At 35.1% G+C, this 60,948-nt stretch overlaps 6 protein-coding genes and 1 pseudogene across 8 annotated transcripts; 3 read left to right on the top strand and 4 right to left on the bottom strand.

The window, feature by feature from the left end:
* Window positions 1-1,571: 1,571 nt before the first annotated feature.
* On the top strand, window positions 1,572-3,577 carry LOC120005936. Its single transcript, XM_038855817.1, has 3 exons — window positions 1,572-1,577; window positions 1,696-2,665; window positions 2,826-3,577. Exons 1-3 carry the CDS (start codon window positions 1,572-1,574, stop codon window positions 3,575-3,577), a joined length of 1,728 nt encoding a protein of 575 aa, XP_038711745.1.
* Window positions 3,578-6,517: 2,940 nt separating this feature from the next.
* LOC120006514 (actin-97-like) lies at window positions 6,518-9,865 on the top strand. The gene is made up of 5 exons (XM_038856573.1): window positions 6,518-6,625; window positions 8,055-8,124; window positions 8,234-8,627; window positions 8,874-9,487; window positions 9,587-9,865. Exons 2-5 carry the CDS (start codon window positions 8,065-8,067, stop codon window positions 9,650-9,652), a joined length of 1,134 nt encoding a protein of 377 aa, XP_038712501.1. The 5' UTR covers window positions 6,518-6,625; window positions 8,055-8,064; the 3' UTR covers window positions 9,653-9,865.
* A 10,183-nt stretch (window positions 9,866-20,048) lies between these two features.
* Window positions 20,049-21,798, bottom strand: LOC120005937. Its single transcript, XM_038855818.1, has 7 exons — window positions 21,794-21,798; window positions 21,676-21,745; window positions 21,333-21,527; window positions 21,073-21,237; window positions 20,922-20,975; window positions 20,696-20,833; window positions 20,049-20,432 (listed from the first exon to the last, which is right to left on the bottom strand). The coding sequence occupies exons 1-7, from the start codon at window positions 21,796-21,798 to the stop codon at window positions 20,049-20,051; spliced, it is 1,011 nt and encodes a 336-aa protein (XP_038711746.1).
* A 7,386-nt stretch (window positions 21,799-29,184) lies between these two features.
* Window positions 29,185-30,476, bottom strand: LOC120006397. 3 transcript variants are annotated; one of them, XM_038856425.1, is made up of 3 exons: window positions 29,721-30,476; window positions 29,505-29,597; window positions 29,188-29,370 (listed from the first exon to the last, which is right to left on the bottom strand). In XM_038856425.1, exon 1 carries the CDS (start codon window positions 30,444-30,446, stop codon window positions 29,775-29,777), a length of 672 nt encoding a protein of 223 aa, XP_038712353.1. In that variant the 5' UTR covers window positions 30,447-30,476; the 3' UTR covers window positions 29,188-29,370; window positions 29,505-29,597; window positions 29,721-29,774. The 3 variants fall into 3 exon arrangements, with proteins under 3 accessions (XP_038712352.1, XP_038712353.1, XP_038712354.1); XM_038856426.1 differs by having other exon boundaries at window positions 29,189-29,370; window positions 29,505-29,568; XM_038856424.1 differs by having other exon boundaries at window positions 29,185-29,597.
* Window positions 30,477-40,768: 10,292 nt separating this feature from the next.
* On the top strand, window positions 40,769-42,761 carry LOC120006703 (glucan endo-1,3-beta-glucosidase-like). Its single transcript, XM_038856838.1, has 4 exons — window positions 40,769-41,221; window positions 41,618-42,196; window positions 42,303-42,603; window positions 42,687-42,761. Exons 1-4 carry the CDS (start codon window positions 40,772-40,774, stop codon window positions 42,710-42,712), a joined length of 1,356 nt encoding a protein of 451 aa, XP_038712766.1. The 5' UTR covers window positions 40,769-40,771; the 3' UTR covers window positions 42,713-42,761.
* Window positions 42,762-45,795: 3,034 nt separating this feature from the next.
* On the bottom strand, window positions 45,796-50,259 carry LOC120005767. Its single transcript, XM_038855581.1, has 3 exons — window positions 49,584-50,259; window positions 47,308-47,524; window positions 45,796-46,813 (listed from the first exon to the last, which is right to left on the bottom strand). Exons 1-3 carry the CDS (start codon window positions 49,818-49,820, stop codon window positions 46,326-46,328), a joined length of 942 nt encoding a protein of 313 aa, XP_038711509.1. The 5' UTR covers window positions 49,821-50,259; the 3' UTR covers window positions 45,796-46,325.
* A 5,341-nt stretch (window positions 50,260-55,600) lies between these two features.
* On the bottom strand, window positions 55,601-60,702 carry LOC120005326 (annotated as a pseudogene).
* Between the last annotated feature and the right edge of the window lie 246 nt (window positions 60,703-60,948).

The raw sequence follows: 60,948 nt of genomic DNA on the forward strand, positions 1-60,948 counted from the left end.
ACTACAAAATATACCATTAATTTATTATCACTAATAACAAGTTATTACCACTAATAACTAGTTATTACCAATAATAACTTGTTATTAGATGTATAGTTAGTTATTACCACTAATACCTAGTTATCATCACTAATAACTAGTATTAGTTATTACAACTAAAAGTAGGTATTACCACTTATTAGTTATTACCACTAATTACTTGTTATTATCACTAATAGCAAGTTATTACCACTAATAACTAGTTTTTAGTGATAATAACTGGCTATACATCTAATAACTAGTTATTAGTGATGATAACTAGTAATTAGTGGTAATATCTAGTTTTAATTGTAATAACTAATACTAGTTATTAGTGGTAATAACTAGTTATTAGTGATGATAACTAGGCATTAATAGTAATAACTAGCTATACATCTAATAACTAATTATTAGTGGTAATAACTAGTTATTAGTGATAATAAATTAATGATATGTTTTGTGCCACATTGTCACTATACTTTATCGAAAAACACATATTTATGTCTCTCTTATTATGTGTTTTTGAACCTACAAGTTAAGTTACAGTAACAAAAAAATTTTTTTTTAAGAAAAAGGACCTCATGTGTCAAAGTATGTATTATGCATAGAGCGGTCACCGCTTCACACTTTGCTTCGCCTTCAACTGGTCATGTGACCCATGACAACGAATTCAACAAGTGTCACTCTACATAAAGTCTTTCAAGAAATGAGAATAATTTTTGGAAAAGGAAAATCTTTCCAGAAAAGTCAAATTCAAGAGTACGAGAAGGGGGTCACCCATTGCCTCATTCGTTCTCCTACGACAAATGTCTAGATTCGGATGGGGTCACCTCTTGCAAGTGCTATTTACTTTCTAGCTTGAAGATCGGTGAACCATCTAGGTTAATTTAAAACCGCTGATCCACCTTCAAACCCAAACCCAAAAGCTCTATCCAACGCCCACTCTCCACCTCCAGATCCATAGACTTACCCAATTGTGTACTCCGCCACCAACTCCCGCAGTGCCACCTTCGACGCTCCTGCTCAGCTCTGTTTGAGCCGTGAGGTGTGCTTCTAGTGTTCTTTGAGTCATTATCTTTTCCTTTTTTATTTTTTTTCCCAATAAAACATGTATTTGGGCCTATTGTTATTAGATATTTAAGTTCATATTCAAACATATATTTTTGTCTTTGGTACAGATGATGTTGGGTACGAGGACTATCTTATTGCGGTATTGCCCTCATTTCATGGCATCAAGTGAGCTTTGTCAACTCTGTGTGTAGATTTCTGTAGTATTGGATGAGTGACACATAGTCAGAATAACCAGTCGGGTCTCCCTTTTTGCTTATAATCACCATTCTCCCATTTGAGGTTGAGAAAAGATGGATCATCTGAAATTATGGGGTGAAGAGCTAAGATTGTCAAGTAGTTCTAGTGATAAGATAAATATATCAATTTTTATTTTTTTTAATAATTATTTTGATTAATTACATATATTAAAGTGAATTTGTATTGTTGGCAGGATGATATTGATATAAATGAAATAAAACAAGAAGAAGAACTTGCTCTTGTAAATGAAGGTGAAGAAGAAATTGAAGTGGATGTTACAAACGATTTTTCCACCGATATGGTATGCTACATAACTAAATTAATACATGCTATATTTTGTTAATTTCTAACAAATTAAAACATTCTCAGGTATTCAATTCGCGTAAATCGTTAATTGAATGGGTGCAGAATACTGGACGTAATTTGGGTTTTGTTATTGTTATTAAAAGGTCAGAGATTGGTGGATTCGGGAGGAGACACAAATTCTTGTTAAAATGTGATCGTGGTGGCACCTACAATAGTAAGAAAACCTCCACAAGGTTAACTGGCACAAAAAAACGAGATTGTCCATTCAGAGCTAAAGGGATGAAATTGAATACATATGATGATTGGATGGTAAGAGTACTATGTGGAGTGCATAACCATTTCGCGGCATTATATATCGAGGATCATTCTTATGTTGGTAAGCATGCATTCCCAAATGTGTTACTGATGCATGCTACATGTAAAACTAACAGGTTCAGGATGATTCTATTTGAGATTGTGGGCGTGACTTCATCAAAGTTGACATTTTGTGTAGGATTTGTTTTCTTACAATCAGAAAAGGAGGGCAATTATACTTGGACACTGAATTGTTTGCGGTCGACAATGGATGAATCAACTTTTCCGAGAGTTATTGTCACTGATAGATATTTGGCATTGATGAGGTCGTGTGCCCAGGTATTTCCTGAGTCGATGAAACTGCTTTGTAGATGGCACATCGACAGAGCTGTTATAGCCCACTGTAAAAAATCATTTCGAGACAAGGAATCTTGGGATTCATTCTACTCCATGTGGCACATATTAATGGAATCAGAAACTGATAATGCGTATGTGCACAATTTATCTGCTCTTGAGATAATTTTACAAAACTACTCCAAAGTCAAGAATTATATTAAAGATGTATGGTTGATGCTCTATAAGGAGATGTTCATATCCGCCTGGACAGACACCTACATGCATTTCGGCAACCTGACTACTAACAAAGCCGAGAGTCAACATTCGAAGTTGAAACTATACTTGGGCACACCTCAATCAGACTTGGAGTCAGCAGTGTCGTCTATTCATCAGCTCATCCAAGGTCAGTTCACAGCAATAAAAAGCTAATTTGGAGAAAAGCAAAAATAATGTCCAATATCGATTCAAAATAGACCTATTCCGAGAATTATGGGGTTTTGTCTCAATGGATGCGTTGAATCTGATTTGGTTGGAATTTGAATAGTCTAAAGTTATTGGTGAAGTCATATACTCTTGCGGATGTAAACTTCGTATGAGTAATAGACTACCATGTGCACACGAGCTTGCAATATACACGAATGAAGATTGTCCTATACCAATTGCTTGCATTGATAAGTTTTGGAAAAAACTTGACTTATTGCCAAGTGTTTCACCTGTCAATGATGATATCGATTGTAGTGTCGAGCAACAAATGTTCGCAGAACAGTTTAAGCGTCAATCAAAGCCTGATAAAGTCAGTCTACTAAGGAAGTTGAGGGAAATAATTAATCCATCAATAACTTCTCTTTTTGAACCAGTTGTTAAGACAAATATTAGTGGATGCCCGTCCTCAAAGAAGAAAATAGACAAATCAACTTGTTGTAATCAGTACGCATTCGATTTTGTTCAGCACGATTTGAATCATTCTCAGGATCCAGTTAGACACAGTAGTTCATCTATTCGCCCCTCCGCAAACAGGAAAGTAGACAGATCTATTAGCAATTATGCGTCTGCATTCGAGTTCGTTCAGCAGGAAGATTTGTGTTATTCTCAAGAACTAGGTAGACATAGTTGTTCATCTATTTACAGCACTCCACCACTTCCTACTCAAAGGATTTCAAGATCGAGGTCAACTGCCTATGAGCATGTATATCTTAGTCAGTTCCCACCTATATTGCAACCTTACATTATGTTCGTAAAAGATGTAAGAGCTGATGGAAATTGTGGCTTCCGGCTATTGCTGGATTACTTGGTTTTGGAGAGGATGCATGGGTAAACGTTCGGCAAAACTTGATTAACGAGTTGAGAACATTTTGGGCAGAGTATATTAAACTATTTGGTGGTTATGATCGGGCATGTTCCATTTACAACTCACTAAACTTTTGGGAATCAGATAGACCAGCACCACTTCAGAACTGGATGACAATGCTAGACATGGGTCACTTGATTGCTTTAAGGTACAATGTCATATTACATCTTCTTAGTTCTGAACAGTGCTTGATATTTTTGTCACTACAATCAATGCCTCCACCACCGTATGAACACGTTATTATCACTATCGGGTTCGTTAACAATAATCACTTTGTCCAAGTTGCCTTGACAAACGGTTACCCGATGCCTCCCATTATGGTTCAATGGTTGAGACACATGTACGATTGCGCAGCTGCATGGTTACGCCGTACACATAACAACTAGAAGCATTTATTAAGTGTAGACGTTCTATGTTTCCTCCTGAAATCACAGTGTTGTAATTTACATCATTTGTTTGAGTATCGAAATGTTATTTGGTGGTTAAATTAAATTAAAAAGCCATTTTTAGTAACGCCGTGTAATTAAAAGTCTCATATTACTTCTTACACCCCCATATTACAACTTTTTTGTTCATTTATTATTTATTAGCGGTAATAACTAGTTATTAGCGATAATAACTAGTTATTAGTGATAATAAATTAATGGTATGTTTTGTAGTTTATTAAGAATTTAATTTATTTCATATAAATATTTCATTTAAATGTAAAGTTGGTGGGTCCCATGATTTTAAAATAAATGAAGAAAAAAGTTAAAGCATGTGGGATCCATGGTTAACAAAGAATAAAAAAATAAAAACTATCCCTCCTATTGTGTTTTTTCAATAAAGGATGTAAAAAGTAAAAGTAGGGTCTCAAAAACATGAACGCCGTTATTTTCTTTCTATATTGTTATACACACAGACAGATATTATATGAGATGAGACAACCCGCTCCAATCCCAAGAACTATCTAATCAATGGGGGTGTAAATAGCAAAAATGGGGGTTCAAATAGCGTCACTCTGGTGATGCATGAACTGTTGTCCTGATATTTCAAATTCCCAAATTCCCACTCTGCTGTGTTTGACATTGCACATTTTTTGAACCTAAATTCCTCTCTTTTTTCCGGTTCATTATTTGAGAAACAAGGTGCAGTAATGGATAGAAGCAGAGGCAATAGTGGTTTTTTTTTTTTTTTTTTCCTTTTGTTTTTTGGACTAACCAAGCAACCCACCGAGGACCTATTCCTGCATGGTAAATTTTGGAGACCATGGTCAGCGATACTCGAGTATAATTCAGAGCTCGGAATTGATTTGACAAAAAAACTCAACAAACTTGTTCATTAATGAATGAGAACTAAGAATAAAAGGTTTTGGACTTGTTTTTAGCTTTATATTTGTTGTCATGGATACAACAAAGCCATGTAGCTCAAAAAGATGTACACAACTAACGTGCTGCATGCCTGCCTGCATCTGTAAAGAATGGGACAAAAACATTTGCAAGTACGTATGAATAGAGTAGGTGTGGTGGACAAGTACATGAGTGGGGGGGAATGTGTTCTGGCAAAAGGACAAGGAGACTGACTGGCGAAAGGCTTCTCCAAAAAATACTTGTTTCTTTTTCCTTGTTAATATTTAAAGCGGTAACATGTTCAAAATTCAAATCCTGTTAAAACTAACAAGGGGGGAGGATCTTCACATAATGGAGATTCCTAGATATATGAGCTTTTGTACCATTTTCATAAAAGCAGAAGTATATTCAAAACAGAGAGGTGGCAAAACCCCTTTTTGACACCTCAGAAGCATGTGATGCTGCGATTTATCTTCAAGTACCGTATATTCTTGCTCTCTCTAATTAATACACCCATTTGGAAGAAGTGAATAATTCCTTTCCAATCATTAAGGCCAGACTGACTAATTCCTATGCGACTGCCCCTGCCAAAGGCTATTACCATACTTTGTATTGCACTTCAAGGATGAAAAATGGAGATTTGAGAATTTAATTAGGACTTTGCAGAGGAGTTCTTGTGATTTAGTGGTGGTTTATTTCTTATGACTTGCATGAAATTTGATGTTCAATTCTTTCATTTCTCAAATTACCAACAACTTAATTTCTTCACCAATAAAAAAAAAATGTTTGGACAAAGCACACGTATATCCGATTAGGGTTGTTTTCAATTCTTAGTACACATGTCCTCTAATAGGATCATGATTTGATTCCCAAATTCTTTCATTTCCCTGGTAAATTTGGTGGACGCGAGATTTGAACCAATGATCTAATGTCGTGGTGAGAATTTTTTTTGATAATCGAGAATGATGAGGATTTGAACTCACGACTTCCCGTTTATGTTAAGAGTTATTGCAGTTGAGTTTACCATCTCAGCCAACGACCCATTATTTCCAATTCGATGAACGGTCCGACTTTCAAAACCTTACTTAAGCTTCTCCTTGTATCCAAGTTCTTAACACAAATAGATATGGACTATTCAATAGTTTCAATTACTATCCAACATTTTGTGATTATCCAACAATTATGTTATCAATTGCATTCTTTTTAAATTTTTTTATGAAACATGGATTTGGGGAGGGGTAAGATTCGAACCCACACCCTAATAGGTGAGTGATACCTTACATGCAAGGTGATTACCGTTCAACCAACTGTTCACTGGTGCATTTTTTTAAGTTGAAAATAAGGGGAGGGGCAAAATGAGGATAAAGAGATAAAAATGACTGGAAAACCGGAAGTCGCTGGATCCGGCATGTATAATAACCACACGCTTGTACAGGCAGAGGGCCCATGACGCGTTCCAATTTTGTAAATTTAATTAATAAAGCCTGATAAAATAAATTAATTTTAAAATTAAAATTAAAGAAATATGATCCAACGGTCCACATTACATCTCGAGCTTCATATGATGGCCTTTCTCTACTACGCCTTCAAAAACGAGCCTCCCGTTGTGTTGTGTGCCTCCGAGTCCTGCAGTCTCCGTCCCTCTCTGTCTCTCCTTCCCTCAATCTCTCTCTCTTGGCGTTTAAAGGTCCGTTCCTCTCTCGTCTTCTTTCTTTCACATTCATATCGACCTGTTTATTACTTTGTAGATCTGGCGTTTCGGTTCTCCCTCATTTTGATGTTTATGTGTTGAATCGACGGAATTGATACAGATTGATTGATCAATTGAGATCATTTTGAATTTTATGTTTATCTGTGTGCGCATATGTGTTGTTTGAGTACTAGCTTTGTTTACGATCTGTGGGTGATTTAGCCTTGGTGCATTGCGAAGTTAATTTGTGTTGAATTGTGTTTGATGTTCTATGATTTATTATGGTGTTTTATCTGACAGCTCGGAATGTGAAATTTTGGTAATTCCATTTTGAATGAAAATGGGGCTTCTTGGGACCAACTGTTTCCTTTTATTCACGTGATACTGACATCTAACTGATACATTTTGTGAATTACATGCAATGTTGTTATTTACTGTGCTGGTTTTTGAGTGTTGTTGAGAAGGATTTCGTTGTCATCTTGATTTGGCTGCATCCAAAAAAATTTCGAAAGAAAGAAAAGAAGAAAATTGATTTGACTGGATGTAACTGAAAATTACTGATGAAATGCTGGATCCTTTTTTGTTAATGGTAAAAAAACAGTCCCATTAGATCGAAAATCTGTTCACTTCCAACTATCATGTATTGATGAAGCATATCATTGTCTATTACAAGTTCTGTAATTGGCACGATTTCTGTTGAGTCCTGTTTTCTTTTAGATTGAAATGTGATGATGTTTTTGGATCAACTGCATTAAGATGTTCATGGAAAATGTATTCTTTTCCTAATTCTATTGTGCACTGAAAGATGATGTGTTGCTTATGTGTCTAAAATAAATTCCTTTCTACTCTCTGTTCTGTTGCACTCTATGCAGTACAATCTAAAATAATATATATTTTACTCTCTGTTCTGTTGCATTATGTGCAGTACAATGGGAGGGTTGGTTTACCTGTAAATTATGATAAAGCTCCAGGAATAAATGATAATGAGTGCCTATTTCATTTTCGCATATGATGAAATTAATATTGAACTAGCTGTATGCATTACACTATTTTGTGCTCATTTTGTTCGCTTGCTTTTTCCTTTTATTTGTGTTTCTTTGTTTTTTGTGATCTGTCTTGTTTATCTACATTTTACACTCTGTTCTGTTGCACTGGACGCAGTACTATTGGAGGGTTGGTTGTACCTGTGAATTATGATAATGCTCCAGGGATAAATGTTAATTAGTGCCCATTTTCATTTTTTTGCATATTATGAAATTAATGTTGAATTAGCTAGGGAGTTGTGTTCCTCCTGGAATTGACTTCTGACTTTTTTCTGTACCATTGAGGATTGAATTTAAATACCCCACCAATGTCTTTGGACTGTTGTTAACCTTATGCGTGCCAGAATATATTTTTATTATCTAAAAGAATTATTATGTAACAGATAGTAGAAGATGGCTGACGCCGAGGATATTCAGCCACTAGTGTGTGACAATGGAACAGGAATGGTTAAGGTATTTAATGATGGTCTTATGTTTGGATAATTTGTGTTGGAATTTTTTTCTCTGACCCTTCTTTTCGGGTAGTTAATCATAAAGAACTTGTTGCTACATAACTTTTTAGGCTGGATTTGCTGGTGATGATGCTCCAAGAGCTGTCTTTCCCAGCATTGTAGGTCGTCCTCGTCACACTGGTGTTATGGTAGGAATGGGCCAGAAAGATGCCTATGTTGGTGATGAGGCTCAGTCTAAGCGTGGTATTTTAACTTTGAAATATCCTATCGAGCATGGTATTGTGAGTAACTGGGATGATATGGAAAAGATATGGCATCACACTTTCTACAATGAGCTTCGTGTTGCGCCAGAAGAGCACCCCGTACTCCTTACTGAGGCTCCTCTCAACCCCAAGGCCAATCGTGAGAAGATGACCCAAATCATGTTTGAGACTTTCAACACTCCTGCTATGTATGTTGCCATTCAGGCTGTTCTGTCTTTGTATGCCAGTGGTCGTACAACTGGTAAGCATTTTGATGATTTTCTTTACCTATTAGAGATTTAAAATCTTAAATGCAGAACAAATCAATAAGCACATCAAAAAATTTTAGGTACCTTATTTTGTGACTTTGGTTCATATTTTGTAACTTTGGTTGATGGCAGTGTTGTGATGAAATGTGTTAGTTTGTTCTCTTTTTTGAATTCACACCTTTGGCATGACTTTCTTCCCTTTTATTACAACTGTTGTGGCTTGTGCCCTTGCTGTGCAGGTATTGTGTTGGATTCTGGTGATGGTGTAAGCCACACTGTCCCCATTTATGAGGGGTATGCCCTCCCACATGCCATCCTTCGTCTTGACCTTGCAGGCCGTGATCTCACTGATAGCTTGATGAAGATTCTCACAGAGCGTGGTTATTCTTTCACAACCACAGCCGAACGAGAAATTGTGAGGGACATGAAGGAAAAGTTGGCCTACATTGCTCTCGACTACGAGCAGGAGCTAGAAACCTCCAAAACCAGCTCCTCGGTTGAGAAGAGCTATGAGTTGCCAGATGGACAGGTTATCACCATTGGTGCAGAGCGTTTCCGATGCCCAGAGGTCCTCTTCCAACCATCCATGATTGGAATGGAAGCTGCAGGCATCCACGAGACAACATACAATTCCATTATGAAGTGTGATGTTGATATCAGGAAAGACCTGTATGGAAACATTGTTCTTAGTGGTGGTTCAACGATGTTCCCTGGCATTGCTGATAGAATGAGCAAGGAAATCTCTGCACTTTCCCCAAGCAGTATGAAGATCAAGGTGGTGGCACCACCTGAAAGGAAGTACAGTGTCTGGATTGGGGGCTCCATCTTGGCATCTCTCAGCACCTTCCAGCAGGTTTGTTTATATTTTATGCATAAATTTGAATACGAATGGTTCCTTGTTGAAGTAAGAATTATCTAATTCGAGTATTTCTTGCCTGTTTTTTGAGTGCAGATGTGGATTGCAAAGGCAGAGTACGATGAGTCTGGGCCGTCAATCGTGCATAGGAAATGCTTCTAAATGCTTAGGGACGATGAAGAAAGAGTACTGCTTTGTTTTCTTTAAAAAGTGCCACTTCCAAGCCTTTATCCATTCGACCTTTGTTACCATTTTATGTTTTTTTTTTCTCATGTTGGAGTGAAGACTTATGGAAGACGAGTAGTTGATTGCCAAAATGGTCCAATTCTTTCATTATTATTTGTTGAATTTTTACTGTTGCATGCCAATTCATACAAGTTCTACCTTTCATTATTCTTGAGTAGTTTGACAATAAATTAGGGCTTCCACTTTAAATGTACTGAGGGTGTTGGGTTATGGGAGATTTTGGAGGGTGTTGGTAACACCCAATTTTGTCCAAATCCCAAGCTTCCAAAATCGGGGTGAAAATTTGAAATGAAACTTTAGTTCCAAACCTAATTTGAATGCTTCGTTTGCAATTAGACAAAATAGTGTTCTTTAGAGTTAGGGTTTAGAAGCTATCTTTAAGTACCACGCATCTATTCGACAAATGACACTAAAAGATGTGGAATCCTTGTGGAGTCTTTGTAAGCCCAAGGTGCATGTATGAGAGTACGTGTGTTCTTACCCAAGAATTATTAGCCAAGTAATCTGGAAACTTGTGGAAAAAGAAACAATAATCAACACACGAAATTAACGAGGAAATTCAATTGGGAAAAAACCTCGAGTCTATCAAGCGACCAATCTTTGAAACAATCCACTATGAGAATGAAGATTATAGTAGTTCCAAATCATACACGCCTTAGTACATCAACTATTCAGCGTATATTTCACCAAACGCAGCAAGTCCATTAGCAGCACTTGCTTTGGCACCCATCAAAGACTTCAGCGTAAGATTCCTTTTACACAAAATCAGAAAACTTAATTCCAATCTCCAAGTATTCCTTCTGCATAAAATTAGGAAATTTAATTCCTAAGAGTTTCCTTTTGCTTAAAACCCTAGTCAAAGAGTTTCTTTTTAAAGATAACTCTAAACTAGTGTCCTAATATAATATCTCAGTCACACAAGAGATAAAACACTTTTATTCACCTCATAACTGAGCTGAAACACGAAGGGCATGTTTGGATCTGAACCAAAATCGTGATTGGAGTAGCCTACATCAAGTTAGACCAACAATGTAAGCTACTTCAGGTTACATCACTGCACAAAAATACAGATAACACAAACACATAATCAACCAGTTAATCTAACCACTCATACTGTCATATACTAGTGCGGTTAAAGACCCAACAATGTAGATCGAAGGCCTCTTCGTGAGCTCAAGATCGACGTGGTTTTCTCAATATGGTGAAGTCAAGTAAATTAAGGAGTCAGTTAGGGTTTCTAGCTACATTCTCTTGTGTAGGTTTGTGATCTAGGGTGTTCCCTTGATTGCTTAATTCTCAATAGTGGATTTGAGAGAGGTTGGTCGCTCATAGACTCGATGATTCTCTGCAATCTTCATGACAAGGTTTTTCTAGCTATATCGGTGTCTCTATTTATACTTTTTTATGTTTGTTTATGCTTCCGATTGTTATTGTGGAGATTGCCATTGGATTATTGTGATTGAAAATCATTTGTGTTCAATTGAAGAACTGGAGTGAACTCTTAATGTTGGAAAATTTGTTGGTAACGTATTGATTATTGGATTTGTCTTGGGTTTACCAAGTGTTTTGGTTTTGGAGGTTATAAAATTTCAGTTTATATCGGAGCCGGTTCACCTTTGATTGTTGAGCTCATTTGGTGTTGATCCAAATACTTGTTTAATTGTGAAATAGAGACTCATGTGGTTGGGAATAGTAAAGATGTGGACTTTAAGGTGAATATATAAGAAGTTTAGATTGGCCAAAGGTGTTAAGTGTTATGATTGTAATGGATTTGGTCATTTACCACAACATTGTCCAAACAGGAAGAAGATCAATAGTAGGACACACAAATCACTTGGGACGATAGTAATCTCGAAACAAATGAGCAAGTGGGATTAATGTGCGAGCTTGAAAGATATAAATTATAAACTTGAACTTATATAACTTATCTAAGGCCACATCTTGTGTTTCTAAGTTGGAAATTTTGAGCTCCCAAAAGATGCATGGTGACAAAGGTGGACTTTGGTTCATTGAAGAAGTCACGACCTCAAAAACCTTGGAGCAAGAGGTCATGAAATATAAAGGGATCGATGTCTCGGGTGGTTTAGGTAAATGAATCTAGTCACCTTAACAATGTTTCCTATGCATCATCACATCCATCTGTATCAAAGCATAACTTGTTTAGAAATCTCATTCGAATAAGAATGTGAATGCACCTTTTGAGAGATACTCAAGTACCCAAAAGTGGGTTGAATGGTATGAATTTTCAAAGTATAGGTCTCATGTTCAATCAATGAATTGCTCTTGTAATCCAAAGAGGTTTGTGTCCAGTTACTACCATTGTGGCATCAATGGACACAAAGGCCAAAATTTCAGAAGTTGCATGATCGATCATTATGGGCCTAATAGGTTTTTCCTGTTAGAGAATTTTCGACAATGTAGAATGTTGGAGAATTTTCGACAATTTAGATTTTGCTTCAAGGCACGGATTAACGCCTTCCTTAAAGTGTTATTTGCCTCCACTACTTTGATGTTCGGCTTTTGCACAAAGGAAGAACACCCAAGAATGACCAAGAAAAACAGAACTTTAAAAAGTGCTTGGAATTCTATTTTGCAAAGATAGAATCCAAGTTTGAGAGTTTGAGAGATGATTTTTTGGATTGTAATTGAATGTCTTGGAATGATGTATCTATAGAGAGTAACACACCTTTTGGTGAAAGGTTGTATCCAAAAAGAAACACACCTTTTTGGCGAAGGGTTGTGTTTAAAAAGAAAGATATCTCTTGTCAAAAGAAACACACCTCTTGTGAAGGGTTGTGTTCAAGAGAAGTTGTAAGAGAAGAATTGTGTTTATTGGTATGAAACTACCATTATAAAAATTTCTTTATTATTTTGAAAATATTTCAACATTCCTCCACTATTTTCAAAATACAAATGAAAAATACACTTCTTGTGTTCATTTGAAAATTTGTGCATAAACAAAGGTGTCTTTAGGACTTGAATCTTCATGTAGTGTATGTATATCAAGGTTATTTTGGATGACATAGTAGACGAACTTTGAACTAGTGATCCTTTTTGAATAACTGGACACACAACACACACAAACTTTCGATATGAAGGTCATTCTTATTTGTCGACGCGTGGATTGCCCTTGCATTTGTATCTTGTTTTAGTGAGCGCTTTAGAGACAAGTCCAAGTCGCATAGAAAGTGGCACCACTTTCAACACTCACGTAGGTAAGCTTATCAAAGGTACTCCAATAAGTATAATACCTCACAAACTTTGTTATAAGCTTATTAAGAACTTTATAGCTCAACCTCCGTGTTTTACTTATAGGGGTCCAAAACACTTTTTCCTTGGGATGTATATACACTTCAAGTACTTTCCATCACCTAATATGATGTACTTTGCTCGTTGAACTCAAGAACATGAAATTTTCAAGTGTTGAGTTGAGTTTCCACTATTGGTGATTGTTTAGTAATAGACTTTAATCCCATCCCTTTTTGATGTTTTTCACACCATATCTCTTGCGAGACCCTTGGTTAATGGATTAGCCAAATTTTGACTTGACCTTACAAAATTTATTGTTATGGTACCATATGTGATCCATTGTCTCACCATACTATGTCTCAAACCTATATGTCTATACTTGCCATTATAAACTTTACTATAGGCCCTTGATAGTGTTGCCTCACTATCACAATGTATAGATATAGGCGCCATTGGTTTGGGCCAAATAGGAATTTCTAATAATAGATTCCTTAACCATTCAGCTTCTTTACCATAAGAAGCTAAAACTACAAATTCTGATGTCATAGTCGAATTTGTTATACATGTTTGCTTCTTTGAGCCCCATGCTATAGCTCCTCCACCAAGAGTGAAAATCCATCCACTAGTAGATGTATGATCATCAAGCTTGGTGATCCAACTAGCATCTATGTATCCTTTCAAAACTGTTGGATAACTGATTGGACCTCTATTTTGAGGTTATAATGTCCTTTAATTAGGATGTTCTAGCACTTAGTTAATGTATTTGATTGCATTTTAGCTTAATTTTACACTTACAAATGTTTCCCCTTGGTTTTGTAGGAATCGGACCTTGTTCGGGCAAGTTGGAGCACTTTTTGGGCACTTTTTGCTGTGAGGTGTCGGGACACTTCCCAAGGTGTCCGGACACCTATCCGGACCCGTCCGGACACTTTCTTCACAAATTGAGACAGAGGCTCACAAAGTTGGACGCATGAAGTGTCCGGACACCCGTCCGGACACCTACGGCGAATCTGCAATTTTCTGCACCGAAATTTCAAGGGCATTTGGGGTAAATCATGTATGTAACCAATGGGAAACGATTTTATAAGGGTAGTTAGGTATTTTCTATTGTAAAAAGAGAAGAAAACCCTAAGATTTGGTTGGCTTCCTATTTTATTCATTAACTTCTCCAAGGGGAAGCCACCATAGGAGTAGTGTAGATCTAGTTTCTCTCTCTAAGTTTTCTTTGTTGTTTTTGGTGCTTTCTCTTGATTTTGTATAAACTCTGATTTAGATGACAATAGATTGGATGTTTATTGCAACAATCATGAGTGGGTAGTTCTCTTCTCTAGTTTCTAATCCCGAACGGTGGGTGCAAGGTTTCGATTACTCAAGGTATGCTCAAAGAATCGTAGCTTCGATTTCTCTCTTTTAATTTCGTGATAGTTGTGTGATTGGATCTATGGGAATGACATATTTGATTGTATTCTTGGATTGTCTAGTCTAGGGATTGCATCTAATGTGTTCGATTGAGAATTGTTAAACCCATTGCATGATTTCCTTAATTAATTGAGTTTTTCATTGCATAGCTATTAATTATGTGTATTGATGATGGGGTTTTGGGTTAATTTAGGAATGTGCATGGGAGAGTTATGGTTAATTGATCTTTGAGTGTGAAACTAGGGTGTTAGCCAAGCCGAGCCCCAAGGGGGAACATTAATCCATAATATTAGGTGCTTATCCCTTTGCGTTCATCGTAGATTAAGAGACCCGATGGCCTACATGTATGAATTGAAGTCTTATATCCCAATTCTCTTTGCATATACATGATTGATAGTATCACACAATGCATTGTGTATGGTTGTGTGTGTTTGCAATGATACCTTGAGTATGAGAACCGAGTAGCCACCGGGACGGACTAGAGACTAGGTTTTTAATTAATTGTTTTAAATCCACTTTGTGCTTACTTTGATTACAAAATCGCTCATGCTACCGAGTCATTCGGCCCATTTCTTTTACTTGCTTTTATTTGATATTCATTGTGTTTATTAGTGTTAGCTAGTCATTTGCATATCATTCACTTCAAATTTGCATTGCTTCCTCGTGGATCGATACCGGACTCACCGGTTTATTACTTGACGATACCCTACACTTGGGGTAAGCACACACACACACTTTACTATAGGCCCTTGATAGTGTTGCCTCACTATCACAATGTATAGATATAGGCGCCATTGGTTTGGGCCAAATAGGAATTTCTAATAATAGATTCCTTAACCATTCAGCTTCTTTACCATAAGAAGCTAAAACTACAAATTCTGATGTCATAGTCGAATTTGTTATACATGTTTGCTTCTTTGAGCCCCATGCTATAGCTCCTCCACCAAGAGTGAAAATCCATCCACTAGTAGATGTATGATCATCAAGCTTGGTGATCCAACTAGCATCTATGTATCCTTTCAAAACTGTTGGATAACCACAGTAATGGATTCCATAATTCATAGTGTTCTTTAAATATTTTAGAACTCTATACACAGCTTGCCAATGGATATTGCTAGGGTTAGATGTACACCTACTAAGCTTGCTACAGCAAAAGCAATATCAGGCCTTGTTGATGTCATGACATACATTAAGCATCCAATCACTCTAGCCTATTCTAGTTGATTGATTGCCATTCCAGTATCAGTATACAACTTCAAGTTTAGAATTTTCTCAATATAATGTGATTGGGTTAAAATTAGTCCATCTTGATTTCTCAAGATTTTAATACCCAAAATCACATCTACATTACCCATGTCTTTTATATCAAACTTTGATGATAAAAATTTCTTGACATTTTTGATACTTTCAAGATCGGTACCAAAAATTATCATGTCATTAACGTAAAGGCAAATAATTACTTCTCTACCTCTAGTGAATTTGCTATATACACACTTGTCGGATTCATGTATCCGAAATCCATTTGACAATATAATTTGGTCAAACTTTTCATGCCACTGTTTTAGAGCTTGTTTAAGTCCATATAATGACTTAATCAATTTACATACTTTAGATTATTGACCGGGCATAACAAATCCCTTAGGTTGTTCCATGTAAACTTCCTCATCCAACTCACTATTTAGGAATGCCGTTTTGACATCCATTTGATGAATTGAAAATTTATAAATTGATGCTCAGGCTATCAAGGCTCTTATAGTTGCTAGCAACGGAAGCATAGGTGTCAAAGTAGTCTATGCCTTTCTTTTGTGTGAAACCTTTGGCTACTATTCTTGCCTTGAACTTATCAATAGTTCCATCTATCTTCATCTTCTTTTTGAAGATCCATTTACAACCTATTGGTTTTGAACCCTTAGGTAAATCGACTAATTTCCAAGTCTTGTTACCCATAATTGATTCCATTTCATCATTAATTGTTTCTTTCCAAAAAGAGCGTCTTGAGATTTCATAGCTTCCTCATAGGTGAGAGGATCCGGTTCTATATTTTGGGAAACTGTTATTTGTCTAGAGAGTGTATCTCTAGAACCTTATACTAAATAGACAATGAAATCCGGTCCAAAAGACTTAGCTACTCTAGGTCTTTTGCTTTTCCTATCTAAAATAGGTTGTATAGATTGAGAGCTTCCACCACTTTCATTATTAATTGATTCATCACTTAAATTAAGCAGTGCTGATGTTATTTCATCCAATTCACTATTTGCACTATATTTTTGTAGCGTTGTGAATCTTTCCTCGTAAAAGAATCCATCTCTAGATTCAATTACGTTTTTCACATTAATGGAATCATTTGGTTCAATTACCAAAAATCTATATGCCTTACTATGTTCAGCATATTCAAGGAATATACATTCAATTCCTTTTTCTACCAATTTCTTTATCTTAGGTTGAGGTAGCCTAACAATGGCTCTACACCCCCACACTTTAAGATATTTTAAATTTGGCTTTCTTTTCTTCCATAGCTCATATGGGGTTATAGTAGTCCTTTTTAATGGGACCCTATTTAAAATATGACTAGCCGTTAATAAAGCTTCTCCCCAATAGCCATTACTTAGTCCGGAATTAGATAATATGACATTAACCATTTCAACCAAGGTCTTATTTTTCCTTTCGGCTACACCATTTTTGTTGTGGTGTATAAGCTGTGGAAGTCTCATGAATCAATCCAATTGATTCACAATAAGAAGGGAATTGATATTCACCTCCTCTATCTGACCTTAGACATTTTATTTTAGTGCCAAGTTGATTCTCAACTTCTACCTTAAAAATCTTAAATTTTTAAAGGACTTCATCTTTTGTGTACATTAAATAAATATAGCAATATCTAGAAAAATCATCAATAAATGTAACAAAATATTTTTTATCGCCTCTTGTAGGATTGCCATGTAAATCACATACATCACTATACACTAATTCTAGTAAAGTAGATATTCTATTTACTTTAGAAAAAGGCTTTCTTGTTATTTTTGTTTTCATGCAAATACTACACTTTTCATTCATATTATTAGTGCATGTAGGAATTAATTACATGTTAGCCATACTATTTAGTTTAGTAACATTTATATGTCCTAAACGATTATGCCATAAAGATAATGAATCAACCATATAAAGAGAAGCAATATTCTTATTAATATTAAGATTAAACATCCCCTCATACAAATAACCATTTTCCACAAAGACACCACCCTTTGACAATACAAACTTATTGGACTCAAATACAAGCTTGAAACCATGCTTGCTAAGTAAACTACTGGAAACAAGATTCTTCCTAATGGAAGGAACATGGTACACATTGGTAAGGGTTAAAGTCTTGCCACTTGTGATCTCTAGAATAACTTTACCCCTGCTATTGATTTCAGCGGTAGCGGAGCTGCCCATGTAAATCACATTGCTATCCTTTACCGGCACATATTTAGAGAACATAGACTTTTGCAAACATGCCTAGTTGCCCCAGAATCAATCCACCAATTTGTGTCATCCTCAATAGAATTGATTTCAGAAATCATAGCCACAAAGTTGTTATCTTTTGGCTTCTTTTCTTCTTGCTTCTTTTTGAAGCTATAACAATCCTTCTTGAAATGACCACTTTTCCCACAATGGAAACATGTACCCTTGAGCTTCTTGTTGTTCTTGAACTTGGCATTATTCTTCCTTTTCTTGTTTCCATCCTTGAGTGATGTGTCTTGCTTTGAGTTTTGGCCTTCTTCCATCATATGAACCTTTGAAGAATGTTCTTCAATTCCACTTTGGTTGTTTCTAAAAGCCTCTTCAACTTGGAGATGTTGCCCAAGTTGATCCAAATTCATGTCATCCTTTTTGTGTTTTAAGGATTTCTTGACATCTTTCAATGATAGAGGCAGTTTTTCTATGATGGAAGAAACTGAAATAGACTCATCCATATTCATGTTGTATTGAATGAATTGGTCAAGAATATGCATAATCTCATGAAATTTTTCCATAATAGATCTACATCTACCATTTTGTAATTCATGAATTTACCAACAAGAAACTTCTTACTTGTAGCATCTTCGTTAAGATACTTAGTTTCCAATGCGTCCCATAATTCCTTGGCGGTATCCTTGCTTTGATAGATGTCGAAGAGAGCATTGGACATTGAATTGCCAATGTGGCCCTTGTATATGTAGTCATCTTGCTCCCATTTGAGTCTTGTACGAGTCTGCTCCATGGTTTCTTCATCTCCTTGTGTTGGCGTGGTGGTGGTGAGTACGTACACAACTTTGAGACTTGCCAAAAGGAAATGCATCTTCTTTTGCCAACGGTGAAACTTAGAGCCATCAAACCTCTCTAATTTGACAAAATCTAAAGTAAATTCTCTCGATGAACCAGCCATAGAGATAACACTTTAAGATTGTTAGAGAATTTTCGACAATGTAGAATGTTGGAGAATTTTCGACAATTTAGATTTTGCTTCGAGGCACGGATTAACGTTTTTCTTAAAGTGTTATTTGCCTTCACCACTTTGGTGTGCACAAGATAGCAGCAAATACACTTCCAAGATATAATGAAGCACCACATATTTAACGTTTGATGTTCGGCCTTTGCACAAAAAAAGAACACCCAAGAATGACCAAGAAAAACAGAACTTTAACAAGTGCTTGGAATTCTATTTTGCAAAGATAGAATCCAAGTTTGAGAGTTTTTGAAATAATTTTTTAGATTGTAATTGAATGTCTTGGAATGATGTATTTATAGAGAATAACACACCTTTTGGTGAAATGTTGTATCCAAAAAGAAACACACCTTTTTGGTGAAGGGTTATGTCTAAAAAGAAAGACATCTCTTGTCAAAAGAAACACACCTCTTGTGAAGGGTTGTGTTCAAGAGAAGTTATAAGAGAAGAGTTGTGTTTATTGGTATGAAACTACCAATATAAAAATTTCTTTATTATTTTGAAAATATTTCAACATTTCCTTGTGCCTACATGTCACCATTATAGAATTAAAAGATTTATTAGACCTACGTCTTTAAAAGTTACATGGCCCTTCCAAAAAATATGCATAAGGTTAGGAAAAATGTGGATCAAGAAAAGTGAGCTCCAACATATTGAGTTCTTAGAAAGTCGATTGGAGTAATCTCATTGAGAAAAGTAGATTTTTTGCCACTAAAAGATAGCCCCTATTACAATTCAGTCCTCCATGTTCCATTTGTTTCACTTTGGCCACTGAAAGATAGCCACGTGAAACACTGGTGTAAAATGAGTGGCCAAAATGAAACAAATGGAACGTGGGGGACTGAATTGTAACAATAGTCATCTGTCAGTGGCAAAAAATGTACATATTTTTTAAGAGGAAAAATAGTTCGTTTTTGAATATATACTTTATGAAAATTTTAAGAGGATAATTATTAGAAATGACACAAACACAAAAAATTGCCTTTTTTTTTTTTTTTACTTTTATTACACACACTTTCATTACAAACAAGTCTTCAGTTGAGTCCTTTTATTAGCAAGACTTTTATTACAATAACACTTTTCTCTGTATGTTTTTATCATTGGTCTTCATTGAGTAATAAAACTATTACCCTTTTTTTTATTTACTTCAATTTTTTTTATGTCAGTACTAATAGGACGTCATGGGCAATTAGGATTGAAGCCTGGGCCTCCATAGTAAAAGCCCCTGCTAGGGGAATTTAGAATAGGGAAAACGATGTTGTAACAATTCGTATTTGTAGTTAGTGTCGTAAGGTTAAGGGAAGGAACTGGCTTTAAAGATTCACCGTCAGTCAAATCCTCGATTTGTAGGTTGTGGAAATAACTTGCTTTTCTAAATCCTTCATCCGCAAGGTGGCCACTCCCCATCGATGTTGTCGTATGCCTGTTTTGGGGCCTTGTGTTAGACACCTTGCCACCCCATTCCACACGGCTGCCACTTAATCTTAAGTGATTGAAGTATAATCTTAGCCAGTAACCTATCCGTCTTCCATTAATCATCAAATGCCAATGTGCTCCAGTACCCTAATTTAAAGGTACAATTATATAAAAATGAAACAGAAGTGATAGGGATCCCAGTAAATCGGATCTCAATCATCCCAGTGATTGACATGTCACTCTCTGGTTCGATCATCAGATTTTTGTAGGCCCCTACATTTACATCAATCAAAGGACAAGATGAATTATTGGGAGAGATGACTGTGATCTCATTTACTGGGGGATCCCTAATATTTTTGAAAATGAAATGGAGATTTGATTTATATCAACGTTTTGCTATTATTAATTACCCTCTGTATAACTATAGTTATATCAACTTGATCACCGTCATAAGCAGATAAATGAAGTTGACCTCCCAAAGTCACGTCCTCTGCGATCTGTTCGAATCCGTCACAAAAATTATTGTAGCATCCCGTTCCCATACCTCCCTATATAGAGAGTTCAACAAACTACATTACTATCCAAATCAAAATTCTTAAAATTGATTAAATCAAATAAAATTAAGTACGAGCTTACAGTCCAGTAAATATAAAGTCTTGTTTTTGTATCACCATAAAGAGATGGGAGGACCTGATTCGAAGAAAAATAAAAAAAAATAAAAAAATTTAATGATATTAACATGTAACCTATAAACAAACAAATTTATGATGGAAATAACGAGACTAACATGCCATCCAGCTTCAATAATATTAGTTTCTTGGTTTTCTCCGTTTTTTATCGAAATTTGAGCAAGGCTAAACTCATCCTGCTCCTCAACAACTGGATTCCACACGTTTATTTGTGCCCCTGCCCCAAGTATTTCTCCTGGTGCGCTATAAACAGCTAATGCTTGCTATAACCATGCGCACAAAACGTTTAAAGATTAATATATTTTCTAATTAATAAATTATAAATTTTTTTATTAGAAAATAAAATGACTAGAAGTACCTCAATAATGCCAGGCACTTGAGGCTTACGAGAAGAATAGTGGTGTTGTTTTTTCATACTGTCAGCTACTGTGTTTGGTTGTATAGGAATGATAGCCTTTGGAGATTTTGTCCCATCTTTCAGCCAAATTTGAGATACTTGAGAATTGTTTTCCGACTCATCTTTTTTTCCTTTCAACCACTCTTTAGCAACTCTCTGTTTATTAATTAAGTTAACAAAGCATAGTAATTAAAAAAAATAATTTATTTTGAAATTATTTTATCTAAATATTGTGGTATCGATATTAAGCTATGCATATAAAGATCAAGAATATAAGGGAGAAGAAAATACTGCCCACAATTACCTCAATAGTTGGTAAAGAGGACTTGTTCATCATCGTTTGTCCCTCCATGACAGGTCTGGCTAAAACAAGACTACAACAGAGAAAGAAGATTACTTTCAAAAAAGAAAATAATAAGAACCTCATTGTTCGTAGAGCCGGCAAAAATAAATTCTGAAGGAATTTGATGGATTGAGTGATAGGTGAAAGCAATCAAATATTGAGTATTTAAGGTGTAAGGTTTTCTTGAAAGTGCACATTAACAGCTGGAAACTTTTGTCCTATTAATTCAATTCCCACATTCAAAAATGACAACTAATACAAGAGAAACTAAAAAAAACATGATTCATCTGCCTAGAAATATCAGTTTGGCAAATAGTGAATGTTCCCACATTTGTTTTTATTAGATGGGAAAAACCAATTACCATCGGTTAAGGTTTAAAATATTAAATTGATTATTGAGCCAACATCTAAAAAAGAAAAAAAAAAAAAAAAAAAAAAAACCTAATCACACATTTTCTTTTCGAAAAATATATCGATCATTTTAATAATCAATTTAGTTTACTACGCAAAAATTATTTAAAATATCTTTTTTATTGATCAAAGTGCCCTGAACCATTATTTTACTTCTAAATTTCAACAATCAACTATCTTTTCTGACGTTAGTGTGATTGGACAATCATAACTCACTCGTTTGAGTTTTGATTGAAACGATTTTTGTGGCATTCGAAAGAAGACTCAAAGATCCATATATATGTTTTTAATACATTTTTGGATATTCGAAAATTTTAAAGGCCAAATAAAGACTCAAAATTTGCGCATTGAAGCTGTATTTGTGACATCAGTTTGTTCGGTGTAAGTTTGTTCGAAAAGCCATAACTCCCTCTTCTGAGCTCTTATCAAGATGATTTTTATGGCGTTCAAAAGAAGACTCTAAGTCTCACATAATTATTTCTAATACATATTTATAAATTCGAATATTTTAGAGGTCAAATAGAGACTCAAAGTTTGTGAATTGGAGTTGTGTTTTTGACATTAGTGTGTTCGGACAGCTATAAGTCACTCGTTTGAGCTTCAATTGAGACAATTTTTTAGACTTTTGAAAGAAGACTCTATGACCCACATAATTGTGTGTAATACATTTTTGGAGATTTGAACATTTTAGAGGTCAAATCAAGGTTCAAATTTTGTGCATTAGAACTGTATTCATTTATATTCATTATCTGTTGTGATTTTGCTATGATTAGTATATATTGAAATTTATTTGCACTAAATATATTTGCATTAGTTTATCTACATTATCTGTTGTGATTTTGTATATTTCGTATATATTAAAATATATCTGCACTAAATTTATATGTGTGAGTTTATTTGCATTATCTATTGTGGTTTTGTTATAATTATTATATATTGAAAGTTATTTGCACCAAAGATAAATTTATCTACACTGTAGATAAATTATATGCACCGCAAAACAATTATATGCATTGTAGATAAATTATTTTACAGTATAGATAAATTATTTTGCAGTACAGATAAATTTATCTACACTAAATTTATTTGCGAAATTTTTTATTTTAGAATATATCGACAATTGATCTTGTTTGAAAGAGTTTTCCACGCTGATTTAGAATCTTTAATTTTTTTCAAAATTCGCCATGTATTTTGAAGTTTTGTTTGAGAAAAGAAAAAATCAAAACTGATGATGTCATGCTTGAAGAAAATGTTGGAGAAGAAATAGCTGATCATTCACACTTTGTAATTTTATTAAATGAAAATGGGCAAATAGGTAATTTAATTAGTTGTATGTTTACTAATAATTTTTCTTTTTTGAAAGGAAGGTCATAGACCTCATTATATTAAGTTACCCAATAAATTGAGTAATTGAGGCTAGCAAGCATTGGGGCCACCATAAAGGTGGAATACAACGTAATGACTAAAAAAACAATAACAAAGTAATAAAACACAAACACAAAACCGGATATCGCCAGACATTACTGTACCACACCGAATCACACCACACACAGATTAACCATTGTCCAACGAGTCGACTCTACCGGGCTAAGCCAGGTAACAAATACTAAACAAAAAAAAAAACACAAATTACAACTTAGATCTACAAGAGAGGCTAAACGTCCTTAGATCTGAAAATCTCATTACTTAAAATCCAAATTTATGTCGTCGGAGCACCGGAAACGTTGGTAATCGAAGATCCGTGACAGATGAAGGAGATCGAAATCCGGAGAAGAAAAACATACAAAATCCTTATTCAATAACAAAAACATAACAAAATAAAACAGATCTGAATGCAGAAAGGGCAGATTTAACCCATAGGAGGAAAAGAAGAGGAAAGAATAGGGGGCGGGGAGAGAAGCAAATGGAGGAACGGAGAAAAGAGAGAAAGGAAAGGGGAAGGAGAAGGGGGAGGGGAGGAAAAAGGGGGAGGGGGATGGGGCGGGGACGGGAGTAGCCGCCTCCTCCTCCTCTCCCAAAGTTTTCTAATTTTTTCTTCTTTTCGAGAGTAAGTGGACTTACTGATAATTTTTCTTAAATTGTCCTTATTGGAATATGTCTTTCCAATTATGTCCTTATTGGTTATTTGCCCCTTTATTTAAAAGAAAAATTAGAGAAAAGCACAAAATTAGGGTGTCATGTTTCAATAGTTTCACTGAATATAAAATCAAAAATTGGGACAAAATTTTTAAAATTACCAATAGGCCCATGTATGTTTACAACTCTTGTTTCCAATATTTTTCTCTCTCTCACGCATGCTGACATCATATACTAATTATTTTACTTTTTTTCCTTTGAAACAACAAATCAGTTTATTTATCAAAATACATATCAGACTAAAAAAAAAAAAAAAAGATAGTCTGAATTTACGCGAAAAATCTTTTCAATAAAACCCACTATCGATATTTTATCTGGTGAAAATTTTTTATATTCATTTTTATCTGTTGAACAATTTATTTGAGAGAAAAGGCAAAATATTTGAAACGAGTTTTAAACATGCATAGGCATATTGGTAATTTAAAATTTTTGTCCTTACTTTTAATTTTATATTCAGCGAACCTATTGAAACGTGACATCCTAATTTTGTCTTTTTCTCTAATTTTCCTTTTAATAAACGTTGGCGAAATTCTCGAAACATTAGCTAAGGTATCAATTGGCACTATAGAATACACAATAAAGTAATCAATACATTTTTTACAAAGGAAATGTGTGATTAGGTCTTTTAATAGGAACTTAAATACTCAATTTCTTAACAGCTTGAACCATCAATAAACCCATAAATTCCATCGGGTATTTCGAAGTATATCTCATAATTTGTCATCAACGAGAGCAGACTCGGTTGGTGATAGGTTGGGTTAGACATATGTGTGCTCAATGTTCGATTTCAATGAAAAACATATTTTTCAACAGTATTTCAAAAAAAAACTCATAATTTGTTGGCGAAATAACCTATTTAATATTTTAAAATTTTGTCGATAACAATAAGATTTTTCCATCTAACAAACACAAGCGTGGAAAAAGATAATTTTCACTATTGTCAAACTGATACTTCTAGACAGATGAATTATATTTATATTTGTTTCTCTTGTATTAGTTGTCATTTTAGATGTGGAACAGGACAAAAGTATCCAGTTGTTAATGTGCACTTTCAAGAAAACCTTACACCTTAAATACTCAATATTTGAGTGCTTTCACCTATCACTCAAGATGGGGACTATTGCCACCCCAGAGTTAGGTAATGACATCTCAAAATTGTAAAAAAATCTCTATTTAATAACATCTTAGCTGGCCCTATCACTTCTCATTTCCCTCATTCCCTTCACTCTCCATCTTCCCTTACAACCCAGACTCATCACTCCCCAAGAAGACGAAGTGTTCGACGGAGCCTTCGAAGATGAACACAAAAGCACAGCATCGAAGAAATCATGGGAGGCCGTGAAGCTGTGGAGGTAGCCAACCACTCTCTTTCTCCAGGTCTCCTTCTCCTTCTCTCCTTCTGTGTCTACGATTCCACCGCAACCAAATCGAAAGCAACCAGTCAATCCTTAGATCAAGAATTGGAGAATCAGAGAACTGTGTGAGAGAAGCAGAGAGGGAAAGAGTGAGAGAAGCGGAGAGGGAAAGAGAACAAGAATCGGTACTGAGAATTGTTGCTGGGTTTTTTTTTTTTTTTCTTTAATCTCAGCCGTTGGTGAGATCCAACTGTTGAAATTATGGGGTACAGATTGTAAAATTGGGAAAAAATTGAATTGGATTGTACTCATAAATGTTATATTTTTTACTGAGGTTTATTTAGAATGGGGTGTACTTAGTTAAGTAGGGGTGCAAATAGTCCTCATCTTCACTCAATGCATCAAATTTCTTCATAATTTCTTGGCAAGTTTAACGAACCATAAGGTTCTTAGTTTTTTTTTTTTTTTAAATTAATATTCCTTCTATGTTGTAGTCTTGTTTTAACTAGACTTCCCCAAAGGCTACCATCCCTATACGATGAAGCACAGTTGTTGACAGTATGAAAAGACAATAACAGTATTCTTATCGTAAGCCTCAAGTGCTAATAGCATTATTTAGGTACTTCAAGTCATCTTATTTTCTAACAAATATTAATTCGGCTATTTGTTCATTCTCTTCGTTTTGTGTTGGATTGGAAACTGTAACATATTGGGTTCTTGTGCTTGTAATTCAACATTTATCGGTTCACCACTCTTTATAAACTCTTCTTCTAAGAATATAGAATTTGTGCTAACAAATACTTTCTGACTCTTAAGATTGTAGAAATAGCCACCACGAGTCCCTCTGAAAAATCCTACCTAATAGCAAAACACGGATCTTTGTTCAAATTTAGTAGTCTTATTTGCTAGTATATATATATGCCGAAAAACCCCAAACATTGAGATTTCTAGAATCAAATTTGTATTCGGTCCACATCTCATGGGTTGTCTTAAGTACTGACTTAGATGATACTATATCTGCGGCCATTTCTAATGCATATCTCCAAACCAATTCGGGAATGGTAGCATGTTATATCATGCATCTTACCATGTCCAGTAGAGTCTTATTTCTCCTTTCTGTCACCATGTTTTATTGTTGCAGAAAGTTAAGAACCAATGTCATTATTCATAAGATACTGCCTATACTCATCTAGCATGTATTCACCACTACAGTGAGATTGTATGTCTTGTTTCTTCAAAAAGGATTTAAGAGAGTGTGGCTAGACCTTGTGAGAAAGAGTTCTTGGTGTTTGTACACTTGATTCGGGATCTAGTTAAGTCTAGCAACAAAGTGGACAAAGCCTATTAGTAGGAGTGTCCACAACTGTGGTTATTCGGTTTTTTCGGTTACAAGGTCAGATACGGTTATGATTGAATAAATTTCTGGATATTTTTTTTGGTTATGGTTTTTTCTGTTACGGTTACGGTTATAACCGAAAAACCAAAAAACATTAATATATATTATATACTATATTATATATGTTACATATTATATACTATATTATATCATATAATATGTATTAGATTATAAATACATGTATATGTTACATATTGGAATTGTTGAGACGTCATGGGAGGCTAAATAGTATTTGTAAAACTCTGATTATGTCGTTATAAAAAATTATAAATTAAGATACCAATTAACTTAATTATTACACAAATTATAAATTAAGATTGGTTAATTGAAACTCATGAAGACTACCATTTTAACTGTGATGAGATAATATATTTATTATCATTATTATGGGTTTTTATCAAACTTTGTGAGATGGAGTAAGAGTCGATCATGGGTTATTTTCTCTCTCTATTTAAGATTTATTCATACTTCTTTCATTTCTTCAAAAACCAAAAACCGAATCTATCCGATCCGAAAAATATGGTTATTTCAGTTTGCTTATCCGAACATATATGATCCGGTTATAGATTCTAAAATATCATAACCAAATCAATTCGGACATTTCGGTTTCGGTTAAAAACCGAACCGGAAAGCTAATGGACACCCTACCTATTAGATCATATCAATTAGATGAGCTACTATAAATCTTTGTGTTTATCTTTGTTATTACTTGATTGTTTACTTGTGATTTGGTTATTCTCTGATTATCTGACATTGAAGTTAGTTATTATTTCTATTATTCCTGATTGTTATGACGTTTCAAGAAAACATGTCGTTTAATGATTAAAATTACAATGAATTCCAATATACATGAAGCAAAATAATAAAACAAAATTAAACTTATTAGAGTCGTAGACCACCTACCGTCGAGGTAATTGAATTGAATTGATTTTAAACTTGGTGTGTGTCAGAGGTGATGTGCCAAGACTGTGAAGTTTATCGGCAAATAATTTGTGGTAGAGTAATTGAATTGATTTTCAATGTTAACGGGAAAATTGTGAAAAAAAAATTAAGCTCAAAGCTATATAATATGTTGTGTAGTGTGTGACGAACAAAAAACAGACGATGGCGGAAAAAATATTATAATATTAGATTTTATGAGTTTTATATTAAATTTTGTTATTAAATTTAATCTAATAAATATAATCTTTATTAAAAACAATCACCTATTGTTTTTGAAATACCACTGAGAAATGTGTTTCTCATTTGCATTGAACCTTAGGTACACCTATACTTGGCTATTAACCATATTTTAAAATTTTTTTATTAAATTTAATATATAAATTAATAATTTTATTAAATATGTATTATAACAAAGTGGAACTCACTTTTTAAAATAAAATATTATTATATAAATGTTTAGTTAGTGGGCCCCACATCTTTTGTTTCAAAAAAAAAGGCTCAAACTCCTTTTGCCAACGGATCTATTGACGGATGGAAGTGGTTTGGTGGAGTAGTTCGCAAAGCGGGTCCGTCCCACCAAACACACGGATTTTTGTTGAGTTTAGTGAAACAAAGGAGATTTAGGAGCTCAAGCGGCCGTGCTATTGCTATGATTAAAGCCACACCCGCAACTCAATGAGCAAAATACAGAGATTTTCGCTTTTCTTTTTTGGACCACAAAGCTGTGAACTTAGTTGGAGAGGTTGGTCCTTCACTCTCTCTACTACTCATTTATGCTCTAATTCCATCATCCCCAACATCTTCTCTCTCCTCTTACTTTCATCTCTTTTTCTTTATTTTTTTTTTTTTGGTTAGAGGCTTCTTCTTCCCCACTTATTATCATCATTGCAACATGATCCGACCCACAATTAATAAACAAATTATAATCCAATTTCTCTTCAACCCATTCGACTCCTAATTATATTTCCCTTGCATATCCTAATTATATTTGTGGGTTGCCAAGTATTTTTAAAAAAATTGACTAAAATTTTTGGACCCGTGGTTCACCTACTGCACCGATTGGTGGTTGGCTTTGACATGTTGTTGGTTCACGGGTCAGATCTTAAACACAAACTACAAAGAAACACTGTGTGTGTGGGACATAACGTAAATTTTGAACAGAATGCACTCCTTCATGGAATTGGGATGCTGATGGACGCTATTCCATTTATTTGTTTTTCCTCTTCGATTGCTAATCAATCTATACATGGTTTATTTAGCATATGTGATTTACAAGTTATTGCACGTAACTAAACATGAATCACTGTGTCATTTTTCTCTTCTTAAATATAACATTGTCACTCACTTACACAATGTCCAGAAGCTCCTGCAGATCAATCAGAGTCGAATTGTTTGACTGTCCAGATTTGGTGCAATCTGTTCGGGTGATGAAGTTGAAACAAATCCAAACTTTCAGTGGTTGAGTTGAAACAATATGAAATTGGAGTACTGAGTTGGAACAAAGTCTATTAACTCTAAATATAACATAACATTGTTACAGTGTCACTGACCTTGTGTCCGAAAGCTCCTGCAGATCAATCAGAGTCGGAGGGATCAACTTGGTGTATGAATTCACTGTGACAAAAACTCCATTTCTATTCAATCTAAAATACAGTTTTTACCCCAAATCAAGACCATACACAAGATCAACAGATAAACCAATTCCCCCAATATTAGACCCAAAATGTTACAAACCCCCAAACTAAAAGAGAAAAATGGAAAATAACCTGGAGATGATGATGATCATACAGAGTCACAGAGAGATTAAAAGGACAAGCTAGTTAGTGAGCCATGGCGAATTGGGGCTCGAAATTGATGCTTCTCTGATTAGGCAAAGCAAGCATGGCAGTATGATCCAAGAAATCATTGAGTGCCACCACAGACTGTAAAATTGTCCTCAAATCATCAGCACAACAAAATCCCAAATTCCCTACACGTCTCACTGCGTACACATAGAATGTTATGCAGCCTTTCCTGAACTTGAATCTCGCCATTTCACACCCACTTACACCTCTAATCAGCTTCTTATTCACGTCCCCGAGAGCTATCTCCGCCGGGCTCACACGGTCTACTGCTGATTTCATCGTCTCCGACTCGAAAACAAACAAAACAACTTTCGATTTCTTGGTTCCAAGGCCGAGTGTGAGTGTGTGCCAGGCGTGGTGTGCCAGGATTGTGAAGTTTGTCGGCAAGTAAGCTGTGGTTGAAGGAAAAGGGAGTTTGTTGATGTTGTTGTTGTTGTTGTTGGGTTTAGTGAAACAGAGGAGACTTAGGAGCTCGAGCGGCCGTGCGCGGCGGATTGTGAATGATTTTACAATGAATTGGCCACCGAATCGGAGACCTTTTACGTCAGAGGTGGGTTTGAAAGATAAATCTGATGCGGATTTGGTGGTTTGATCATTTGGGTGTTGGTGTTTCTGCTTCTTATTGTGTTTCTTCTTCTTTTCTTCCATGATTTTTGGTGGATTTTGTGTTGTTGTGAACCAAGCAAGCCAAAAAAAGCTTGTTTTGATGTGTATGGTTTTTGCTCACTGACTTTTGAAGTGGATATAGTGTATTATTTTGGTCAAAAAGAGAAGACCCACTTTACATAAATTTGATTATCTTTATTTTGTGTTATCATATTCCATGTTTGTTATGTATGTATGCATGTATGTTATTCTCCTGTTTTTAAAAAGTGTGTGTCATTCTACATTTTTTTTAGAGTATGTTCAGGTAAAGAAGATTGGGCATCAATACTAAACATGATTATGTTTATGTTGAGAGGCATTATGATTTTGCCACTTCAAATATCAACTTAGTTTCTATATAAAAAAAAAAAAAACTTAATTTTCCATATATTATAATCTTCATATATAGAAAGCATTATTTATAGCTGTATGATAAACAGTTTCTTTTCAATGAGAGAACCACATTAATTTAGTCTATGTATATATTTGGAATGCTTGAATCGGCTCTCTTTCTGCAAATGGAGTCAATTTAGGGAGTGTTAGAACATTCACATTAGAATTTTTGCATATGTCGGCAGCTAAAATAGAGACTAAAAGTATAGATGTGAACAAAAAATCATATCCATTTGTATCTCTTAACAAGACTTGCATATTCCTTATTCAACAGAACATAGATTGTAGAATAAATCTACAAAGCAAAAACAAACAAGCAAAAATATTTTAATTATTTATAATTAATGTATAATCATTTTTATTATTTAGCATTTATTAACTAAAATATATTTCGTAATAATTTAATTTTTACTTGAAATCTAATAATATAAACAAGTCACAATATAATGAGCGGAAACTAATATTTTAATGTTGGAGAGATTAGAATAACTACTCTGATGATTTTTCTTGACTATAGATGTTGTAAATTGTGAAAAAGTGGTATTTAAATAGATAAAATAGAGAATCGGTGCGAATGCTCTTAATTAGGGAATAAAATATTTGCGCATGAATATTATACAAAAGGAATAATATAAATATGTCTGATTAAACAACTTCAAACTCATTTTTAATTAAATGTACGTGATTGCATAATATCTCCTAATAAGCAAAGAGTGGAAAGCCTAGCTAGAAGTAAAAAAAAATTCAAAAGCATGGCCATGTGCCTTAGTAACCTCGTGTTTAAGAATGATAATTATTCACTAAATTTGGGGTTTTAGGTCCACTAATAGAGGATTTGGGACCACATTATATATGCAATTGCACTTTTGGGAAATAACCCTAACCAAGAAATTGACCTGTTTCCCACAATCATAATTACTCCTCTATGTCTTCGCTCCCCTAATGGGATCTGGTACTTGAATTGCACAACTTTCTTGAATCCAAAGACTTAAAACTACTAGTTAGAAAGATTTATTTGACAACCCATACATATACATGAGGCTTATTAGTTTAGTAATTGATTATTTGTACATGAATTGTGTCCAGGTTTGAATTGGTCCCATATTGATATTAGTTTAGTTTGGTAGAAGTTGATAATATTACTTATGAAATAATTTAAAAAAAAAAGGAAAGATAAGGTTTGGATTACTTCATATGACAACTCATACATATATACATATACAAAGCTTATTGTCAAAACAAAAGTTGTTTCCTTCCAACTTTAATCATGTCATGACTATGAGAAGGAAGAACCAGAGGAAACATATTATAAACTAAGGGTGAAAAATATAATAAAAGATTTGTATGTGTAGATTTGTAATAATATAAAAGATAATGACATGAATCCAAATTTAGGTACAGAAAAAAATTGGGTTGTCAAGAATTTAATAACTTACTACTTATAGAGTTATAGATAGACATAATGTAATATATGCAAATTTAATTGTATTAATATAGATTTAATAACATACTGTATTTAAACAAATTCACAACATATAAGCAGTTAATAATTCACTACTAGAAATAGGGGTATCTTGCAACAGTTTTGTTGTGGGGTTCTGCTAACCATTGCGAAATATTATTTTTGACAATGGCTAAAAATTGAGTTGCAAATAGATTGATAATTTTGCAACAGTTAATGCATAACTGTTCCATAATCTTCATTCCACAACGGACCCAATGTAACTGTTGCCTAAAGTCAAATTTATTGTAATGGTTAATCTCACCATTGTAATATAATGGGCGATTGACAACAGTTTCATTCAACCGTTGCAAATAAATTGAGAATGCGCAATAGTTTTAGGAAAAGCGTCGCCAAAGGATTCAAGAATTCGCAAGAAACATTGAACCGTTGGATTAACCGTTGTCCATTGTTATTTTTTGGCAACAGTATTTTATATCTATTGTACTTGATTACTTTATTCGATAGCAGTTTTCATAACCATGTTAATGATTTAATTACTAGCAACGGCTTTTTAACAAATTGTTGTAATTTACACTTTATTGCAATGGTTAAGAGAACCGTTGCAATCACCGTTGTCAATTATCCTATTTTCTAACACGGTTTATATAACCATTGTAAAAGGTTATTATAACCGTTGCACATTGTTATTGTTGCAATGATTTTCTGCTAACCGTTACGTATTTATTAGTTGAAAACTTAATTTTATGATTTAGTGAATTATGATACACATATCTATAATATTTTAATAAATTTCATATTAGATTCTAAACATATTGTGCATGATAGCGTGTATATAGTGATGATCATCATCTTCGACCACGTCAGAGGGATTAATCATTGGTTTTCTCCACTAATTGCATTTGTTCTTTGATTTTTAATTAATTTTATAATAAAGACATGTATATATCGATTAATCTAAAAAAATTTAGTCTTACATATATGTATGTCAATGTTTGTGTATATATATTGGTATTGGTGGTTGATATACACAATATATATATATATATATATATATAAGTTATTGATAAAAATAGGCTATTGCGTGATTGAGCAAGTGAAGCTAGTGAGTAATTAATTGTAAGTTTCGTTCATACATGTATTATTAAAATTTATACATTTACGATATGTAACTTATAAAACTATTAAACAATTTGAACATGTATTAGATGTAATTTATCTTTAATTTCTTAGAATATTATTTGCTAATAATGATATATAAACCCTAGTTTACCTAACGGTCATTGACTAATATGATAGGTAAAAAAAATGTAGAGACAATATCAGGATTCATGATATGTGATTTGACTGATTTAACTAGCTTGTACAATGTTATAATACCCGATATAAATGTCTTGGCTTAAATTAGATTAGTGTCAATTAAATATGTGTTTTAGAAAAAAGAATAAAATTATTAAAAATTATAATATTATAATTCCTCATAAACGAACCTAAAGAAAAAGGAACTCAAACACTAATCACTTATTATGATTACCAACATTTCTCATAGGGCAAGGGGAAAAAAAAGAGGGAAAAAACTGAGGGAAATTAGCGGGCGGCCCTAATTTATTTGTCTAAAAAAATAAATTAATTAAAAACAATTCTAAATTTGAAGAAGAGAAGAGACGACGCGACTAAACCAAAAGCGGCCAACCCTAATCGACGTTCTCGTGCGGATTGCATTGGAGAAAAGAGAGAAAAGATTGCAAGCTCACAAGCCCCGACAGCTCCGGTTCTTGGCTTCCTAGTATGTCCATTATTCTCATCCATATAGCTACTGGTGTCATTAATATACATGGCACCAACGCTGATCGATAAGAATCAATACTAGACACAATTCGAAAAGGACCTTCATTACGCTATAGGAGCACCATTGAATTTTGAGAATAAAAGTTACTCAATATCACTTGAGGAAGGGAAATTTGCAAAATCATGCCGTAGTGTGATTTCATATGTTTGTGTTTTAGGTTTTGGGTTTGATTTTTTGATTGATTTAACTTGAATCTACTGATAAAGGTTACTCGTATTTCATATTGTCACTACATTGTCTATTTTGCTACCATGAATTCCCCAATTTTTTTGGGGTCCTGAGACTTGTGTTAAAGAAGGCTTTGATTTTGGGGTTTGAGTGTGATCAGGTATGGGCTGTTCACAAAAAGTCATACCTTCGGGAACTGCCCCATAAAAAAAATAACCAAATTATCCCATCATTGTCTACTTTAATTTTCTTTTAATATTGCTTGATTTGATGTATTGTTGACATTTGCAATTTTGGTGGGAGTGACTTTTGCAACTGGTGGGTTTGTGCATTAGTTTTAACGCGTTTGAAACAGAGCATTAGGCCTCTTCTTTTAATTTACTTGCTTGCTGTATTTCTATTGTGTAGGACATAAGTTGAGTACCATATTATTTTGGCAGAGGTGACACGCTAAGAATTTTGCTTATACTCTACTTTATTTTTTGGACTAGGTTGGTCCTTTATTTATGATACTTGCTATTTTAACATTTCCTTTCTTTTATTTTGCCTTATTTTTCCATGATTATAGGGTTGCGGCAATATGCAAATTCGTACCATGTTTTGCTGTCAAATTAGTCTTAGTTGTATATTACATTGTTATAGATATGTGTGTATGTGTATATTTTGGGGGAGGTGTCACAAGTTTAGCTGATGGTTTCAATCTAAAGATTGTCAAATCTTATTAGAATAATTAAGCAGTTTTTTAAACCCAATGCACAAGTTCCTTTTACTAATGTTGGGTCGGGAGGGTATATATACACACAAATGTAAATTCAATATATTTACAGATAAGGGATCTTACTCAAGAAAATCATTTGAAAAAAAAAATTAGTTGGTTATTGTTTAAGAAAATCGTTTGGGCCAATTAAAAAATCACTAATACTTTTTTTTTTCTTTTTGTAATCAGCTATTTAATTTTTTTTTTACGCATGAACAAAAGTTGGATCCATTGTGATAGGACTAAGCGAAATATAATGCCGGAGTTATAGGTTTTCTTGATTTTGCATTTAAAAATACAACTCAAGGAGAACGAATTTTGTGCCCTTGTGTTAAGTGTAACAATTGTGTGCGGCAAAATCGAGAAGATGTATACACTCACTTGATAGTCAAGGGTATTGATCCAACATATACCAATTGACGTTTCCGTGGAGAATGTTAGCCGTCTGCGAATGCTGAATTTTCAGATCTATTGGGGAGTCGATCATACAAATATAATGATATTGAGGAAATTTTATATGATACACATCCTTATATTTTTGAACAGCTTGAGGGTGATCAGGATGCAAGCAACGATGATCAAAGAAAAGGTCTTGACACAAATTTAGAGAGATTGCAAAGTTTGTTGGAGGATTGTAGACGGGAACTTTATCTTGGAGCTTCAAATCACTAAATTAACTTTTATTGTTAGGACGTTCCTGGTAAAGTGTCTTCATGGGTGGTCTAATGTGTCCTTCACTGCATTGTTGGAGGTTCTGAATGACTCATTTCCAAATGTAAAAACCATCCCAAGAAGCTTCAATGAGACTCATAGTATTATGAGAGGTTTAGGACTTGATTCAAAGAATATTGATGTTTGTGGGAATGACTGTATGTTGTTTTGGAAGGAACATGCGGACTCAAATTTTTGTCATGCATGTGGGGTTTCCATATGGATTACCAACGAGGACAAAAATTTAGAGAACGGTCAATCTAGTAATGCTACACAATAGGGCAAGTTTCCTTACCGGCTGGGAAAAAAGTCCCTACGAAAGTCTTACGACATTTTCCAATAAAGTCTAGGCTACAACGTCTATTTATGTGCTCCAAGACTGCTGTGTCTATGAGATGGCATGAAGAAGGTTGCATAAATGATGGCAAGTTAAGCACCCAGCTGACTCATTAGCTTGGAAAGAATTAGACTCGCTTTATCCAAATTTTGCTTCTGATTCTCGTAACGTCAGACCTGGTTTGGCAAGTGATGGGTTTAACCCATTTAGAAAAATGAATACGAAAAGCCTTGCCGTACAATGTTGCTGAGACTTTAAGTAAGCTTGGGGACTTCTTTAGGAAAATTTGTGCCAAAGTCATTTCATTAGAAGAAGTTGATGAATTAGAAGATGGCATTGTGGTAATACTTTGTAAATTGGAAATGATTTTCCCTCCATCATTTTTTGATGTTATGATGCACCTACCAATTCACTTGGCACATGAAATTAAGCTTGGGGGACCAGTCCATTTACGATGGATGTATCCAATTGAAAGGTGAGTTACTTGAATGAATATATTGTTTTGCGGGTTACTATTTGAAAGTTTGCTTTACTAATGCATTATGTTAAAAATAGGTATCCTGGGGTGTTAAAATCTTATGTTCACAACAAAAGTAAACCTGTAGGATCTATAGCCGAGGGCTATATTGCAGAAGAGTGTTTGGCATTTTGCTCAAGGTATTTAGACGAAGATGTTGATACAAGATTTAACAGACCATTAAGAAACTTTGACAATATTGGTACTGAACTACAAGGCTCAATTAATTTGACAAAAGATGGTTGGCCTTTAGGGAATGGAGAAATGTTTACACTATCAGAGCAGTGTTGGACTCAAGCACATCGATATATATTATTTAACTACGATGCAATCAGCTCATATCTAGAGTAAGTAATAAACTATCATTAATATTTTCAATGAAGAATTTTAAATTTAATTGACTTTTTATGTTCTATTTGTATAGAGAGCATCGAGAGATTATGGAAAGTATAGTATCTCGTGGAAAATCAAAGACATGGAATAGAGCATACGGACATAGCCGAGAATTCTAAGAGTGGTTCAAAATACGTGTGCAATCTGAAGATGTTTCTGAGGATATCAAATGGCTATCTCGCGGACCAAATATTATAGCCAAAATGTTCAAAAATTATGTCATAAATGGTTTTAGGTTCCGCATTCGTGAGCGCGACATCGGAAAGAAAACTCAAAATAGTGGGGTTGCTGTGATGGCCTCCACTACAAGCTTTGCAAGTAATAAGGATCAAAATCCAATTGTTGGGGATGTTGCCTACTATGGAGTGGTGAAGGAAATAATTGAGGGGGACTATTACGGATATCATACGTTTGTTCTCTTCAATTGTGACTGGTTTCAAGGGAAGAGAGATGAGTTTGACCTTCCAATGGTGAATTTCTCAAAATTAATTTATGAAAATGATATGTTTGTCTTAGCATCTCAAGTGCATCAAGTTTTCTATGTGCAAGACCCGACTGAGGAAGACTGGTATAATGTGCTTAAGGCAATACCAAGGGGCTATCATAATATGCAAAATGAGTCAGTTGAAGACAATTAAGCTGATGTACACAATTAATAGTTTATGCTCTAATTTTATGCATTAATATTTTACGCAACAATTATTATTCTTTTTTACACTCGCGATGCTTCTAATTTTATTCATTAATAAATATGATTGGCTGATCTTGATTTATTTTTCATCTTTTACATTCTCAGAGCTTCAATATGGGTAAGAACAAAAGGAAAATGTTGCAGTCAGCTGGTACTTCCAATGAAAGCTTCAAATCAGTGCAAGAACATAACAATAAATCAACATCACAATCTCATTCAAAGCCTCTGAAAAAGCGTCAAGCAGTGCTCCCAAGATGGTCTCGGGAGAAAATACCATCTTAGCCTAGTAGAGAGGAATCAGATTCTACTCATAGTTCAGAATATTCTGGTTATAGTTATAGTGATGAAGAGATGAGCATAGAAAGGGATCCTATAATAGAAAGTCATGAGTTAGAAGATGGAAATGACAAGGAGTATTCCTCTCCTCTTGAAACTGTACAAAGTACAATCGCCGCTGAAACAATAAGTGCAGGGGTTTCAAGTAATTATTATGTGCTTTTTATGTGTAGAATATTATTTTTCTTAAGAAATATACTTATAAAATTGCTCACTTTTTGTAGAGCCTAAAGAGAGAGTGGTTAGAAGAGAGACCAGGCACTTGAAGATACAAGGAAGGAATGAGAGTGCACGCCCTACTATTATTTTAAATGACAGAAATCAGCCTATTTGTCCATCCCGTGATGTGGCAAATCTTAGTTCTTTCAGACACTGGCTCGAAATGCACAATTGGTTCCACTTAACTTGGAAAATTGGCATTTTTTGGGGAGAAAGAAAAGAATGATTTGTGGAAACTAGTCAATGTACGTAGTGTATAATCTCATATGTTGTATAGTAGAATATCTGTGCAAGTATTTTAATTATTTTTTATTTGCTTGTCTTAAGAAAAATTCACCATTGATGAGGCTGAAAAGAAATGGGTAATGACCACAATTGGGTCAGCTTGGCGTTGTTGGAAAAGTCGCTTGAAGGCTAAGCATTTTACGCCTCACACGAGGAAATCGAAATGCCTAAAAGATCGCCCAGAAGCAATACCTATGGAACAATGGAAGAAGGTTGTAAAAGTATGGAGTTCTGAAGATACTAAGGTATGATTTATTAAAATTTTTTTACTATATATTATGGCTGTGTGGAAGAATTGAAGCACTTTGATATATGGAGTTCTGAAGATGTTTGGTCATCCAAAACCGTTGCCAATGAAAATTACAACAATCGCAAGGGCAACGGTCACCAAAACCGTTGCATAAGAGATTTACAACAATTTCTTGTGCAATAGCAACGGTTATTGTCCGTTATAAAATACCTAACTTTCTAATAGTGTATAACATACCATATCTAGAAAGGAACTAATATAATTGGTATTTATTTTATTGCCAATTATTTTAGTTCCCTTCATAAATATTTTTCCGAGTTTATGCTACTTTCACTAATTAATCACCTTAAATTAAAGATATTTTCTAAAAATTGATGACCATTTCCAAAAATTCATTTTTCACTAGCCATAACTCATTTTAATTGCAAATTTTGCTTCTTCAATTTTCTTTATTTTCATATAAATAGAGAATTAGACTCTGAGTGCCGGCACTAGTCATTTTAGTGTCCAAAGCGGTACAGTAAAGTGATGCCCTATTTAAAATAATAGTAAAGTGAACGGTACTTTTTTGCGATCTCCAATGAAAAAGAGGAGAGAGAAGGGAAGTTAAGGTTTATTTTTAATTGAGCTTGTAGTGTAGTGTAAATTTTAGACTGGACTAATGAGTTGGGTAGTAAAAAAATTGGACACCATGGCCGGCCTAGGCTTTGCTTTGGTTGCTTTACCCAAAGGTCGGCCCTCATCTGATAAAAGCAGTGCATATGCAATGATGTGGAGATAAATGAATCAACGATTTTACCAGAATATTGAAGGTATATATTTTGATACTTGTTTTACCCTATAAGACTAACAAGTTATTATTCTACTCTATAAATCCTTCCATGGATCATTCTCCTCTCCTCTGCCACCCATCCATGGAGAAGCCACTCATAGCCTTTACTAGTGTTGTCAAAGAATGTACGAGTGGTTTCTAAGTCTAGGGTTTTTCTAAGTCTAGGATTTTCTAAGAACTAACACACAAAATTTATATTTTAACTATTTTTGTTATTGCATATGATTGTGTGCACTATTAATTGTAAACTTTGTTGCTAAATTAATCTTATGAAGCATGTTTGCGTAATCCAAATTTGACCAATGAACTTTCACAGCGAATAAACAAACTGCGTGAAAATTACATTTTATTTCAATTGTTTGTGGAACATGACCAACGATAGAATCGTGATTTTATTAAGGAAGCTCCTAAATTTTCTAATAATAAATTAGAATTCCCAACAAGCCTTTTAACAGACATTACCCACAAAGTTCACCTAAATCAAAAACCTATTAATAGATAAGAACAAATCCCAATCAAAATTTTTAGTAGTTTTTCGAAATTAATCTCCTTGTAACGCGAATAGGTTATAAATTTGTTGGTTGAGTTACGACAATTAGTTTCCTATACATTACAAGCATTGTAGATCCAAATTTAGCATATACATATTGCACTATCGGTATTACACAAGCCAGTTAGCTAGATTTTAATATCTTAAATAGTTAATTGATGTTGAACTAAGAAATAGGTTGATAAGAAAGAGTGTTTAATTGTTTAAAGATATATTAAAAATAATGAAAAAAAATAGAAAGTCACTTTAATCCACCAAAACTAAATTAGCTAATCATTAAATTTATCGATCAACTTGTCTTCCAAGAATTGAGGGATAAATTAATCATGGATTACGACGACAATGAGATGGGGATTAGTCTTAAATTAGCCTATTTACGAAACAAAAGGTAAACATAGAACAAAAATAGATGGATACTAAATTCTAACCTTAATCACATCTCTTGCTCCTATAATTAGATTGTTTAATTTTAACAAATCCTTTACACCCTCAACTTTATAAATCCACTTCCACCACATCCACATCTTTTGTGCACCAGAAGTGCTCCCTAATCTCCAAAAAAAACTCATTCCACAACCATGACCACCACCGCGGCTTATCTCCTCCTCTTAACCACAGCTCTCAGCCTCTCCACCACCGCGTATTCCATCGGAGTCAACTATGGAACCCTAGCAAACAACTTGCCATCACCCACCCAAGTTGTCAACTTCCTTAAGACCCGAACCACCATCGATAGCGTCAAGATCTTCGATACAAATCCAGAAATTCTACGAGCTTTTGCTAATTCTGGGATTAGCGTTAGTGTCACCGTTGGCAATGGCGATATTCCTTCACTTACACAGCTCCCTGCGGCGAGGCAATGGGTGACAAACAATATTGCTCCTTATCATCCACAAACAAGGATCAAGTACATTTTAGTTGGAAATGAGATCTTACACTCCAATGATAATGTTTTGATGTCCAATCTTGTGCCTGCCATGAAAACCCTTAATTTTGCTCTTGTCCTTGCTGGATTGAAGGGTATCAAGGTTTGCAAAATTTTCTCTCTATTTCTAGGAAAATTTAGAGCATACATCCATAGTAGCTATGTCATTACAAAAATTTCATCTCTCCATTCACCTTAGAATCCACAATTTTATTTCAATCACTTGCATAGCTCAATACTCAAGTTGTTATTTTTATAATTTGTTAATTTGTGATTCAATTAAATAAATTAACTTGTTGCGTTGGGGCATCATTTATACCTAATAATTGAGAAATTCAAGAAATGAGAGTTGATAAATTGTGGAAGTTAAGATTTGAACCCAAGACCTCTCGCTCGATATCATCTTATAATTTGTTATTGTTTCAGTCAACTAACTTGTTGATTGAGACATTTCACATGATTTGTACGCTATTCTAATAGCTATCTATTTTTATTTCAGGTCACAACAGCTCACTCACTCGGCATACTCTCAACCGCCGAGCCACCAAGTTTGGGCCGGTTCAGGCCGAACTACGATCGGGCCATAATAAGGCCCATGCTCCAATTCTTACGTGAAACCAAGTCTCCATTCATGGTCAATCCATACCCCTACTTCGGGTACTACGCAGAGAGGGCCAACTTCCAACTCTTCAAGCGCAATCCAGGTGTCAGAGACAGATACACACGTGTTACATACACCAACTCCTTTGACGCACTCATGGACGCCACGTATACGGCTATGAAATCTGTGGGGTATGCTGACGTGGACATTGTAGTCGGTGAGACTGGTTGGCCCTCTTTGTGTGATCCGGGTCAACCGGCTTGCAGCGTGGAGAATGCGGCGTCGTATAACTTGAATTTGGTTAAGCATGTCAACTCGGGCAGAGGGACACCATTGATGCCGAACCGGCGGTTCGAGACTTACATTTTTGCTTTGTTTAATGAGAATCTTAAACCCGGTCCGACCGCCGAGAGGAATTGGGGACTGTTCAGGCCGGATTTCACCCGTGTTTATAAAGCCGGCATTATGCGTGCACGGGTAATATTAAAATGATAGCAAATTAAGTAGGAGTTTACATATTTTTAGAGAAAAAAAATTCAGTTTAAGAATTTAATTGTTGACATAATTTAATTTCTTTTTGTAGAGGGGTGGCGGAAAAGGTAGAGGAGGAAGGCCACGACCACCGGCAGCAACACCAGGAGGCAAGAAGTGGTGTGTGCCAAAACCAAATATTAGTGATCAGGCATTGCAAGCAAACATAGATTATGTATGTAGCTTGGGTAGCGTGGATTGCAAGCCAATTCAAGCCGGAGGAGCCTGCTTTGATCCAAACAATATTAGGTCTCATGCGTCTTTCGCCATGAATTCTTACTTCCAAAAAACAGGTGGAGGCGATTCCAGCTGTGATTTTTCACATACCGGTGTCGTCACCACTGCTGACCCAAGTAAGCACAAAACCTAAAGTACTTAACTTTCATCGTCTTTTTTTGTTTGTTTTAGTTTCTAATATATTTTGGCTTGTGTGCAGGCTATGGCTCGTGTAGATATATGTAACCAGAGAGATCACAAAATGGAAGATCATCATGACCATGTAACTTAGGAGATTCTGATTTAATTGACTGTCATTAAGCATTATACTGTTCTATTACAATAATCATTTTTTAATTTATTATTTCTGACTTGGTGTGGAGATTGATATAATAATTCCAATGCGTAATATATTTTTTCTTTTTTTAAATTCAAGAGAACCCAACTCAGCATGCCACTTTTTAAAGTATGTATAATGGGTATGCAGAAAATAACAAATTCATTAATGATTTCAACAATCAATTTAGGATATTCAATACAATCAACATGATTTTCACACATGCCTTCATAAATAAATAGTAAGGAAAAATTGTGTACCTTGATTCATTGGTTTCTTACTAAGAAGTCCTGCAAACTTTTTTTTTTTAAATGAGAGAAGGGATTTGAACCCTAATCATCAGGGTGATACACGCTATGCATCCTTATCACTTTAATTTGTGACTCAGGTATAAAATCCCACAAACTTGATCTTCCACTGAGTGCTTCTTTTACGTTCTTGAAAATTGATCTATCTTCCTCTATTGTTTCTCCAGTGTCGAGATTATTATACATATAATAATATTAACACTCTATTGTTACCAAAGAAACTTGACAAATGAAATTCGATAGTCTTATATAGATTTAGAGGACCTAAGTTTCTATTGACCCTTTTAATCTCATCTGTCCAAAAAAGTTGGAAATTTTAATTAGGAAAAATCACTCATTATTCCACTTGATTTTAATTACTAGAAGTCGGGGCCTAACTCAACTCTTAAAAAACAAAACAATTGTTTTGTGCACCACAATAACAAATACTATTTCCAACATTCTCTCACCTGGTCCATATGACAATCATACAAATTTGTTTGATAAATATTTAACACTAGGCGTGCATTATTGTTTCAACCACAAATTTATTAGTTGTTTGTACCAAAAGTAACCGGCTCACACGTTGTAGTGTGAGACCTACCTCTAGATATTTTCGTCCAATCACCAAAGGACATGTAGAGGAAATGAGATTTTATGGCTAACCATTTGTTCATTTTGTATGAAAACTGATTTATTTGAGCTAAACTCGAGAAATCTGTAGCTGAAAATTAGAATTGTCTAAAGGAGCTTTGTCCAAAAGGTTAAAATCTAAGGATTTATTGTTGAAACTGTTTTATTCTATTTAAAAGCAACTCATTAGCTAATGATCAATATTTTAGCTTGATAAGCTTAGATAAGGCTTAGGAGATTTCGGAGTGGAAAATGATATAGTTCCATAAAAATTAGTATTCATAATATCCATAATCTAGATGCCAACACAAATAAGCATGCCACATATTTAAAAACATGCCACATAGATAATTTTATAAAAAAATAATAATCCTTATCAAAGCTTTCCCGCTTCTCTCTCTTCAGAGATTTCATACCACTTTTGCTTCTTTTTCTATCATTCTCTCTCTTCATTGTAGCTTCTTCCTCTTTCCTCTCATTTCTCTCTCTTCTCGCTCAAGCTCACCACTACTCACATGGCATAGTTATCGTTTGGCCACCGTTTGAACCACAGCTGGTTCCAAAAGAATTACAAAGAGATGAGGAACAAAATCCAACAAACCCTGACAAGTTTTGTCAACCGTAGTTACCGGAATCGTAGTCGAAAGTTCACGGCCACAGCTAGGAAAATCGTCAGAGCCGAACAATTCGACCACCTTTGGAGAAAACCGACACCACCAATGGATTCATCTCAATGACGAGTATCTAACCCACCGTTTCGCCAGACGAAAATGTCATCGAAATCCAACATTGTAATAAGGCATTGTGTCCATTTGTGACAGTGTAATAAGGCAATTTTTCATTTTTTAATATAATGCAGACATTTACCCTTTTTTTTTTGAGTGAAAGACATTGATTATGGGCTATTTATTTGTTCTAGTGGGTTATTACATTGTATCTTCTAGCTGTGTATTTTCTCCCAATGGGTTATTACAATGTGATTTTGGTAGTGTATTTATCTCACCTGAGTATCACATTGTGTAATTGACAATGTATTTATATCAACACTCTACTGTTACCAAAGAAACCTTGTATTTTATCCCATTTCACAGTTTAATAAGGCACCATGATTAATTGCATTGTTTCAACACTCTATTGTTACCAAAGAAACTTGATAAAGGATTATCATTATTTCACCAGAATTATTATTACATTGTTAGTCCTGACAGTGTAATAACAACTGCAATGTTACATAGCAAAAAGAAATTCATAAAAATTTGTACAAAACAGTGTTACTCTGCAATGTTAAGAGCCAGAACGAAGGCCCAACCTAAACCTAACAACCTCAAAGAAAAACAAGAAAGAGAGGCACCAAAACCAAAACAACCACAACAGCTAGCACCCTCAGGCAGAGATTAACACCCAAACTAATCAAGGCCTTCAAACAATTTTGCATTACAAATCGTATTACATTGTAATGGAGATAGTGCCTCACTACATTATCACATTTAGACAGTGTATTTAATTACATTGTCCCATTCTAACAGTGTAATTAGGCATTGTCTACGTACTTACATTCTGACCACCGTTCGACCACCGCCACCTCCAAAAGAACCCTAGTTGATCAAGAGTGAAACCCAACCAATCTCAATCGCCAATGATCGCTTAGTCAACTGGAATCACGTTGTAAGGTTTTGGGTACCGTCGAAAAAACTAGCTCAATCCGACCGTTTCCAACGACAGTTTATCATGACTTTAGTACCAAACGACTCACCGGACAAAGGGTTGTCATTTCCAACGAAGCTCCTACCAAAATCGTCGCTAGAGGAAGAAAACTGATTTTGAGTCATTAAGATGTATAGGGAGAGGAAGAGATTTGAATGCCAAGAGACGACTAGTTTTTTTAATTTAGGATTCCTCGAAATTTGAAATCTAAATTTTATTTGAAATTCCTTGGTCACTTGCTTACATGGCTTGTCATGTCATTATGTATGCTTATGGACACTAATTCAATGTATGAGTATACTACTGATTCAAAAAAGAAAATCCAAAGATTGACAGAGAAATATGGCATGGCAAATAACGTGATCAACTTTCACAATAACAAACCCAAATACATAATGCTTGCTAATCAATTTTATTATACTGTCCAACATTTACTCCAATAAAAGACATGCTCAAAAACGAAGTTCAAAAACCATTCAAGAAAAGTAAGACCGAAATTTCCTAGGCCCGTCAAATAAGAGGCAAGGAATGAATCAATATAATGAAAAAAAGGGGAAAATAAGAGGAGAGGAGGGGGAAAATAGCACAACTTATAGGTTGATGCACCACAACAAAGTTCCGACTGGCTATGGTGCTGTCAAGACTGTTGAGGCCGCGCAGCAGTTCCCAAAAACCAATGTTGTCACTTGTTGCTAGTGCACAAGTAAATGAAATTTCCAACCTCAGACAAACAGAATCAGCTTTATCCAGCTTACTATATAATGAGTTATTGTACCGTAGTTTCCTATAAGAACCTTATTCGGTATCTGGTAAAAAGAATCACTGAACAAGAAAGTCGCAATACACAATTACTCTCTCATGAAAGTGACTTGCACCTCCAGGTGAATATCTGTAAACTTCAATGCGTCCTGAACAATGAGTGCCTCCGCCTCTCAAGCTTTGGCCTCCTGTTATTGTCACCATTCAATGGCTTCAAAAAGCATTCTTCTGTTTCTGAATGTATCAATGACTGCAGTCTTTTCAAGTGTCCACAGCACAGTTTATGATCAGAAGGATCATTGCCATTAAAACCCTTTCCGTCGGGACTGAACATTCTCTTACAAGGGGAAAGCCACTTTGATTGCAAATAAGGAAGAGATCTCCATGGAGGAAGAGGCATCGAGTTTTGCTTGAGAGAAGACCTAGCAGCATCAACCATGACTTGGAGATACTGTTTCAGCCGTGCTAGGGAGCCCACATAAGCAACAGGCAGTGCTTTCAATATTCTATTGTAAGAGTCAACTGCTCTAGCAATTTCAAAGTGGCTTCGAAAATCAATATCGATGATCAAACGCTCAGAGTTTCCGCTGTCATTATAGTTCACCACATCAATATATTCGTGATCCCCTGTACAAAAATATGAGCAGGAATTATATGAATGCGGTGGTGCAAGTAATTAAAAAGCTGGCACACATTCCATGCCAGGGAAAACAGAAAAATAAGCAGAACCAATAAAAAAAAAAACTCAATTAAGCAGAAGTACCTACTCCGTACAACTTGATCAAAGTGCCTTCTGTAAAATACAGAGCCTACTTTCAATTACCCAAAAGAAATTTTCATTTTTAGAATACCAAATGAACATCAACTCTGGAAAGAAAATGACCATTGAACTTGTGGTCATCATAAAAAAACTGTGCCTTGTCTATGGCATAGACACAGGAAAGGCAACAAGTGAAACAAATTTAATTTCGCATAAACTTTAAAATGCAACTGTAATATTGCGACAAAAAAAATGGTCTAATTCCCCTTGGGATAGCCCATTCAATTACTTAAAGTCCGAAGGTCCAAGAAGAAAATAAAAACATGGTAAATTTGCTATTCAAAGGGCAAGGACAAAATACCTCCAGGCACTTTGCCACTACCCTGCCACCTGGACAAGCATACAGCAGCATCATAACCAGAAAGTCTCAAGAGCTTTACAAGAGAAAATCTGATACAGCTGGCATTGCATGGACTCGACTTGACGAAGTGAAGGTCTGTACTGTTGATAGCTAGCATAAGAGAATGAACCACAGACAGCAGGTCACTCTCAAACTGGACCCCTGAGGGCTTATAAAACTGAGGCAATAAAGGTATCATTATTAGGGCTGAATCATCTGGTTATATTAGATGTGAAGAAATTACAATAGCATTCAGTAAAATACAGTATTGTGTATAAACAATAATAGAAACTTCAGTGTTAATAGGATTGCAATAGTTGATTCTCCAACTCACCCATAGAAAACAGACAACAAACATGAAGCATATATCGATAATGTAAGAAAAACAATTAGGTAAGAAGTTCATACAAATCCACAGGCTGGCATGGTTGACTTGATGAGCCAATATCAACTCCACTAAAAAGAAAAAGAGAAATATAAAAGAAGAAGCCTGTGCAATACTCTATGCTAGTATCTTCAGTTTAAAAAGGAAAACATCAAGATTTTAGAACAGATATTATGTTTGCTTGGAAAGTCTTCATAGACATCTCCTGCCCATCATTTGACTACTGCAAAGTTTGATAAACATAAGACGCGATCCAAAGGCCGTCATAAGCTACCTAGGATATCATGCTCCCATAGACTGGAGCACATGATTCCAAGATTAAACGAGGTACTACAGAAAATAAAAAAGTAAAGTCAAAGTAATTTGGGTTATTCTCCCAATTGCAATAGAATACAACAATAAAGGCCATTCGGTTTGTCAGAAATGCGATTGAAAACAAAAGTTACAAAATCCCAATTCTACGAAATGAGATTATCCTCTTCTTAAAGAATCACAATCAAATCATTTGAATTCATTGCTCTGTCAAAACTTACAAGCAGAGGGAAGGAATTAAATTCCAATTCCTATTCCACCCAATCTGAACCAAATAAGGCCTAAGCAACACAGAGCAAATTGAACGCTGATGAGACTAATCCATTTTGCATATTGGAAGAATATTGTATTATGTATGTAATTGGTTTTTTATTACTTTAAAAGTTCATTTTTCTCTCATTTTTGATTCTCTCAATTCCAGCAATTAAACAAGACCACCTTATACGTATTTTTAAAACAGATCTAGACAGTAAATCTCACAGATAAAAGAAGAGAAAAGGAAAGAAACGACCATATAATTCAATGTAGTCACTGAGTCATTGACTATAGATATTTAACCTCTGAACGAGAATTGCAAGGATAGACAATTAGCCTGCGCAATAGGGATCATCGAGCAAAAAAAAAAAGGGAATACCCAGGAGCTCAGTTTGTAAAGTACTTTCCTTATAAACAAAACGACAAAAGTATTTAACTCGAACCATCTGTCTAATTATTAGTAAAATACTTTCCTTACAAACTGATTGACAAAAACCATTCAACTCATCCCATCCGTCTAATCATTTTGTAAAGCACTTTCCTTAGATAAGGGATCTACAAAAGCATTTAATTCAACGCATCTGTCTAAATGTAACAGAATCAAACATGCAAAGCAACATCATTAAATGCACAAAGAGCCAAACTCATAGTCGTAAAACCAATGAGCTAATTCACCAGCCGAATGGATGATTTTCTTAAAGAATACAAGGAACGTATCTGGTACAAAAATGGAAATATTCTGAGATTTCATCTTAAGTCGAAGTGAACAACTTGTAACTAACTCCATATGCAAAATGCATTACAGAACCATCATGATTTGAAGATGAAATGACAACTCAATCTTTTCTCCAAAAAAATGTACTATTTATTAGTTTGATATGTAGTTAGTTATACAATCATGAATTCATTAGACTCTGTTTCTTGAATGCAAGAAGGCTTTTTATTCAAAAGGGGCAGGGCACCCTCTCATTATAGTTTCTTGCAAAGTATCTATATGCAGAACAAATATATGGTAATGGTTCTTCAAAATCAAATAAATAGCAATCACATGTTATTGATTCAATAGCAGATATAAGACAGGAACAGGATCATGCCAAACCCTACAATTTTGGTTAGAGCAATCATGCATTCAAAATAAAATAAAAATAAGAAAAGAAAAGCAAAAAATAAGAACACGCACTGTAATTCCATTCTCAGTTTTTCACCAGTAAATAAGGAACATTAATTCAAAACTATATACAGAAAATAACCTAGAGATAAAGGAGTTGGTGAACGGTTGAATTACCGATAGTTTGTCCACTTGGTGAGCGAGATCGGAGAATCCCGAGTCGCTGTCGCTGCTACACCAGGACTCAGCTCCCCCGCTTCCGCCGTTCTCGAGGAAGTCGCTGACCATGAGAGCTAGGTCGTGCTCGCTTTCGTGGCTGAAGGCACCTCCGATCTGCCCCACGCCTCCTCTTGTCTTCCACCACTCCCCTGCCCCCGCGGCTGCCGCAGCCGCACACAACACCCTGCAGTCCATCCCTTCTCCACTCAAACCCTTAAATTACCCCTCAGTCTCTCTTCCTTCCACCGATCAACAATCACCAACCACGCCCCCTCGAACCAATGAAAAAAAAATCACCAATCACGTAAAACAGCGTATAATTATTCAAAATTCTAACTCCACAACACCTCAGAATCGAAATGGTATTTGTAATTTTCCTAATATTAGAAGAAAAAATTCCTTATATACGTATTTCTTCCACCGATTGTCCGGCTTCTGTACCACGTTTTCCGATTTTTCTTATTAGTTTTCTGAACAATCAAACAAAGCATCGGATAGCAATTCCATCAGTGTTCTCTTCGTCGATGAAAAGGTGTCGTATCTAGCTTCGCTCGTGATCTTGTGAAAAGAGGAAGAAGAGGAAGGAGAAGAAGAAAGGAAAGGAGAAATGAGAATCTTGTGATGAAAAGGAAGACGAAAGCAACGGGAAGGAAACTAGTAGATATAGTAATTTGGGATTATGAAATGACGTTGATACCCCTGTCCTGTAGCGTAATTGCGAGGAAATATACCGAGGAATTCGGGGGAAGTGGATAAGGTTAGAGGAAATTTGAATGTGGACCTTATGAGGGGTTTGGTTCATGGGGGTGTATTTAGTTTGCAGTTACGCCTGTTGCTGTGTCGGTGTCTGATTTGGTAAAACAGAAATAACTGCTATATATGTTAGTTTTTTTTTTTTTAACCATATTTTTCTAGAGAAAAAAAAATGTTGTTTTTTTGTTACCGTTAGCAAAAAATCTGTTTAAGAATTTCTTTTGTTGCCATATTTTTCTAGAGAAGTTAGAATTGGAAGAGCTTTCGCTCTTAGGTTTTGATTTGATTAAAAAAAATAAGAGTTAAGTAGAGTTAAAGGGATGGGGAATCATGAAAGGAAGACTAACTTTATTTATCCTTACTTTACATCATTCAGTTGTCAGTTTGGTTGAATAGGTTTCTCATGGAGATTTAGTATTTTATACACTCTTTCAGTCTGTGCAAGTATCTCCTAACAAGTTTTATCGTCTTTGGTCGAATCATTGTTGAGATTTCTACAGGGCGCCCCTAATAGATGCACCTCTTCTGTCAACCGCCCCTAGGGTGTGACTCAAAGTAGCGGCCGACATAAGTTATATATCCGTCAGGCCCCATTTGGAGGACCCTCGAAGCGGTGCTTGTCGGAACTTATATAAAGACAACATTGTTTTTAAACCTAAATTGGACATTTCATTTGTAAATCTTCAAGAAAGCCTTTTTTGGAGTTAGGGTTTTGGAATCATCTTGAAGTCTCACATATCGATTCAACAAATATCATTCAAAGACGTATAATCCTTATGGTATCTACGTGAGCTCAAGATGGTTGTAGATCTATAGCCTTTTCATGAGCTTGAGATCAGTGCGGTTCTCTCGACCCGGTGAAGTCAAGTCAATCGAGTAGTCGATTAGGAGATCTAGGTATATTCACTTGCGTAGATTTGTGATCTAGAATGTACCTTTGCATGATTGATTTTCCATTGTGTGTTTCCTCATTAAATCATCGTATCCATTTATGTTTTGACTGAGGATTATTTATGCCTTCATTTGATCTTATTGCCCATTAATTATTGTGCTGGAGATCAATTGTACTGGTTGAAGAATTTGGGGGAATTCTATCTTTGTTGGGAATCTTGGATTAGATTTTGTTGTGTGATTATCAAGTCTTGTGTAGATTAAGAAATTTACGAACAAACCCCTTAAACCCAGCCATATTGTAAGTTTTACTGTAATTTTTTTTATTTTGTAAAACTAAATGTACATAAACTTTACATAAGATTTTATTTAGTGTGTTTGTTTTTTTTCCAACAGTAATTGGGATTAGGGCTTCTCCCCCCTAAGCTTCACGGAGTTCAAAAAAAGAATGGAGTTGTTTTTGTTTTCAGCACTAAGAAGAAGACTTTATCTAGAAGCATCATATTGTTGAATTGAATGGATGGGTTATACAAAATCTTTGGTATTAATTTAGGGCATGGCAATTTAGATAATAAAAGGGAATGATAGGGGTAGAGCAGAGATTTCAGAAGATGACCAAAAAAAGGGTAATAATTGTGCTTGGTGACCAAGTCATCCAATTGATGCACAACTTGAATGAAACAAGGAGGAGGACACTCGCTACCTCTATTTCTGTAAAAGAAAGATTACATTAACATGTACTTCCCACCGACCTTCCTGGCTTATCGTGAACTAGATTTGACTCATAATTTGTAGGTAAATTCCAATTTGTAATAGGGGGACCAAAGACTTTCGCAGTCCCACCACAAAAATGAAAAAATATAGAACTTTGCACCATATACATGTTTTTCTTATTTTCTTTGATAGTCATGCCCAAAAAAATCTGAGTAACTAGATCTAGATGGAGCAAGAGAAGCATTTTGTAGAAGGTGATATATATATATATATATCTCGTTGAGTTCGTAAAATATATCAAAATATAAATATATTTTTAAAATTTTTAAAAATAATATTTTGAACTCCAAAAATTAAGACCTTATTTTACAAGTTCACTTTAGTATCTCATAGGAGAATTCCTATATACAGGAATTCTTTTATGTGATCCAAAAATGAGATCATAACTTTTAGGATTTATTTTTAGGGTTCAAAATATTTTTTTTTTTTAAATTTGGAAAAATATATTTGTATTTTAATCGGTCTTATGAACCCAACAATATTTTTTTTCAAAACAAATATCAAATGCAACCTAAAAAATGTATGAAATGTCTCTTGTTTTATATCCAATAATTCAGAATTATCATGCATTTTTTATGTTGAATTTGATTCTTATTTCAAACAAAAAATATATCGTTTAATTCAAAAGACCGATCAAAATAAAAATATATTTTTCTAAATTTTTTAAAAAATATTTTAAAACCTTGTTTAGTCTTCCTGTGTTTACAAGAGCAGACGCGGCATGCAAGGTTTGTGGTGGTGGGGGCTATGACGCGCTGATCTACAGATAAGAGAAGAGGAAGAAGCCAAATCGCCATCAATCAAACATTAAGGCCCTATTTGGTATCACTATCGTTTTTTGTTTTTTGTTTTTTGTTTTTGTTTTCAAATAAAAAAAGAAAACAAAAATAAAAAATTGTGTTTCCTTGTATTTTTTGTTTTTGTTTTTATGAAAACATACAACATGTTTTCAAAATTTTTAAAAACACAAAAAACAAGTTTTCAAAAGCTTTTAAAATACCACACACATGACGACCTCCTTTCTCTCTCAAACGACATGTGTACCGACCCTTCTCTCATTTTCGAGTTGGGTTTGACCCGGGCTTCGAACGTGGGTCTATCTCTGGCCGAATTTTGGGCCCGTGTCGTGCTTCTGGCCTGGGCTGGGCTAAAGGCCCCAGTTGGGTTTCGAGCTTAAGTCAATCCCTAACTGGGCTCGGGTCGATCTCAAGTCAGGCTGTGAGGCAAGTAGGTCCCAAGCCAGGATTCGGGGCCAAGTCCGTCTAGGGATGGTCTTTGGGGTCGGGTAGATCTCGGAGCAAGCTTCGGAGTTGGGATGGTCGTCGGGGTCGGTTTTGTCTCAGGACGATCTTCGGGACCGGGTTCCTCCTGGGACGTTCGTCGAGGTCAGGTATGTCTTGGGAAGATCTTCGGGGCCAGGTCGGTCCTGGGACAATCGTCAAGGTCTGGTCGATCCATAGACAGTCTTCGGGGTCGGGACGATCTTCGGGGTCTGGTTGATCCAGGGATGGTCTATGGGCCCAGGACGTTCTTCGAGGTTGGGTCGGTCCCGCGACGATCTTAGGGCCGAGTCGGACTATAGGCCAAGGATAGTCGTAGGGGTCGGGTCGGTCCTGTGCTAGGCTTCAGTGTCTGTTCAGGCCTGGGTCGAACTTGGAACATTGACTTTTTCTTTGAATCAAGGGCAGAGTTTCACGATATCTCGCTTGACGATCTCATCTTGAATCATGTTTATGTTTTCATTTTTTGTTTTAAATACGCAACCAAACAAATAGTCAAATTTATGTTTTCATTTTCAGTTTTTTATTTTATGATTTTGTTTTTTATTATTGTTTTTCATAATTTTTAAAAGTGATAGGCACCTAATATTCCAAAAAGTTGGTCGGCCAACTTAGGCCAAAAGGAAAGCCCCAATTGGCTTACTTTATAGTACACCCACAAAGACCACAAATATAGTCATTGGACTAACCTTGTTTATTTGGCTGGGACAGATGTATAGGAGGATAGGTGTTAAAGAGTGATTTGGATTTTGGGATGTGACTGATGATATGTGCAATGACTCTGTCATGGACATTGGACCACTTCCATTACAATCCCCCACTTGTGTATTATTTTAAAATGCCCACAAAATTTTAATCTTTATAGTAATGCACCAAGGCTTTGTTTGCTTCCATCATTTAAAAAGACGAGTCTATGCAATTATTTTCAACCACTTAAGCTGCTGGAGCTGCTCTAATGATGTTCAAATAGTCTAAACTAATTAAAATAGTTTATTTTATCCACATGTTCTTCACCAAACCCGCCATAGATTTCTACTATTGTTGGTGATACTTACCTACATGAGGAATTTCAAACAATATATAACACATCAACATGAAAATTCAAACCATTTAAGGCCCTCTCTTTCACATCTTATGATTGAGAGAAGGGAGACATGAGAACATAAAAGGTATAATCTATTCATGAAAAAGAATTGGAATCTAATAATTGCCCCAAAAAGAAAATTACAATCAATCGGTTGTAAAGTTCAATTTTAACACAGCCTCTGCCACTTTCCACCTAAATTCTTCATCAGAGCACAAGTCCTATTCAAGAGATGTATAAATCATATTCAATGTAAGTTAGGTGAATTATTTATGGTTTTTATGGTCCCATTGCATTTGGGTACACAACTGTCACATATACAATTTAAAAAATGGGAGGCTGAACAGGGGACACAAGGCACTGCTTGGTTCTTTACACTTGGCTGACTATGGAATATCCCAACATATCTACTCTTATCTTTTCCAAAACAATTCGGATATTATCCCAAATAATGCATGTACATCCAGTGCACATTTGGCAGATGTCATTATATGTTTTGATGACAGCAAAGATGCTTGGGACCCCATTATCTGCTACATAATTTATGAGTACCTCCAAGACACAGGTATATATGGATCTAAACTGCACCCAAGGACAGGAGATGACGGTTCACGTCTATATAGTATACCCAGAATCAAATCCCTCGCCCAGGCCTTGTATAAGGCCTAATCCATTAAAGGAAAGAAAAAAAAAGTTCTACCCAAGGACAATTTAGATATATGTTTGTATTACAATCCTTCGGAAACAAGTGTGGTAAAGCCATTACTGTGGAGACTGAAGCCAGGAACAGCATAGTTGGACTGATACACAAAGCTCTTGTACTACCACATTATATTGTTAAAATCCAGGCATATGGGTGAGCAAGTTTAGGACAAGGGACAAGAAAATTATACATCATGTCAATTTTATTTATTAGGACTTAATCTACAAATTTAATTTGCTTATGCTCAAATGTTCATGATTGATTTAGTATAACATTAACCGGGTAGTTGTAATGGCACATTACACAGGGTTCAACAACACCACCACCGTACTATAAATACAAAATTAAACTGTTGGTCAAGATTTTTCTCGAAGGATATTCAGAAGAACAATGATACCTTCTTTAACAAGTTGCAAAATGTTACCTTTTACGTCCGAGATGGAAGGGGACTCGAAGAGCTGATGCCCTAATATTGCTTGTTCAAACGGTAACAAACGGTAACTTGGGTCATACATACTTCTGTTTATCTAGTCAGGTGAGAACTTCTACCTTGGCCTCAAAGTTCGCTGTGAAAGAAAATAACCAGTTAAAGAAAGATAACCTATTTCAGCAAAGCAATATTCTTCCGGAATTAGGCTTACAAACTCTCTATGTAAGCTTTAATTCTAAGTTGAAATAAAAAAACCTAAAGAATGAAAGACTACTGAGCCTTGCAGAGCATATCGCTGTTCAATACAGTAACATATAGTCATCAGTGTACTATTATTTCCATTTGCTCTGAACATATAGTCATCAGTGTACTATTATTTCCCTCTGCTTCAGATCAATTAAAGTCAAAAGACCAAAGACATTGGAAAAATAGTTGAAGAAAGAGCTTACTGTCTGCCTATCATTAGCTGTTCGTGGCTGTCTGTCAGACGTTCCATCTGTATCAGGCATCAATTCTTGATTAGCATGGCTATAGAATGCCTGTAGTGCTCGCCCAACAAATGGGCGAACTATATTCACTTCCATTGCAGATAAATTGGTGCCCTGCAATTCAATTCAAGCAATCAGATAAGAGTATGAAAAGGAACCAGATTTAACTGTCACAAGAGATGTGCTCCAATTCAATTAAGAAAAAACCTCAATCCCATGCTCGCTCTGTCGCTCTCTCCCTCTCTCTCTCTCAGACACACAGAAACTGTAGATTGTAGTTCATTAAACATAAGTGATAATATTAAGTCTAGTATCCATAGAAGACTACTATATTCCCACAATTAATAAAAGGATGCAGGGAAAAAAATCTTTCTCATAAGTAATGACAATGTAGTAACTTCCCAATGCATTTTATCTGGCATAGTTCCATAAGATTTACTTTCCAGAAAGAAAGATAAAAAAAAATCAGTTTCTCACTGTTGCCTAAGTATATATATATTACAGAATTACAACCCCCACTTAACCAACCCAGATGGGTAGCTAGCTGTATGCCAGTTGCAATTGGCAACACACCTACTGTTCAAGGCTATACTAGCAAATCTCATCCATGAAAGGCATATACAAAAATTAACTTCCAATATTTCACTATTTTCTACAATAATAGATTTCTTATAGATGCATCAAGTAGGTTTAGCAAGGGGAAAATAGAGGTCTGTATCAAAAACAATGGGGAAACAGAAACTGTCTGCCTGACGAGATACCTTCAGCCTATCTGACATGAGGAAGGTCACAATTACAAACCAAATAAATAAGTAAATAACCTTGCTACTACAAGTTTTTCAATTAAAATTAATCGAAACTATATATCAGGATAGAAGGGTTGGCTCAGATATGCATTTTATGCACACCAAACCAAAATAAGATAAAAATATATATATATTATATTTAATTGTTTCAAAGTAAGACATTATGTAGATTGGATCAGATGCAGAGGAGTTCCCTCATCTTTTGTCCACCGCACCAAGATATATCACTTATCAACATAGTCCACATTGTACATAGGAATAAAACTCCCTTTGCTTCAAAAAATGCTCATATTAGAATTCACCATAGAATGGTGATCAAATATTGAAGTCCATAAAGATCAGGTACATAAATTCAAAAGGGAAATAAATAGCATACCGTCACTGCATATGCACCACTAAAATTTTCCATTTCAGTCTCAACTTTATGAAACCTTACATTCCTGATGTCCTCAATAAGAGACCTTACCTAAGTGGAAACAAAAGTACAAAACCATTATTCAAATTTCTCGAAATATTATAGACGTATAATCAGAAGGTCCAAAGAATTTCAAACTTACCACGTATACATCGGGTATGTCATCCAGTGCACTGCCATAAATAAAATTGCAGTTAAGAGTATGGTCCAACGTTGAAGAACATAATAAAATAATAGTCTGCAAACTCACTGGTCGAATAGAATTTTTGAGATTTCCAGGTAATGGAATGGTAATGGTCGAAATCCGCGAGAATCTCGCTCACCCTCCAAAACTCATGTTAAATTATCTAGTTCATATAGCAGAAAATAATAATTATTTCCATGACCTATAAATTTCTTCATCATTTCCCTACAGTTAGTCTGAACAAAATTCAAATTAAATTCTAAAGAAAGAAAGCAAACACTATTATCGCAAAATAATACATGAAAAGATAAGCATGCAAGATATATTACTTTAAATAAATTTCAAAAATTGATGCAGGGCAGGAATTTGGATTTCGCACTTATAAGCCAATTGTGTATTCTTCATTTCAATAAACGACCCACAGAAAATGATGAACATAGAACCATATCTTTGAACACATAAATTGTGCTGCTTGACGTAAGAGTGTAAAATCAACAGAGTTCAAATGAAGCATCGGAGATATAGTTTGTAAACCACGATTACAAAACAAAAACGCAGAAGAAAAAAATGGCCTCAAAACAAAGAAACTAATGAAAGAGTTTGAGCGATAGCCACTACATGTGATTACCAGTAAAAAAAGCAGCTTATTCAGATGCAATTTGGGTTTTCAAGAGATTGCCATCAAGCCAATGAAGGGATTTCTTTTTTTTTTAAGCTAGACATGGAGTGCAATGCAAGAAAGGAGTTAGGGCCAAACATACACACATGAAAATTCCAGTTTGAGATTACTTTTCAAATTTTTAATGGAAAACTTATCTGATGCCAATGTTTGTATATCATCATTGTAAGTCTTGGGAAACCTTGTCACAGTGCTATAACACATAGGATACATTTCAGGCAAACTCTGAATGCAAATAATGTCATTTTTCCTCAATCAGATAACACTCACGCACATGTAGGTGTAGCTTCAATTTCCGACACCCACGTATAACCATCAATAAAGGCTCTTCTCCAAACTTTGTTAAAGAAGTAACCAATATCTTAGGGAGTAAATTATTATTCAAGGGCCAGAATTGTAGTTCACTTTGAGTGGTTCAAATATCCCAGGAAGTAGATAAAAGGTTCTTTTAATGAACCCAAGAAACACGATTAAATAACATAAAATATATAAAAGATCAATGCACTATCAACCTATTCAGATACAAGCAATGTTTTCAAAGGCGAAAACGTAAGGTGAGGCATTATCGTCTCTTCAAGGTGAGGCGTAAGCCTTGATGCGTTGAGGCGTAGGTTTTTTGTGAAAAATATTTTTTACATTAAAAATATTTAAATATAATAGAAAAAATAGAAAGAAATAATAATAAGTCATTCTTATATTAGAAAATCTTAGCTACAAGTTTTTAATAAATAATAAATATTTAGCTATAAAATAATAAATAGTAGTAAATCTATTAACAATTTAACATTAATTAGTATAGATAAATATCCATAATAAATGCAACTTTTACACAACACTACTAAACTAATATATCAATTGACATTAATTAGAAAATAATATTCTATTAACCTGGCCCATTTGGGTTATCAAAAAACCAGGCCCATTTAATCTAATTCAAGCTAAAAGCCCACCAAAACCCTAATCTTGTTTCTATCTTCTTCTCCCTTGGTCTATGCCGCATCCAGCCATCCACTACCGCACTACCGCCTCACCTTGTCTTCGAGTCTTCGAGTTTCAGCGGTGGTGGTCTTCAATTCAGCCTTCAGGTTTGTGTTCGATTCATGCCTTCAGGTCTGTGTTCGACTATCATGAGTTTCATGAAACAGAACATTGCAACTCACCTGGGGTCGCAAATCGTCAAGGTGGAGTCGCAGACAGCAGCCGCAGGCCCGCAGATGGTCTTCGACAGCAGACAGCAGCGGATAAGGGGTGAAACGATGTAGTTTGGTTGGATTCTGGGTAAACGCACGCCTCATGCGCTTCATGCTTCAACGTTTTTCATTGCATTTTGTGACGGAAGGCGTACGTTTAACTGGTAATGTTTTATCCATACGTTTTAGTTCTTTTTTGCCCAAAAAAGCCCTAAAACAAGCCCTAAAACCCGCCTTAAAACGCAAGGCGAAAACGCCTTTGAAAACACTGGATACAAGTGTGGACGTGTGCATATGTGAGTGACTATTACACGCTAAAGGACTCACCAATCAACATCCATTGTGGAGGCCGAATTGAACATTTTCCACGCTTCTTCAAAGCCACTGCTAGCCATAGCGGTACTTGAGTTGCTATTTGTGGCATAAATGGACCAAATTTCCCCTATCATGCCACGAGATAAACAATATGCAAAATTAGATGACGTAACAAATCAAATCATATGAGCCCAAAAGAGATTGCTAGAATTTGAAGTTTTGGACATACACAAATAAAATTAAGAGGATCCATCGTCATATTGGGCACGATCTCCACCAATTCATCCTCCGCCATAAACTCGATCTGGTCAGTACAAGGTCCAATCAAATCCTAAGAAATGCACAAAGCCAAACTTGTACACGAACACAAAGAAAAATATATTTACCTCTTCGGGAGAAAAGAGCGATACATGAGTATCAGATTGGCCGGCCATATACGTGATATTAAGAATATGTTTTGAAGGAAACTACTAGCTCAAAGGAATGTTTTCTAGGAGAATAAGTGTCTTTCTTTGTATGTAGAGAACAATAGATAATAGTTTTGGTTAACCTGCAAGATAAAAAACATGTTCTAAGACCACAACTGATACATCTCATAATGTCAACAAAGCATAGTGTTTTTTCTTGGAAAACACAAAATAAACATCATAAATTCATAATAAATTCCTATTTGATGACATAAAAAAAAAGGAAAGGAAAGGAAAGGAAGTCTCATTGAAACAAAACAATCCATAGATTCAATACAAGCAGAACAACATCAAAAAGAAAAACATAATTGCAAGGAATGAATGCAGAAAACCATTTCACTCAACTAAGCTCAAAAATCAACCACTGAATGGCAATTTTTATAGAAATAATTTCTGGACAAAAATCCAAAATTCATTTGACAAAACACAAAATCACCTTGCAGCCTAGCGAGAGAAAGCGTGTTGGAGTGGTCGACGCAGATAGAAGATCCAAAGTGACTGTGCGCGAGATAGAAAAAGAAGGCGCGACAGAATTCGAATTTCCATATGCTGTCTAGGGCGGAATTTTTCGCTCCCAGTTATTCGTTTGCCGTTTGCCTACCGTTCGGACGGCCTTTTTTTTTTCTAATGAGACATATTTGCATCCCTTATTTAATTAAACACACCCCATTTTGAATAGGATGATGCTATAAGCACTCCCACTTTCACTTTTTAGACCCATCAGATTATCAGGTTTATTTTAGTACTGAAATACAGTCAAATGTTGACTAATACAATACGTATTGAATCATCCCAAATCTTGTGTCGAATAAAACACACTTCCTTTTTCTCACCTGAAATTATTAATATTTTGTGTTGTTTTTC

Source organism: Tripterygium wilfordii, chromosome 9, assembly GCF_013401445.1.
Source record: "Tripterygium wilfordii isolate XIE 37 chromosome 9, ASM1340144v1, whole genome shotgun sequence".
In the NCBI taxonomy this organism is placed as follows: Eukaryota; Viridiplantae; Streptophyta; class Magnoliopsida; order Celastrales; family Celastraceae; genus Tripterygium; species Tripterygium wilfordii.

Coding starts and splice junctions, on each gene's coding strand:
- LOC120005936 (XM_038855817.1), top strand. Junction 2,666..2,825: donor TATTCATCAGCTCATCCAAG/GTCAGTTCACAG, acceptor TTATTGGTGAAG/TCATATACTCTTGCGGATGT.
- LOC120006514 (XM_038856573.1), top strand. CDS start 8,065: ATGGCTGACGCCGAGGATATTCAGCCACTAGTGTGTGACAATGGAACA. Junction 8,628..8,873: donor TGCCAGTGGTCGTACAACTG/GTAAGCATTTTG, acceptor CTTGCTGTGCAG/GTATTGTGTTGGATTCTGGT. Junction 9,488..9,586: donor CTCTCAGCACCTTCCAGCAG/GTTTGTTTATAT, acceptor TTTTGAGTGCAG/ATGTGGATTGCAAAGGCAGA.
- LOC120005937 (XM_038855818.1), bottom strand. Junction 21,528..21,675: donor CCTCTTTACCAACTATTGAG/GTAATTGTGGGC, acceptor ATTAATAAACAG/AGAGTTGCTAAAGAGTGGTT. Junction 20,976..21,072: donor TTATTGAAGCTGGATGGCAT/GTTAGTCTCGTT, acceptor TCTTCGAATCAG/GTCCTCCCATCTCTTTATGG.
- LOC120006397 (XM_038856424.1), bottom strand. CDS start 30,446: ATGGAAGAAAAGAAGAAGAAACACAATAAGAAGCAGAAACACCAACAC.
- LOC120006703 (XM_038856838.1), top strand. CDS start 40,772: ATGACCACCACCGCGGCTTATCTCCTCCTCTTAACCACAGCTCTCAGC. Junction 41,222..41,617: donor CTGGATTGAAGGGTATCAAG/GTTTGCAAAATT, acceptor TTTTTATTTCAG/GTCACAACAGCTCACTCACT. Junction 42,604..42,686: donor CGTCACCACTGCTGACCCAA/GTAAGCACAAAA, acceptor GCTTGTGTGCAG/GCTATGGCTCGTGTAGATAT.
- LOC120005767 (XM_038855581.1), bottom strand. CDS start 49,820: ATGGACTGCAGGGTGTTGTGTGCGGCTGCGGCAGCCGCGGGGGCAGGG. Junction 47,525..49,583: donor ACCAAGTGGACAAACTATCG/GTAATTCAACCG, acceptor TTATTGCCTCAG/TTTTATAAGCCCTCAGGGGT. Junction 46,814..47,307: donor TAGTGGCAAAGTGCCTGGAG/GTATTTTGTCCT, acceptor ATTTTTGTACAG/GGGATCACGAATATATTGAT.